Source organism: Dipodomys spectabilis, unplaced genomic scaffold, assembly GCF_019054845.1.
Source record: "Dipodomys spectabilis isolate Male_0828 unplaced genomic scaffold, ASM1905484v1 ptg000094l, whole genome shotgun sequence".
In the NCBI taxonomy this organism is placed as follows: Eukaryota; Metazoa; Chordata; class Mammalia; order Rodentia; family Heteromyidae; genus Dipodomys; species Dipodomys spectabilis.
The window spans coordinates 1,777,424-1,849,512 of NW_024870771.1; the positions used below are offsets into that span (position 1 = coordinate 1,777,424).

The 72,089-nt window shown below is 36.1% G+C and overlaps 1 long non-coding RNA gene across 1 annotated transcript; it reads left to right on the plus strand.

Moving 5' to 3' along the window:
* The first annotated feature begins 22,838 nt into the window (after positions 1-22,838).
* LOC122112473 lies at positions 22,839-45,375 on the plus strand. Its single transcript, XR_006148208.1, has 4 exons — positions 22,839-23,044; positions 40,399-40,403; positions 40,663-40,669; positions 45,366-45,375. It is a non-coding gene; the product is annotated as an uncharacterized LOC122112473 (long non-coding RNA).
* Positions 45,376-72,089: the final 26,714 nt, after the last annotated feature.

The window sequence follows — 72,089 nt, forward strand, 5'->3', positions numbered from 1 at the left end:
CTAAGGTCTGAGCATCTGGGTCTGAAGCCAGAAAGAGCAGGAGTGTCCATGAGATTCTGATCTCCAATAAACTGCCAAACAGCTGGAAGTGGAGCTATGACTCAGGTGGTAGAGCACTAGTCTCAAGCAAAAAAGCTTAGGGTCAGTGTCCAGGCCTTAAATTCAATCCCCAGAACCTGCACATATTTTGTTGTGTTAAAGGTATCACTTCTAATGATTCTTAATAAAAGAAAATATAAAAGAACTTGTCTGTTCATAAAACCTAATGAACCATCTAATATGAAAGTCATAAGACCTGAGGGAAAGCAAATAAAAGTTTTTTTAAATATTCTATATAAAACGAACTTATTTCTGGTCTATGGATTAGTTCCTCCCTCCCCCCCCATCCCCAAACACACACAAATTCGTTATTATTTTGAAATTTTGTTGGCTTCACGTGATGCCACTGGAAGTAGGGAATGCTGGGAGATTAAAATCTCCCAAATAAATCTCCAGAAACGTAGCTTTGCCTTTCTATCAAGTGGAAACACAGAGAGAAGCTGGCATGTGTGAACAATGTGTGACAACCAAACCTCCAGAATGAGAAATAAAATTCTGCGGTTTATCGATGATGCCTTGTAGAGATATATCTTACAATACAAAGTTAAGTTTGAATGGTATTCATGGAGCTTCCTAAGTCTACTGTGATGTGTGACACTGTTAGCTGATAGGTTGATTTGGCTGTGAATACGTTTATTTTCACTGTCTCCCCTGAGTGTTCCTTCAGTCCCATAGACGAGCTGTTAGGTTTCCTATGTTTTGGTCCAGACTGTGATGGAGGAGTAAAGGTAATTTTTCCATGCTTAGTTCATGTGATTCCCTCCCAATCATATTTTGTTTCATTACTTTCTAGTCTTCATCAAATTCTTCAGGCTCAATCATGTCCTTGGCCTCCTGTAAACTTAAATTAATTGGAGTGCTTTACTCTAGTTATCTTTCTTCTTTAATCTAACTTACTAGGACATCAGGATGAAAACCTAGGACAATCAGAAAAAACAAGAGATACTTTTCTTCCCCTGCTAGGGTTAAGAGAGACCTAAAGAAATACAAGGTGTGATTGATGTGACTAAACATGAACCATAGAAATCAATGCGACAGGACACAGGGAGTCATGAACATTTGCCATTAATAGCCATAGTTACCAGCCTGGTTTTACCTCCCACCGTTGAAGGGAGGCTCTGGGTTATCAGCTATTCTTCCCAAGACCTCACCCACCATCTCTGGACAAATATATCAAAGCAAGCCAATGAGCCCCTACACTGGTGAGATTGTTTTTTCTTTTTAATCACACACACTTCACAACCTTGTTCAGATGTTCTGTACAAGATGATTATTTAACTCCAAGCAGGAAAAATGTCAATGGTTAACAAGTTGAGTTATTTCTTATTTTATTTTTTGTCAGTTGTGGGGCTTAAACTCAGGGCCAAAGTGCTGCCTCTAACCATTTTTGTTTGCTTGTTTGTTTTGCCAAGGCCAACAATTTGAGTTGAATGAGTAACTTTTAATAAGAACTTTGGAAAAATCACCATGAGGCCATAGGAACTGGGTGGTAAAACTAGAAAACACACTTGAACCATAGTACCAAGAAATACCATATTCCTGCTATCACTACTGAGCCTGAGATTTTGCAGCTTAGATGCCAATAATAGCATCAGTCACTGCACACTGCTGTGAACAAGGCTGCTGATCTCACAGAGCTGCAGCATCCTCATTGCTCGTTGGTGAAAGACCTCTCCAATACTTTTCTTATACTTCACAGAGCAAAAGGGGCCTAGTCTCAGTTATATCCAGAGCCCAGCTTCAAATAATATGTGGGGGCATTTTGAAGGGTGTGTGCTTCTCTCTGCATCCTACCCCTGTATTTAAATACAGTGGATTCCCAAAACAAAGAAGTTCCATGTGTTAAGCAGGCAAAACTAGCAAAGGTGAAGAGCACACTTATACCTCATATTTGTATACAGTTGGCTTCATTCAGATGTGTTAGATTGTGTGTGCCAACTTGAAGTGAACATTGAGAGCAAAAGGATATTTCTAGCATAAGGAACACTGTGGTTGTTCTTTGCTTAGCCATTACACTGGATATGCTGATTTCAGCACATAGCATTTTTTGATGGTTAGATACCAAATAGAATCCTTGTGCCAGCCCTTCCAGACACAAAGAAAGCCTGAGGGATTTTTTGTTTAGAGCTGAGGACCAAACTCAGGGCTTTGCACTTGCTTAGCAACTGCTCTTCCACTGAGCTAAATCCTTAACCTCAAGGGGTGGGGTGGTGTGTGTGTGTGTGTGTGTGTGTGTGTGTGTGTGTGTGTGTGTGTTAATGGTGATCGAACCCAGAGCTTTGCACCTGCTAGGCAAGAACTTTGCCACTGAGATAATTCCCAGCATATTTTAATATAGTTAGTGATGTAATGTTATTCAATAAGATGGTGCATTGATACATGCCTTACTCTTTTTTTGTCTACCTGAAAAAGTACAAAGATAAAAATACTTTACATTGTATAGTCCTGTTTCCATGGGTTCATAAAAAATAGAAATGAATATGCATGATAGCCAAATGTTAATTTTTTTCTAATGAATTAAGATCTCATTCATCAATAAGGAAATTATTAATACTTTTTTAGTAAATAAAACTGAAAAGCACAAATGCAATGCATTGGAAATGAAAGGTAGCTGGATGATACAAATCATAAGATACCAGTAATAAGAAATACAGAAATTAATATTTTTCTCAAATTTGTCTTTTCCAAACAATAATATAGTAGGTAGCATATACAATACAAAATGTGGTGTTAATCCTGTGGAAAAGGGAACTTCATACATCTTTAGAAAGACATACAGTCAGAAATTTTGAGGCAGATGATAATTTACACCAGGACTTACTGACTGAGCAATAATTCCTCTGATTCCTTTTTGTCCCAAAAGAAGATGCAGCAAAATCTCACTGAAATTTTTAATGGAAAACAATTTACAGTAGATAACACTAAAGTTAAAAAAATCATTCCAGAACTTTACAAATAGGACATAATGAAATATTTCATCAACAGCAGAGTTGAGAATTGTGGTTTGAAGCCACTTTGGGCAGGAAAGTCTGTGAGAATCTTATCTATAATTAACCTCCGAAATATCAGAAGTAGCTCAAGTAGTAGAGCGGCAACCTGGAGTGAAAAGGCCGAGAGATCGCATCCAGGCCTTGAGTTCAAGCCTCAGCACTGGCACTCAGAGAAGAAAAGAGAAAGGAAAAGAAAATGATGTTTAGGAAATGTTCATACTGGCAGGATAAAATGGTGCCATGTAGTCATATAAGACAAACATTTTAACAAATCATACAATTATAGTGGTTTCCTTACATTTTCCTCTCATAGGTAACCATAAGCTATTTGTGCTCCAGTATCCTATTTGCCTTTATTCACTAGTATCTAGAAAATTTTTAACTAATTTGAGCTCACTTTGTTGAAGAATAAAATAAATAGCTGAACAAATAAATATGTATATGTCTTCTTTAGAAAAATTGTTTCCTGAGTATTCTCTGGGTCTGATGCTTTATGCATTTTTATGACATAGAATGTTGCAATAAAAGACAACTAATCAATATTATGCAGAACCTGTGCTCTTAAAAGCCTCTTTGATATTCAGTACTTTGTGTAGTAAAATTTATTTTCATTTCCCCTTTATTTCATTCAGGAGGTATAAAGTTGAATACAATGAGACCCTGATAAGCCACAATTCTGATTGAATTTCTCAAAAAAAACCCTCTGTAATGCAGTATGAAGATCATTTCCTAATTCCTTGAGCTATATAATAAAAGTTATTTTATATAAACACAACTCCCACCACACAATGTGTGTGTGGTGCTGTCAGAGGCTGCCTGTTGTAAACTCCTGATAGAGTCTGACTAGCTCTGAATATTGCCTGTTAAAAATGCCAGAGGATGAGAAAATTGCTAAAGTTGTCACTGAGCATTGATAATCCCAGCTTTTTAGACTTGAGGGAATGTTGAATGGTTCCCACTAGAATTGTATTCGTGTGCTGTACAGTTGTTTTCATCCTCAGATCATGTATATTATAATGGTAGCACCACACTAGGTCAAGTGCAAGAGGAAGCATCTGTCTCCAAGTTCACATAATGACTGTAGGCACATAAAAACATCTGCCTACATCAAGGGATTTTCCTTTAAAAATTAATCTGCTTAGTTATTTAAAAATAACTAAAATATTCTGACCCCATAGGTAACATGGGATATACCTACATATGATATAAATTATTCATGAAATGTTTTATGCATCGGTTGTTCCAAGGCTATTTATAGATGTAAGTAGGGAAATTTCATAGAAAGCAAAATATAAAGTAATGTTCGCATACCTACTCTTTCAATCACAAGTTCCTTAAGTCAGAGTATAGAAGGTGATTCATATTCTAATGTCAACTCAGTTATGAAGTAAATGGAAACTCGGGGAGGAGAGAGACTGAGGACTTTGAGTAAAACTCAGGATTCAGAGACAAAGACATCAGTGTTCAACTATTCGCACTGCCCTAATTAACTAGATGTCCTCAGCTGCATACTCATGCCTACTCCTGTTTATTCATTTTTACATGGCAAAAAAATATTGCCTTTCTTATAGAATCATTGTGAGAATTAAATGAGTTAAAGCACATCTGGAAGTTTATGCCAAATACTAATAATATTTCGGTAGAATTTCAACAATCCAGTGTAATGGTTAATTATATGTGCCAATTTGACTGGGCTAATGAATGCTCAAAGAGCTGGGTAAACATAATTTCTGGGTGAGAGTGTTCTAGAAATAGATTAACATTTGAGTCAGTAGATTGATTAAGGGACCTTGACCTGACTAGCAGACATCATTCAGTACTCACTGAGAGCCAAGACTAGGAAGAAATGAAAAGCTAATTCTTCCTCTCTCCTTGAGGGAAGATCCATCTTTTCCTGCCCTGGGACAAAAGTTTCCTTGTTCTCTTGAAGCTTATACCCTTCTGTCCATCGCTTCCCACTCAGGTTTTTGTCTTTGGAGGAAATCTCTCCATCACTTTCTGAAGATTTCCGATTCCCACATTATCAGAGGAGCCTTTTCTCTTAGCAAATTTCTTTTTACATATACATATATATATATATGTGTACATATGTACAAATATGTGTATATGTATATTTGTGTATATGCACACATATGTGTAGATACATGTATGTATCATGTACATGCATGTATTGTGTATGTGTGTGTTGTGTACATGTATGTATTGTGTACATGTATATGTGTGCATACATATATGTATATATGCATTTATGCATAAATACAAATATATGCATATATATTTGCATCCCATTGGTTCTATTTTGTGGGAAATCCTTGAATAATACATGGTGGAACTCAACTGACTAAGCCAGATTAAAAGCAGTGTGGATTACTAAAGTATGTATTCGATAGAATTTCAGGGAGATATTAGATGCCAAGTTTAAAGTTAAAAGCATTAAAGTTTAAGAATATTAGCATTGTATTTCAAAGTAGGAAACAAATATCTTTTTTTATTGTGAAAGTATGATACAGAGTGGTTACAATTACATGAGCAAGGTAATGAGTACATTTCTTATCAAGCATTGTTGCCTCCTCCTTTGTTTCCCCTTCCCATCCCTTCCCATCTCCCCCTTTCATCCCCCCCACCGCCCCCTGTCCCCCCCTCCCCGTCCCTACCCCCACCCCCCTAGTGCCAAAGTTGTGAAGTTTATTTTTTGACATAGCGTCTTGTACATCTCCTTGTTGCAATGGGTCCACCTGTATCCCTATTTAAACAATTTGTTTTTTCCCTTCACCTCCACAAATTATACCAACATCAAATACAGTGAAAACGGGGTTTATATGGTGGGGGAGGGATATACGAAGCAACAAAGAAATATCTTAATGTAGGTAAAAGAGAAATTCCATACCAGGAGTTTTACTAGGGTCTGGTTCCTTTCTTCTTAAGGGGAATGGTTATAGATCAAATGGAGTTATTCATATGGCCTACTGCTCTGTGGTTTACAGTCATTTGACTGTGCTCCCAGCAATGGCCAGGCCCCAGAGAATAAAGGATAAATAGGACAAGAGATGAGAAAACAAGGTCCTAACTAATGATTAATAAGGAAAGATTAAATTCCTTCCTCATAATATTTACTTATCTGGAGAGTTTTTACTGGGAATTCTAAATATCACTGAAATAAATCTCATGCGTTCTACTGTTTGCTTTCTTAAAAAACGAAAGAGCAATCTTATTTTTGCTAACAAAGAATATTTTAAAATTTTCAGTAATATTCCAAACAGTAAAATATATTTAATTATTTGCTCTCTGTGCATAAATTTCCTAAGTATACCATTTTAAATGGTAGGTATTATATCTGTGAACATTCCATTTTTAATATTTTGTTTCTTCTTTTGTTTTTCTTTATCCAGCTATATTTTTAATGATACCTGGAAAAAAAGGGATGAATTAATGTGCTGACAGATTTATGTTTTCTCTCTGCTAAAAATCTGTGCTTAAAGTTGCTAAAGTCTAAGCTCAGATTTTCTAAAAAGCAACTTTTGTCATTATGTATTAATTGTATCCTGATAATAACTGGGATAGAAAAATGATTTCTTGTACACATTATAGTTAAGTTCTATGGAGTTTGGTGAGAGAAAGGATATAGATAAAAGGTTTTCTCTACTTCAATTTGATCCTTAAGATCATTAAAAGAGAATATAAATATTTCAGGAAAATCCAAATTTAAAACATCTTCAAAATCATGCTTTCCAAATATCATATATCTCTAATATATGAAAAATTCCCAATAGAAATCAACATAGTTTTCATAGCTATACTATTCTCTAGGGCCCAGGCTTGTGAGGCAGAAATGAGTACTGACATACAGATTTGTGACCAGACTAATGTGTAATGATGGTTTTGATATAAAATTAATCTGAGGGAAAACTGCATCTAAATCCCCCTAAGAGACTCAGCTGAAGCCTGTGGATTATTGAAGTTAAGTCCCTGCAGGAAGAGAAAAGAATTTGTTCTGACACACAGAACAATGTAGAAACCTCTTCTTAGGAGTACCTTTTCAGCCCACATGGGCAGAAGTCTTACTTCAAAGAGAAAAAGATCAGATTATTGATTCCCATTTTGCTTCTGATTGGACGAGTCCAGCATTTCTTATGTATTTACATTTCTTATGTAAATACATAAGAAATGCATCTCTGAATAATGTTATGTATGTATTTTGTTCAAGACAAAAATAAAGCTGGGTACAATGACGCAAGTCTGTAACCCTGGGTAATTGGGAGGGAGAGATCCAGGATCAGATTTCAAGTCAGTCCAAGCAAAAACCCTTTCTGAGATTCCATATCAAGAAATGGCTGCCTGTTGTGGCATAGGTCTGTTGTAAAGATGCTGGTCCATGCCTCACAGGGGACACTGTCTCACAGATAACTAATACAGCCTCCCTAGATTTGGCAAAGTGGTCCAAGTGGTGGATTACCTTGTCATGGATATTGAGAGCTACAGTTACAGGTTGGCAAAAGACTGCCAAGGTAGGAAAGTAGGAAAAAAATATTGGTTCTTTGCACACTCATACAAGAGAGACATGATAGAGAACACAGCACCAAGCTTTGGTGCTGCTGGGCCTTCTATGCTCCTGCTGCACCTACGTGCAATTTGGAGAGGATTCTATGGGAGCATGCTTGGGAGGAGACATGTGTGGGGCTAATGGGGTTTTTATTGACTGGCTATCTAACTTTTTCTAGCCCTCTTGATAGGCCATCTCTTTTTCAGCCAGTGTTTTGAATTTCACAGGCATGGGAATGGCAGGGGCACTAGATTTTCATATCTCAATTCATCTGGACAATTTCATGGCCTCGATTGACTTCTTAATTCCACTTGCAGTCTGTGTACTGGAATCACCTATGTTCCGCCTAGATCTTAGTGTTTTTCTGTCTTCTGAGTCTCCTTGCTAGGCCTGCCTAGAAAGTGTGAGAGGCTCTGAGTTCAAACCCCTGGAATACACACGCTATATACATATGATGCATAAACATATGCATCATATGTATATGTGTGTGTACCTATGGGAAGATGTCATGCTACAGAGGATCTTTTCAATACATTCAACCTCTTAGCATCTACTTCAGATGATAATAACAGCTTTAAATAGTAGAAATAAAGCTTGTCTGCCTTTCAACAAATGTATACTGGAATTAAGAAAGCAGATGGGGACACCATGTCACATGTCTTCGTGTATGCATCCTATGTCCTGTCTCCTGGCTCATCTCCAGCTGAACTGGTTTGTTGGTATTGTTTTTGTTCTTTCTTTCCTCTCTGGCCTGTTTCCTAGATGTGTTAAGTATATTTGTGGGCTGCCTGCAGACTGCCAGTGTTCTAATAAAGACTCCAAGATTCGATCTTTAAAAAAACAAACAAAATAAAAACAAAAAAACAAAAAAAAAGAAAACAGAGGAGTCTAGGTGCAACAACTCATACCTAAAATCTGTCTATTTGCAGGTACATTTAGGAGGATCATAATATGAGGCTAAATCTGGCCAGAAAGTTAGCAAAGACCTTCATCTAAAAATTTAGCTGACTATAGTGATGCATTCTTATAATTACAGTTTTACAGTAGGTGAGGTTGGAGAATCACAGTCAGCAAAATAGGAATCATAATTACCCATTTATCAATTAGGTAAGCATGCTTGAGAAATACTGAAGTTTTAAGTTTTGCCTACATCATCAAATAATTCAGATACAAGCAATGCTGGCTGTGTTCTCTGTCTTTCCCTAAGGCTGGCCTAAAGCAAGGCTCATTCCAGTTCCCACTGAAAGATCCACAGCCCTGAACATAGGAGCTGCTTAAATTTTCTTAAAGGTAGAAGTCATAAGAGAGGACCAACATACTGACAGCCTATAAATTCTATATTCATTCCATTTATCATTTACACCAATATCCTTGTTAACAAATTGTTATACTTCCTTTTGCTCCAAGCTTTGGGAATAATGTTGCCCCCAAGCTGTCCCTATGAGCTGCAGAATTTCCATGTGGTCCTACTCTGTCTTTCTCTGAGATTTAAGATAATGCTTTACGAACTCTATCTATTGTTGCATTTCTATGAAAATGTATGTAAGACAATTCAAATGTGTAGGCAAGGCATTTCTATCAGAGTTTTAAGTAATTGGCGGTAATAAGCAGTGACTACAGACAATTTTGAAAAAAATCATTGAATAAGGAAAATTACTCATGAAATAACCAAAATTTTAAAAAATAGAGTCTATCAATTGTTAAACTCTGTATAAGCTAAGAGATTGAAGAATTATTTCTGTTTTATTATTAGTAATTTTGTTTATTGAGTCAATGTTTCCTGTGTGTGTTTTGCATAGGGAGCAATTCCTGTCAGTCCATACTTATGTATTGGAAATATCTCACGATATTGGGGTGTTGCATATAAATAAGGACACCAACTTCAAAGGAACTAGGCAAAGCTGGATTTTACTTCTGCAGAAATGTACTGACAGGATCCTAAATCACCCACAACCAGGATACCCAGCCAACCAGCAACTTCTTCAAGCAACCACTTTGCCAGGAAAGATTCTAACTCCTACACACACACACACACACACACACACACACACACACACACACACACATACACACACACACACACACACACACACACACACGCTCAGACATACACACACAAAGCTATCAGTGCTTGAATTTGTCAAATAATAATTCAAATCACTACCAGTAGTTTAGGATAGAACAATATACCCTGCAAATTCTGGTTGGCTAAGAAAAGATCTATTTTCTTCAGGGAAGAAAATGAAGACATTTGCTTCTTGATGAAATAGAGGCATGGCCTAAAGGATTTTGTTATGTACCTTTCTATCATCTACCTTCTTAAAAGTAACTGTGTCTGAAATTTTGAAGAGTTCAAAGCACTCTTTCTATTCAACAAATAGGGAATGTCAGAATTTTCTCCTATTAGAGTTGTCTCAGAAAATATTTATTACATAGAAAAGTATTAGAGAAGCCTTGACACCTGCCATTTGAAATTTGACATAAAATAATATTTGTCTTCATCACGAGGGGCTTGATTGATATTAACATGATACATTAACCAAAGCCAATCATTTACAAATGTTGCATTGAACACTAAATACGTACAATATGCCACATAGCAAAATGGTTAACAGACATCATAACTTGTCCCCTAATAATACTAAAATACCATAAGGATCTGCAATGACCTTGTTTTTTTATGAACAACAGTGTTTTGGAAACATAGCTGCACTTGTTTGGTTTTACGCATTACCTACTCTTGCTTTTGAGTCACAGCAGCAAAGTCAAATTCATTGTGACACAGACCATATGCTCAGGATCTAAAAATATTGTCTGGCCTTTCATAGACAGTATTGCTGACCTCTGGAGTCAAATCCCCCATGGTATGTGTGTGCTTTTTTAGAATATATTTTGGAGGTAGAGCAAAAACAACTCCATGAAAAAAAATGAATAAGGCAGAAAAAGAAACACAAACCAAGAGTGGTTCAGATTACTTTATCTACATCTGATTAGAAGGAAATATGTTACTTTCCCTTACCAAGGCAGGGAAATTATGGAGAACATGGACGATTTTTGTGGGAAAGAGGATGATAGAAATGAAGAGTTGCATTTTACATTGGGACCATCATTTCAAATATGATTCCATTACTGGGCCTCTGAAGTTCCCTTCTTTGTTTTTACCTTTGATGTCTCTTTAGTGTATGTAGCTGGTACCACATTCCCATGTGCAGGACCTGGTGCAAAACGCCCCATTCCAAAAAGGTGTTTCGAGAGTTTGGAACTCACCTTCACAATACAAACCCTGGGATGGCAGGCAACTCTCCTAACTTCATTAGTCTCCATTATATCAGCTATAAAATGTGAAATAATGGTAATATCTGACTATTTTGTTCCATCAAAGTGAGATTAAAGGAAACATTTAAGTATTAAATTAATGACAAGGAACAGTGACCACTAAAAATTGGCATTAATTGCTAATTATTTTATCGGTAAAACTTTACAATGAGGAGCAGAAATACTAAAGACTGGATTAATTTTAGGTGTCCTGGCCTGGCATAAAGTGCGGAGCAATTCCTGAGATGTTGACGTTACGATTTGGATATGAAATGCTTCGCTAGAAGGCTCTGTCCTCAATGTAATGTTGAGAAGTGGCACTCTGGAAATAACTGTATCCCTAGAGGTTTGACCTAATCAATTAATCCACTGATAGATTCGTAATTAGATTATAGGAAGGGGATGAAACCAAAGGAAGGTAGCACTTATCAGAAGGAAGTGGGCTGCAAAGAGCATGCCTTTGTGCAGCCATTTCTTCTCTGTTTATCTGCTCTCTGGCTTCTACAGCTAAGTTGTTTGTTCTGCTGTCTAGTCCTGCTGCCATAATGTTCAGCCTTACCATTAGTCAATAGTAATATAATAAGTCATTGACTTCTAGTCATGCACTAAATCTCTAAAATCATGAACCAAAATAAATCTTTTCTTCCTCAGGTGGCTTTGTCATAGTGGCAAAAAGCTGACTGATATATCTGATAAGATCAGGAAGCTGCTACTTGTAAGGGTGATTACTGGTGAAATTAGCTATGAACCTTGTGAGGTTCTGCTAATTAAAACAAATGAAATTTTGGCTTCTAGTTTTTTAATTATTATTTTTTACTGTGAGTATAAAGGTAATGTAAGAAGGGTTAGAGTTACATAAGCTAGGCAATGAGTACATTTCTTTTAGGACAATGTCACCCCTTCCCTTGCTCTAAACTAAATTCTTGCATTTATTTTGAAATTCTTAGTCATTATTTGGAAATTAATTTAATAGATGCTGTTTGATTTCTTTCTGCTAAGAAATCTCCTGGGATCCATTGCTAAACATTTTCCCACCAACCAGAGAAGTAATCTCAACTAGATCTTTATGGTAATCCTTTCCTTGTTTTTCTTCCTGGTTTCACATATAAATCTTGAAAACTGAAGAGATAGCTTCTTTTTGTTTTCTGAGCTATAGAAATGGAATTATGTCATATTTATTTATTTTAAAAAATCTTGTTCTGTTTTTGAAATTGACCCATTCTGTATAATTCTTGTCCTTCAAGGGTCCCATATAAAGTCCAGCCACATATTTCTATATGCTAAAGAAAGACATAGGAAAAGACAGAGAAAAGAGATGCATTTCAAGACAGCCATAGGAATACACCCTTCAGTACATCTTCAGCCAACTTCAAGTGTACACATATTGTTCTTGGGTTAAATTGAGAAAACATAGTTCAGAATAAAGGACACGTATACAAATGGGGAAGGAAAAGACTGGGAGTTCAGTTTACAATTCACAGGCTTAGTGAAAGAGTATTTATTTTGCTTCTTACAATTCTATCAGTTGATCAAAATCAATATAATATTCATAATATGTGTATGTCAGACTTTATTTTTCTACATTAATAAAATTTTATTTTTCCTGATATTTGTGGTCATTATAAATAGTGTGTTCATACATAATTTCCCATATCTCTATGTGATACATCCACTTCATGGCATAGTCATTCCCAGAAATAGAGTTACATTGTCATGGGCCCTGGTATTTTTAATACATTAGATAAAGCTAAGGTATTTTGGAAAGTAAACATAGCACCAGATATTTGAAACATTCTTTTATTTTCCTCTCAAATTAATCAATACTTCATACTGTTTTTATCTTTGCAATTTGATTGTCATTTAAGTAATATTTACTCATGGTGTATCTTGAATTACCCTGTCCTTTCAAGGAGTGATATGTAGAAAGTGAAGGAGACAGATTTTTGGGAGAGTTGAAAACATGACACCATGCCAACAACAAAAAGTTAATGGACTAAATAAAGCTGATTCTGGAAGAGAAAAAGTATATACATGGTAGAACAAAAGCTTGAGGACTTGTGAAGACAAGTCTCTGGATAAGAAAGATTAGCCTAAAGCAAGAACACAGTTCCCACAAAAGTAGGAATGAAGAATAGATGGTGACCATGATATCCTGAAATTCTCTAATTTGATTTCCTTCCTTATCTTTAGGAGGAAGTAAATTATTTTCTCAGTATGGAGGTATGTTGTAAATCATGTGAAATAAGCTACTGTTCAAATGGGAATAAAAGCTCACTGCTTTTTTATATTCAGCACATAATATAGCAATACATAATTTTAATACATTTAGAACAAATTAGAACCTAAATACCTATGTCTATATGTGTTACCCATTATACTGTAAATTTCTATGAAGTGAAGATTTATGGTTATTTGTATGTTTGGGGTCCATTATAACTTCTACTATCTACTTGGTGTTGTCTAAAACATTTTTGTCAAAGGAATTAAATACTTAAAATAAGAATTTCTATATCAAACCTATGATTGGAACTATTTTAATGGTTACATAGTCATACTTGTATAATCTAAATGTTCTTATACATTCTAAAAGCTTGTAGTAGACAAAGAAAAATATACCTAGCCATTTCTCAAGAAAGAAGAGGAAAGTGCAACTGTACAAATACTTGTTTGAGAGATTTAAGATCATTGGTGATTGGGGCTGAACTGAGAAATTAATTACAAAGTAAGAGATTATTTCTGATTAAATGAGAAGATATGAACTGCAAATGAGAGGATTAGTTTATCTTTTCTGTAAACTTATCAAAAATATCCAATCTCCAATTCTACCTCAAGGATGGTACCCAAATGTTAATAATTCTCTTGTCTTATCTGTGTATTACATATCAGCTTATGAATAACAGTGAGCAAATCTCAGTGGAAAATACAGAAATGTCAATGAACTAATTTTCTGTCAAAAGTCCTAGTAAGAATTGGGTGCCAGTGGCTTAGGTCTATAATCCTAGCTACTCAGGAGGATAAGATCTGAGGATAATGGTTCAAAACTAGCTCAGGCAAAAAGTCCTTGAATTTTATTCATTCCAAATTAACCTGAGCAAAAAGCCAGAAATAGAACTGTGGCTCCACTTCTGATAGAGTAATACAGCATCAGCCTAGGGTAGAAAAGTAAGAGAAGTAGTCTTGAGGTTAACCCACAGTACAGTCACAAAAAAAATCCTAATAAGAAAGCTTAAGCAGATGTATAACCATTTGTCACACAAGCTGGAATATATGTAGCATTTTAGTTCTCTTGTTTAGGAGCCGTTATCTACCATTTTTTGGTTACTTCATATATATCTCATTCATTAAAATATGCTAGAAGCAAGTGTATTTTCTTCATTTAAAATAGGAACTTGTGCCATGAGCTATAAACAGACACATTTTGAAAAGCATATTTTCTTAATTAAACTATATACATTCTCATTTGTTTTCTCATTCCCCAATTCAAGACTCTATACCATTAACTTAAGATTTTTAAGGATTTGTTCAAAATACTTTATATGAAATTATTAACAACAACATTAAATTCCTAGTTGTATCTTCCACATATCTGTGAAAATATTATAAAGGGTATCTTGCAAAAAAAGATTTTTAGGAGTTTAATTTTTTAAGTTATATGAATTGACAACACATTCTAAAGATTAAGGAACACTTTTATGCCTGACTACAAAATATTGGAATATAGTCAACTTGTTTCAGCAAACATGAACAATGTCCAATACGTACAAGCAATTCCAGGGTAATTGCTGTGTTTTTCTGTCCATAAATGTCATTAAAGATTTGAGTAATAAGTGTTCAAATAGCATTAGCATAATTCCTCTTTTACACAATGATCTTCTAAATTTAGAAATAGTTAGAAAAAGTTAGAAAATGTGTATCTATACCATAGAGATGGTTCACAGTAAATCCTGTTGAGAAAATCAATAAAAAAAAAAAGTTTAAAATGTAAAGGCTTATTTTAAAGCAAGAGTTGGTTAGATTTTAGGTCCATAATTCCTATACCCCATATATTTCTTCAAAGAGACATGAGAGTAGAGCAGCAGCAGGCATCAGAGGATTTAGCAGTAAGCATTAAATGTGAATTCCATCTAATAGCTTAGAAAGTCTAACAGCTTGCAAGCATCACAGTGAAAAGACTGGCTAGAGTCAGGAGATAAAAGATGCTTTAATTAACATCATTGAATCCTACCTGTTCGCATTCAAAATCAGGAGCATCTAGTGAGCGAGATATCATTGGTATGGACTTCATCCATCTAGCACCATTCCATGATACTATAAGTAATATAAGATATAATATATAATTATTATATTATACTATGTATATATTATATATTATATTATATACATTATATTACATATTATATTATATATTACAAATAATATATTATATAATAATGTACAATATAGCATATATAATGTATAATATGTTATATTATAATATGACATATTATAATATTATATAATATGTAAAAATATATAATATTACATAGAATTATATATTATATTTAATAACATATGATATAATATACTATGTGTAATATATAATAACATATATACATTATATATCTTATCTATAAAATGTAATATATTATATAATATAATTTTATTATGCATTATGCATCATGCATTTACATAATTATTATATAAGTTTATATTATATAACACTTATATATTATAAAATAATTATAAAATATATAATAATGTAATATTATATATAATATTATATGTTAGTTACAATAACACAATATAATTATTGTACAATAATTGTATTTATCATATATAATATTATATAATTATCTTATATAATATGATTATTGTATTATATATTAATTATTACCAAACAATATATAGACTTATTATATTATTATATAATTATATTATTGTATTATTCTATAATTATATTATATTATAAAATAATTTAGTAATATTTTAATAAAGTAAACTAGAGATATACTGTGTCTTGTCTACCAGTATATTCCTGAGATGATTATATGGGTAAATATTAAACAGTATTTGCTAAGAAGTAATCATGGTCAAGAAATTGATCTGAATACAACACAGAAGTGTGTATATGCCAACATGGAATGGCAGAAAGAAATTTACCTAGACATGCTCAAAAGTGACTATAAATCAGACATTTTCACTTATCCCTTAGTCTCTGCCTCAGAAACCATGATGATTAGTAAACAAGATTATATATAAGCATATATATTTTTTATATGGATAAGATTCCTCCTCGCTCTGGTTAGAATGACCATTATTAAGAAAACACTCCCCCATGGTATAACCCCTGTTTTCCCTGTATTTGATGTTGGTTTAATTTGGGGAGGGGAAGGGAAAAAACAAATTGTTTAATAGGGATACAGGTGGACCCATTGCAACAATGAGATATACAAGACGTTATGTCAAAAAATGAACTTTACAACTTTGGTGGGGAGGGAAGCAGGGGGAGATGGGAAGGCATGGGAAGGGGAAACAGAAGAGGCAACATTGCTTGATAAGAAATGTACTCATTATCTTGCCCATGTAATTGTAACCCCTTTGTATGGTATTTTCACAATAAAAAAACTTATTAATAATAAAAAAGAAATTGAAAAGAAAAAAAGAAAACAAATCATAACAAATGCTGATGAGAATGTGGCCAAAAGTGGACTCTAATACACTGTTAGTGGGAGTGTAAGCTTGTTCAACCACTCTGGAAAGCAGTGTGGAGATTCCTCAAAAAAAAAAAAAAATCTAAACTATGACCCAGCAATTCAAATATTAGGCATTTATCCAATAGAACACACACAAAGTTACAGTAAATCCATCAGCACAACCATGTTCATTGCAGCACTATTCACTGTAGCCATAAAGAACCAGCCCAGATGTTCCACAATGGATGAATAGACTAAGAAAATATGGTATATACTCACAATAGCATTTTCCTTGTTCATTGGAAATAAGGATATTGTACTATTCATAAAGAAATGGAAAGACTTGGAGAAAAATTTATTAAGTGAAGTAAGTCACACCCAGAGAAACAAAGATTGCATGGTTTCTGTCATTTGTGGTAAATAGAATGCACCAATAAATCTATACATAAACATATATTGAGTGGTATATAAATAGTTACAAATGAATTAATGGAAACATAGTAACTTCCATGCAGAATTCAAATAGTACAATTTTTTAGAAAGATTGGGCTAAAGCCCAACCAAATAAGTACTAGGAAATGTGTACTTGAAGGGAGAGGGGCAAAGGAAGTGGGTAGACAAATGGATGGGGAAAGGGAGAATTCACAAAATTAAGAAAAGTAAGAGAAGGAAGGGGTGAGAATGTTGAAGGGATGACACTGATCAAAATACATTGTGTGCATAAACTGTTTTGTTAGATGGCATCTCCTATTACAACTACTTAAAAATAATTTAAAAAATTAAAAAGATAATCCACATGAATAAAGGCACAGGTTTTGTGAAATAAAAGTCAATACTTATTGAATGTTTACAATCTATGTATAAGTGTATATTGACTATTTTGTAACAAAAGATATTAATTTCACTTTTAATATGAAAAAAACAGGCTTGGAGAAATTGAATCATTTAAAAGTTCAGTACAGTAGAGCCAGGATTAAGGTTTACCTATAAAGGAGCCACAGCTCTTGATCACCATGGTTAGATGCCTAGTGGGAACTAAAAGTTCTCTGTATTTTTAATTTTCTTTTTCCTATACCAGGGCCAGAATCTGGGGCTTCACTTTCCCTAAGCTTGCTTGCTTCAGCTGATGTTGTACCATTTGTGTCATGTCTCCAGACATGTATTTTGCTAGTTAATTGGAGACAAAAATTTCTTGGTTTCTGCCTGGACTGCATTTTGACTGTGACTTTCTGATTTTAGCTTCCAGAGCAGGTAGGATTACAGATGTGAAGCACCAGAAACTAGCTGCATTTCTAAAGTACTTATACTTATTTTTCCTTTCAGAATTTACTATCTAATGAAAACAGTACAGTAAGATGGAAGCTAGGCAAGCATCTGAATGGAAAGAATATTTTAAAGAGACTCGTTTGAGTATAAATTCATTCTTTCAGTCCAAAATATACATTAAGTTTATACTATGTACTAAATAATATATAATACCCCATATGAAATAAATATGGTCCTACCCTTATCATGTCCTTGGGAAAGTCGCTTAAGCATTTCTTCAGGTATAAATTTATGTTAACAAATAACTGCAAAACAATTAGGTTAATCCAGTATCACAAGGTATCTGGGAGCTCTTTTATAAACACAACTGATAAGGTGATATTATTCTGACACTACTATAACCACCAGACCCTTCCCAGTTGCAAAGCACTGAGCTCTGAACAGTGGGGACATTAAAATCATACCTTTTATCAGATCATGACTGAATTAGATTCAGCACTATTATATACCATTAAGTCAGAAAATCTCTGCTTACTGAATTATGTCACAATGATAGAACACTATTAGTGATTTCATAAATGTTATAATAAACAGAATTAATAAAGCTTTGATCCAGAAGATATTCAGCTGAATCCTGAGGATTCATGATCTCAGGAAGTAGAATTAATGATTAATGACAAATTAGTTAATTTAATTCTTAATATCATAGAAAATGAAAGTGTTTAAGAAAGAAGTAATGGATATTATATGTGGTCTGTCATAAAGTATCAGTCGATATCAAAATATATTTTGGTACTAAGCTATGGAGCGTGTCCAAGACATACTAAAATGATTTTTTTTATTGTGAAAATACCATACAGAGGGGTTACAATTGCATGGGCAAGGCAATGAATACATTTCTTATCAAGCATTGCTGCCTCCTCCTTTGTTTCCCCTTCCCATCCCTTCCCACTTCCCCTCCCCTCATCCTCACACATCCCCCCCCCCCCCCCCCCCCCCCCCCCCCCCCCCGCACCCGCCAAAGTTGTAAAGTTCGTTTTTAGACATAACGTCTTATACAACTCATTGTTGCAATGGGTCCTCCTATATCCCTATTTGTTGGGTGACTGACGTTCTCTTACAAGGGCATCCATTGAAATGGTGTTAGAGACAAGACCTCTGCATGAATTTATGGTATAAAATGTTGTAATGTTCCAGGTTCACAGCATTTAGACTGATTAGTCAATGGGTTTCTTGATGAAACTTTGTTTTCCTGGTACCAGAGCTTGGTGTCAGGGCCTGATCTCTATTCTTAGCGGTTTCAGTCAAGGCTAATGATCTTCCAGCTGGCCAACAGCTCCATTTCTGTTCTTTGGTACTTAGCTAGAGATAAGAATCTCATGGTCTTTCGAGCCTGTGCTAGCTTTGAATTGGTATCCTCCCATTCTCAGCTGCCTGAGATTGTATTTGTGAGACAACTGAGCCTGGCTTGATAAAACTCTTTAGAACATTACAGGCAGTGGGAAGAATCTAGGATCTAGATTGTTCTCAGAATATATTAATGTCACAGAGGAAGGGTGCTTTCATTAAATTGCAGATGATGATAATTTGAAAAAAAGTAACTATGTGGGAAAAGCAATCCAATGCAAAGTGGACTTGATAGGGCAATTATCTATTCAAACACATTTAAGTCAACAGCCTATATTATTATGCAGTCTGGAAATTAAAAAGTCATCTAAATATAGTACTGGAAACAATATGCCAAGTAACCTAGATGGGCCTAGATGTTGGGAAAAGAGAAAACATGTGCTTTGCATTTCAACTCCTGTTGTAAAATATTTGAAGAAATCATGGGATAAAAAAAGATGCTAAAGGTAAAACTTTAAAATGTCAAATGGATTATGTATGAGCTACATTCTACAGACAGTCTAACAGAAAACTAACTTCTGCCTTTACTTAAACAATGGGTATTAACAAAGATGCATTGCATTTATAAATTGGCATGCTGAATTTAAACCCTTTGTACAACTACTTAAAGATAACATAAATTAAAATAAGTAGATTGTATATTAGTTGGGCATCAGTGGCTCATGACTGTAATCCTAGCTACTCAGGAAGCTGAGATCTGCGGATCATGATTCAAAGACAGTCTGGACAAGAAAGCCCATGAGATTCTTACCGGCAATTAATCACCAAAAAAAAGCCAGAAGTGAATGTGTGATTCAGGTGGTAGTGGTAGAACACTAGTCTTGAGCAAAAGAGTTCAGGGATAGCACTGAGTGTAAGTCCCAGGATCAGGGAAAACAAACAAACCCACTTATTACAGAGACATAGTACCATGCTTCTGTTCTTACCATAAGGAAATACAGTGCACTTCACAGTTAGAAGAACTTATAATGATGTAGAATACAGATTTAACAGTGTCATCAATTTAGGATGTCACACCAATAAATCTGGTAAAAGTAAACTATAAAAACTCTCACACCTCTATATGTGTTTCTCATTGATGGTAGATCCATGTGTCCCAAAGTACACTCCATAAAATGTTGGGTATTCAGTGATGATATTTTGCAGCTGAGAACAAGTATACTGTAGAGGTATATTTGACAATGGTAAGTAGTTTATCATGAAGCTGTTCTGCACTTAATGTGATTACATGGGATCCTCTAACTCACTCTCCAACTTAATGTTAATGATCGATAGTATTTTTCTCAAAGGACATATAAGAGAGTCACTAGGTTTCCATAAATTTAGGTTCACATGAGTTCCTGTCCTAGAAAATGGCTTCAAATATATTCCTAATACATTCTAATAAATGTTCTCTATTTAAAAATATGATGAAGTGACACTGTGGCTCAAACTGGTAGAGTGCTAACCTTGAACACAGAGGCTCGGGGACAGTGCCCAGGCCCTGAGTTCAAGCCCCAGGACTGACCAAAAAATATAATAAAATCAAAAAATGAAAATACGATGAAATCACCATTTTGCAAACCATGAACATAGGACAAAAGAACTCTCTTAAGGAGTCAGAGTTAAGGAAACAACCTTAAATCGCTCTAAATTAGTAAGAATGATTAATAAGAATGACTGATGTAGTCAAAAGTATTTATTACTTGAGGTAGAGATGAATATTTTCTAAAAGCCCTGTAGAATTTAAGTGCAATTTTAATCTCCTAGAAATCCCATGACTTATTTTTTATAGATAAAATCCTGTTTATTTCTTCTTTTCTTTTAAGGGGCAACTTTGTGGACTTCATATGAATCCTAAGGGTCAGAAACTTTTAGATCAACTTCCATTTGGTTTTCTCAATTAGTCACAAACTTTATGTATCAGTGTATCAGGTACCACTAATCTGGAGCAAAGGGTGGCAAACATTTGAAGCCCATTTTCAGAGAATTAGAGGCAAAAAATTATGCATTAATTCACATTTTACTAAGCCATCATTTAGGTTCTTGTACAGATTTAAAACTACATCTGATGAGATGCCATGATGCATAAATAAGTGTCTCTGCCAAGGCCAGAAAATTAATTATTAGAGTCTAATAAATAATTTTTGCTCATTTCTCATCTTAAATCACATCTCCTTAATAGATTCTAGATAAAGCTACAGGCACCCACAGCTCATACCTGTAATCCTATCACTCAGGAGGCTGAGACCTGAGAATCAGGGTTCAAAGCCAGCCTTGGTAGGAAAGTCCATGATACTCATCTCCAATTAACCAGCAGAACACCGTAAGTGGCTCTGTGGCTCAAATGGTAGGGCACTTGCCTTGAGCTAAAGAGTTCAGGGACAGCACCAGGCCCAGAGTTCAAACCCCATGACCAACAACAACAACAATAACAAAAAGCTACAGAAAGCAGACGTGCTCATTGTAAAAACCCTTCATATATTGAAGAGAAAGGTGAATTCGGACCTTTAGGCTATCAATAGAATATAGCTGTAGGTGTCTAGAAATCAAGTTCTTCAGACATCTCTAATGTTTGCTTATTAAGCCTGAGATAATTAACCTATAAAAAAATAGCTATTCAAAGGGTAAAATTCTCTGTTTGTTTAACTATGCTTTTTGGTTATTCATGGGCATGAACTCTGTTCCTGAGCACTGTCCCTGAGCTCTTTGCTCAAAGCTACTGCTCTACCCCTTTAAGCCATAGCACCACTTCCTGTTTATTGGTAGGTAATTGGAGATAAGAGTCTCATGGACTTTCCTATCCAAATTGTTTTGAGCCATAAACCTTGAGCTCAGCCTCCTGAGTAGCTAGGATTACAGGCATGAGCCACCAGTGTCCAGCTGTTCAACTTTTTAATTAGAACTTAGTTTATGCAAGATATTTCACATATTTGTTTAATCAAAATGCTAACATTGTGAGTTATTTACATTTACATGTTGAGTAAAACTGAGTGCTCAAAGTCACAAACAATAAAGGATAAAGCAAGACATCGAATTCATTTCTTTCTGACCTTTAAAATCCATATTGGTCAGAACTGAGCAATAGACCTGCAGCAGAGCAACACCTTGTGGCGTTATTTTCTAGCTAAGGGTTGGTTTTTCACTGACACATGCTGTAATGTTTTCAGCTACCAGACTGCCAAGATTGACAGTGGCTTCATAGCAGGGGCTCAGCCAAGGGCTCCTGTGACTAGAGGATAACGGCTGTAGAAAGCTTCCTGCTCATCACTGCAAATGTTTTTAGGAATCTCAGTGATTTATACATGATAACTTTCAACTGTAACCTGTAGTCCAATGATCTACTGTAAACATTCAAAGCAATGTACATAGGCGACCTCTTATCGTATATCACCTACATTAGATAACCTTCTTCATCTTCATATTTGTTGTTTCTTCTCAAAGAGCTCATCCTGCTCAATACCAAGGCATTTCCAGCATCCCTTCTTAATGTTTCTTATACTGCTTACACATATGCCATCATTTAAAATTGATCATGAATTAAAGACCTCAATATCAGACCCAAAACTCTGAAACTACTGCAAGAGAAAGTAGGAGAGACATTAGAACTTACAGGTACAGGCAGGAACTTCCTGAATAGAGTCCCAGGGCACAACAGATAGGAGAGAGACTAGACAAATGGAACTACATTAAGGTAAAAAGTGTCTGCACAGCTAAGGAAATAGCTACTAAACTAGAAAGACAACCAACTAAATGGGAAAAGATCTTTACCAGCAGTACATCAACAATGACCTACTATCCAATTTATATAAGGAGCTCAAGAAACTAACTCCTCCCAAATCTCACAAACCAATCATTAAATGGGCAAAGGAGCTAAGGAAAAACTTCTCAGACGAAGGTAAGACTGGCAAAGAAACACATGAGAAAATGTTCATCATCCTAGGCAATAAAGAAATGCAAATCAAAACAACTCTGAGATACCATCTTACCTAAGTTAGACTGGCCAATATATTGAACTCTGACATCAACAAATGCTGGCAGGGATGCAGAGAAAAAGGAACCACATTGCACCCCTGGTGGGAATGTAAACTAATACAACCACGCTGGAAAACAGATCTCCCTTTTGACCCAGCCATACCACTCCTAGACATCTATCCTGAGCATCATGAACCAGGATATGACAAGGACACCTGAACACCCATGTTCATTGCTGCACTATTCACAATAGCCAAGATACAGAAACAACCAGATGTCCCACAATAGATGAGTGGATCCAAAACTGTGGTACCTACATACAGTGGAATTTTACACATCCATTAGAAATAATGTTATTTGCAGGAAAATGGATAGAACTTGAACAAATCATGTTGAGTGCTATAAGCTAAGATCAGAGAGATGCATGTTCTCCCTCATCCATGGAAATTAGATTTTAATCACAACAGGACATGACAAATTACACAGAATTCTAGACACTCACATACAGTGAGACCAAAGATAGTCTTAGGAGAAAATCACAAAATTGTAATACCCAAGCACCTCTTCATATGTATATAAATAATATGCATACTGAAACAAACTCCAAAGATATGAAAACAAAGAAACTTTTCTTAATTTGTCTTTCCTCTGTATTCTTTACCTCATATACAGTGGATACATGTGCACATCTGAGGGAAAGTGGGGAGAGAGCACAAAATCAATGGAAAACAGGTGAAAAATTAAGCAGTACCAGAGCTCACTGGCTACACTGGACATGAAAGTGAACCACGCAACTTGTGGGTGGAGATGACAGGGAGAAAATAGGCAAGAATGAAGGAACAAGTGATACTATGCAAAAGCAAGGAAATGTACTTATTACCTGGCACATGTAAAGGTAACCCCACTGTAGAGCACCTCTAAAACAACCATAAAGTAATAAAAAATTATACCTCATAACTGATATAATAAATACAGCACAGCTTATTTGTGTATCTTCATTCTCATTTGTGATTCATGATCTTGCCATTCTCCTCTATATGGCAATTCAACCTCATGTTGCTACAATCCTCACCCATGTGTGTGATTTCTTTTCATTAGCTTCTACTATTCCAACAGTCCTTGCAGACATGACTCAAACAGTAGATTGCCCACCTACCAAACATATCAAGCATGAGATTTGAGTTCAAATCTCAGTACCATTAATAAAAAGGCACATAAAATATTTTCTGTTCTACAGTGTTTACTTCCCCCTACTACTACTGTTTCTCTATATACTATACCTAATAGATTCTAAGATAGCTACTTCATTAAAAAAATATTTATTCTCAGCCAGGTGCCAGTGACTTATGCCTGTAAACCTAGCTACTCAGGAGGTTGAGATCTGAGAATCACAGTTCAAAGCCAGCCCTGGCAGGAAAGTTGGTGAGACTCTTTTCTCCAATTAACCACCAGAAAACCAGAAGTGGCACTGTGTCTCAAGTGGTAGAATGCTAGCCTTAAGCGAAGAGCTCATGCAGCGTCTAGGCCCAGAGTTAAAGCCCCACAGCCCATAAAAAATATCTAAATCTTCTTTGTAATGATGTCCATGAAAGTAAAAAATCAACTAAAATGACATGTTGAGTCACAATTCTCTAATTAAGAAAAGATTTTTAGCCAAGCTCTGCTGGCTCACGTTAAAATCCTAGCTACTCAGAAGGCTGAGATCTGAGGATCATGGTTCAAAGTCAGCCCGGGCAGGAAAGTCTATAAGACTCATACCTCCAACTAACCATCAGAAAACCAGATGTAGTGCTGTGGCTCACTTTGTAGAATGCTATCTTTGAGCTGAAGAGCTGAGGGACAGAGCCCAAGCCCAGAGTTCAAGCCCCATATCCAACAAACAAACAAAAAGACAAGAAAAGAGTTTTCAAATTCAAGAAAACTGTACCTAGGAGCCAGGTAATACCAATTTCAACAATAAGAATATCATAGATTCTCAGCTAGAATGTTTACTATAGCCTACTTTTCATGAAAGCATCACCTTGCAAAATGAAAACTCTTTCCCAAGTATTTCCATTAAGCAAAAGTCACTGTGTGTGTTTTCAGATTATCGCATAATTACCTCTGAATATTTAGCATTCATTATCATGGGGAGATGAGTGTGCAATCAGCATTTGTTTAGACACCTTGTTTTGACAGTACTTGGTGGCAAATGTCACTAAGCTAAATAAAAGCATCTCATATATGCTTGTGCAACAAGAAAAACACTTGATAAATGAATTCTGTCTTGTTGCTGATTTGGAATGTCAGCTCTGACATCCACAATCATAGTTGATTCTGGTAGTGTTGACAGCAGCTGAGGACAAGCATTGTGGATTCAGATTCTCACTAGTGTGGTCTTTGAATCAGAAAGTTCAATACCTGTCATGTAATTCAGCAAATGCTAAGATGAGCCTATGACTCACTTTAGTAAAATTGATTCAGATTTTTGCATGACACCAAACACCAGAGGATTATCCTCACGTGTCATATAGACACTTAAGAGAAGAATATTATCACAAGACATAGCTTAAGAGCAGAATAACACACAAATGTGCAGTAGTTGTCATCCCAGACCATTGCCATGGAAATTGGCACTATATTACACTTTCTGCTAAACTGAAATTCATAAAACTTTTTCTACAGAAGACAAGAAAGTCAACATGAAGGGCCACTGTCTCTTTCACAAATATGCGACTTCACCTTGAGGCATAAAAACTTCCCTTTTTCACAAGTAAGTAAACGTGGCTGAGTTCCAATAAACTTTTATGTACCCAAACAAATACCAGCACAAATATGCTTGGCAAATCTAGACAGTTAAATTCTATGTTAGATCATGGCTTCTCAGAAGGCTGCTGATTTGGGTAGTATTTCCCCAGCACAGGTATGTGTCTTACCAAACTTATCATTTTTCAAAGACTTGGATTCTGAGTCTATCTAGGTTTAGACTACAGACAAATAAGCTTGGAATGTACCTTAATGAGAATTGGAAAGTTGAGCAGAGACCACACTTTGTAAGAGGTGCTTTTGCTAGACTGTGTGAATTAACTAAAAGTCTCCCAAATCTGTCTCTCTGCTCTTGGATCTAATCTGCTCTCTGCTGTAGTCAACTTTACAATAACCTTGGGTTCCAAGAAAGACAAGATTCAGTGATAAATATCTTGCAAGAAGGACAATCTGTCCATCACAGAAGCAATGACTTCTTATAATCTTAAAGTGATCAGCTAAAAACTCAGGAGACCCTCTCATTCCTATTATGTTCCAGAATAGGGTAATAACTTCTCTGGAAATCCTCCAAGGACAAAGACTGAGATAATAGTCAATCAGGCCATACCTGAGATTTGAGACTCTTTTAACTATGCATAACCTTTCTTACCTCTGCCTCCAATTCTTTACATTTAATGTGAAGCCAAATGTCTGTAGCTCAGAAGATGGCTGAAGATGAACTAACAGGCTGTCTTCCCACAATTGCTAGGTAATAAACATTCTTTGTCTGTATTTCACATGTGGGAGTGAGTGAATAAAACTAACAAGACTCCTGGACTCTGGGCTTAGGGTACAAAAACCCAGTTTCAACATCACATGGGTGATTGTTCATGTAGGTCTATCATAGACTATCCATGCAATTAAAGGGAGGGTAATTTTTTGACTAATTATTTGACCCAAATATTCTGTCTATAAAAATAACTTCTTTAAAGGCATATTTCTGAGAAATGAGAAACTATTGAAGAGGAAATGAACATTCCCAGTTCTGATCCACTCTCAGTAATATGTTTGCAACTTTGGGTGCTTCATATAATTGGACCTAAGTTCTTTCTCCACAATAATAGCACCAAATTTGATTATTTCCAGTGCAGTTCCAGGTCTAATATTCTACCACATGCATTGCTGATTTTCTATATGCTCAGTAGTTATTTTTCAATGAAGTTGTCATAAAAACTGAATTAGTGAGTAGCAAACCATTGCTCCCAGAAGAGAACCAGCAGGTTCAGATTTCTGGGATTTCTGGATACACATTTGTCATCCTATTAATATATGTCTTATCTTATTTGTATTTAAAAACAGTCTAATTGGAAATGGTGCTGTGACTCAAGTGGTAGAGTGCTAGCCTTGAGCTGAAGAGCTGAGGGACAGTGCCCAGGCTCAAAGTTTAACCCCACAACTGACAGAGAGAGAGAGGGTCAATTAACAGAAGGACTTCATTAATATTGAATCCTGTTGATATCATCAATATTAATACTCACACCTGTTGTATTCTATCTGTGAAAAAGTACAGTCCTCTTATATAAAAGAAACACACTTTCGGCACTGTTTTTGTTACTACTTTACACAGTGAAATTGCCAAGAAAACAAAAAAAGTTGTGAGAAATGTGGCAGTAATAGCATTTAAGCGGGATAGAGGCTGGCAGCTTCAACTATGCTAAAAGGGGTGAAAAAAATCTATCTCTGCAGGAAACTCATATTTGAGTCAGTACTGTTGGAGTTTCTGAATGACTTCATGGTGTGTTGATATTGAGGTTACAAGAAATTTAGTGAAGAGGTGAATTTTCCACTAAAGAATCCATAAACCATGAGTATGGACTACATATAGCCTATCATAAAAAATTTACTACAAATTTCTATATCCTGATAACCCTGCATTCTTTCCTTAACTCTTGATAAAATGTTATAAACTATCCATCCTCATTGCTCATCCATCTCATCTCCATGGGTCCTAACCCACATACTCCTAGCCGAGACAACTACAGTCATATTCTGGCACTTTGCTATTTATTGTTTATCTTGTGTCTGATGAATCTAGTCCTTTTCCCACACCAATTCTGAGACAAGGCAAAGAAATAAATAAATCTGAGTATGTCACATCATTGCTCAGCTATATCTATTAGTTTCTCATTGATCAGAGATAAAAATTCTAAAATCCAAACTTCTCAGCTTGCTGCATAACACCCCCTCACATGTTGCTAATTCTACATTACTGGCTTATTAAGCTTCAAATCTAACATGTAAGAGATAGGAAACTAGAGAGCATATCATTGTATTGTTGTTAACAACATGATTGTCTTCTTGCATTTGATTTACATTATATATTGCATTGCACTTATAGCTAGCAGTAACTATAGTATGAAAACACTCTATCTTTCTAGAAGCTAAAGTGTCCCCTATATTGAATTTTTAAAAAGTCATACCTGTCACCTGTAAGGGAAAAAGTAACAGATGTGGAACTTCTATGTCCATTCAGGATTCATTCAGTCCGAGTTTCTGTGCTTTATTAAAGCACTTGTATCTCAAAGGGTTAAAAATTAAAATTATGAAGTACTTTTCCTGAACAGATATCAAGGAAAGTATATACAAAATACATCAATGTCTTAATTTAAACTAATTAATTCTTTATGGAAAACTAAATGTTTATCCATATAGGCTTATTGGTGATAGGAAGAACAAATTTTCCATGAATTTTTATAAGAATTTAATGAACAAACAATACATAAAATCCTGCAGGTTCCTTTTCTGATAGATATTTAAGCTCCAAATTTTTCTGAATTTTTCTATCTGAAAGAGAAAGGTACCAATAATTTCAGCATTCATCACTACCACCAAATGATGTCATGATGTGGTGATCTTGCTTCACAAAACATGCTTGAGGCTCCATGCCTTAAAAAGATAATATAACTGGGCACCAGTGGCTTATGCCTATAATCCTAGCTACTCAGGAGGCTGAGGTCTGAGAATCATGGTTCAAAGCCAGCCTGGGCAGGAAAGTCGATGAGACTCTTAACTCCAATAAACCACCAGAAAACCGGAAGTGGCCCTGTGGCTCAAGTGGTAAAGCATTCGCCTTGAGCTGAAGAGCTGAAGGACAGCACCCAGGCCCAGAGTTCAAGCCCCACAACTGACACAAAAAAAAAAGATAATACAGTTTAAAATACTAAAATACTAATGAGAAATTGTACAAGTTGGTAAAAATTTGGATTATAGCACAATAGACTATACATACTAGTAATAAATTCATGTAAAAGCAATAAATAGGTTAAAGAAGCAGTAGTGTGTTCAGGAACTTTCACTGTTTCTTCCGTACTATGCTTTGAAAATATCAAACACAAGGTTACAATGACAGTTGTCAGCTAAGAGGAATTACAGACCTGCAAAATCACTTACTCAATTCTAGTGATTTAGTCCTCTTTCCTCAGGGAAAAGTCTAAGTAAACAACACACAGATAAGGTTTGCTTGACATTTTCTCTTTCATCACCTTGAGTGGTAATTCTGCAGTAATTCATGTTCCCTTGGACACACCTCTTGGGAGTTAACATAATTCTCAGAAGTTTTCAGAGAAAGAGGCAAAGAATGGACCAATCCCTTGTGCCTCCAGCCTTTGCTAGGATTCTACTCACTAAATGACTTCTTTCTTACCCTGGAATAAAAAGTCCAAACATATCAGGAAAATATAATCAACTACTCTCAGACCAGTGGGACCTCAGAATTCACAAGGCCAGCTGACAAATGAGTACAATTACCTTCTCTTGCTGTGGTCAGTCTTGCCTGATGGGAGCAGGTGGTCTGTGTCTTATATGGACAGGAAATCATGTGGGAATCCCTCAGCACACATCTGAATTATTCCTGTCAGTACAGGGAGTGGTTATTGAACACGATGGATTGAGGAAGCTCTGACAGACAATAGAACTCTAGATAGCATTATAGTTGAAAAGGTTTTATTTGCCTGAGATCCTCCTGCACACGTCCCAGTGCAGTTGAATTCGCTCAGGAAGAGTCAAGCAAATCCACATCTCTTTGACTATAGCTCTGATCCTGAACCCTGTTACATGTGACCCAGCTTCAAAGTTGGTGTGTCTCTCATTTCTCACACATAACTCTTCACAGATTAAGACCTGATCCTAACTTCCTTTGACCCTATGTCTTTCTAATAACTTGGAACCTTGCTTCTTCCTTGCTCTTTTGTTAAAGATTGATATTGTAAAGGTGTTGTAGAGAGGGCTACAGTTACATGTAATGAGTCATGGAATGAGTACATTTCATTTTGAACAGTATCACTACTTCCCTTGAACTCTCCCAGTTCCTCCCCTATCTCCTCCCACAAGTTATATAGTTACAGCTTGCATCTTTGAACTAAAACTGCAGCTCAAACTATATAACTAACAACTGCAAGTAATCCAGACTCTCTGGGATGAGTCAAAAATATTCAGTGAGGATAATTACCTAAAATATATCTCCTGCAGCTCTGTGCCTAATGTCTGTGATCCTAAATTATTAGAATGCAGACATAACTAGGATCATGATTCAATGCCAACTTTGACAAAAAGTTTTTGAAACCCACATCTCAACCAAATATAAAATAAGTTGGACATGTAGTGTGAGCCTGTTATTCTAAATATCAGGAAGCATAAGTAGGATTGCAGTTCAAGCTTTGCTATGTACAAATAGCAGAAACATTAGACATTACCCCCAAACTAACTAAGGCACAAAGGGATAGGAACATGGCTCCAGTAGTAGAGAGCCAACTCAGAGTCATGAGTCTCTGAGTTCAAATCCCCCATAAAAAGTATCTGAAGCTTATTCTTAAAGAAAATGTATAAGTTAAGGAAAAAGAAGCAGGAATAAATTACTTGGGTGAGGTCCTGGCTCAAGTGCTTGAGTACTTGCCTAGCAGGTATGAAGCCATGAGTTCAAACCCCAGTACCATTATAACAAAGTTAAAATGTAGACTTTTTCTTAATTTTTTTCTTTCAACTTCAAATGTAGGAAAAGGTGCCAATGTCTACCTGTTGGGTAGAAGGAGGTGGAGAGACTTATAGTTTCAGGCCATCCTGGGCAAGCAGTTAAGAAGTACTCACCTCAACCAATAGTTAGTGTCACATACCTATTGTCTCAAGAAAGGTAATTAGGAATATTATGATTCAGACCAATCTAAGCAAGAAGCAAAACTCTATCTCAAAAATAACTAGAGAAAACAAAATAGTAGGAATGACTTTTAGCAAACTACCAAGCATAATGCCCTGAGTTCAAAACCTCAGTACTACCCCTAAAAGAGGGAAAATTTCATGTAACTCTATTTCCTCACTCATTTCCATTCTACTTCCTTCCCACTGAAGGTCACTATTTTCTTTATCTTGTTGTATATTCTTCTACATTTTTACATTCATAAATACCAAGTAACATTGTCTTGTGTGTTTATAACCAAGTAGTCTCATTCTGCATATCTTATTCTAATTTTTAATTCTTATTCTATTTTTCATTCAATAGTAAATATTCAACCTATTTCCATTAATCTACTCATCTATGTATTATATAGTCATATATTTACTATTCATTCATTCTTTTTAAGTCAATGAATATAGTTATAATATTCTGTCATGTCTATCATTATTTTGTCACTCCATTATTGAGGGACATTTAGGACATTTTCTAAATTAGTTCATTCAAATCTTCAAAGATCTGTAGCTCTACTTCTTTACCTATGGACCATATATTGTGATTTATTTCAGAGCCGTGTTTATCAAATTATATGCCAAAATGTTGGGGTACTATCAAGTCAGTTTCATTTGTCAAGACCAAGACCATATTTTTAAGATTATACAACAGAGTAAAAATGAATAGAATAAAAAATAAGATAGGATAAGACAGGACTGGAAAGGCAAGGTTATTTTAGGGTTCATAACACAAATGTTGTAGCTGGTCTCCATTTTATGATTTCTTCTATCCTGATTTGTTTCTCTTCCACACCCATTAAGAGATATAATCTATTGCCCCTTCCTTTGGATATGGCTAAGCATTGTGACTTGCTTAAACCAAAAATTTGGGATGAGAATAAAAATATTATAATACTTAATATTGCAAACTCAAACATTCCATAATCCTAGTGGTTTCTAAAAGCAAAAACTTACTGATCAGCCAGTCTGATTGTCCACTTTGGGTTGACTTGGAGCTCTGTTTTATACCTTCTTATGCCAAGATGTAGATGGAAAATACAAGCATCAATTCAAAGGTCTGTAGTTTACATGGCAGAGAGGTGAAAAATGTGCAAGTGATATATCTCACTTATGTTCAAACTCCTTGCACAAAAAGTAAAACATAATACCCGATACCCCAAAAGTAAACAGAATGAAGAAATAAAATTCTATTCAACAAGAAAGCAAGAGGCTAAAGTATATCTCATATTGTTTTGTGAATTTCAACTTCAATATACCATATAGTTTTTACTAGATTCAGTTTTTTTCAAATATGAAAGACAACTGCTTGCATTAGAAAGAATGACACCACCTCCTATCTAAGGAAATGGAAAGACTTAGAAAAAATCGTGTTAAGTGAAGTAAGCCAGACCCAAAGAAACATAGGCCCCATGGTTTCCCTTATTTGCAATAATTAGGATATGTCTAGGATAATCTTAGCTGATGAGTAGAATAGCTCAATAAGTATGAACATATGACCATATAGGATAATGCTAAGTGAAATGAACTCCAAGATATGGACACAGAATTTCTCTTTATTGTTGTTTTTAACGTACTCTGTGATGTCTTGTTTCTTTTGTATGTTCTGTCCCCTATGGTATATACCCTGTATTTGCTTTTGGTATTCTAGTATTGAATATATGTTTATCTGAATTAGGGAAGGGAGGGGAAAAACAGAATGGTGAGACAAAAGACAAGGGAGAAACTAATGCAACAGTGGTATTCCCAAAACAATATTGGAAATGATCCATACACCTTGGAAGGAGATAAGAAGGAGAGAAGGTAGGAGAAAAATAAGGGAAGGGGTAACAAGTTTGACAAGAAATGTACTTATTACCTTACTTATGTAACTGTAACCCCTCTATACATCACTTTGACAATTAAGAAAAGAAAGACAACTGCTCTTTCTCAGAGTAAGATTACTAGTCGATAAAGCAAGTAGATTTTTCAACTCTCCAAGTTTTTGTTAAAATGCTTTCCAAAATTGTTACATTAATACTTGAGAGTTTTACAATATACCCATTCCCATCCATCATTTCTGACAATTTTTCTCTGAAAATTTTTATTCCTTTATATTAAACTAAAACTGAACATTATTATTTTTTTCTTTTTGGTAACAGTCCTAGGGCTTGAACTCAGGGCCTGGGCACTGTCTATGAGCTTTTAAATTCAAGGCTAGTACTCTACCACTTGAGCCACAGTGATACTTCTGGCTTTTTGGAGGTTAATTGGAGATAAGAGTCTCATAGACTTTCCTGCCTAGGCAAGCTTCAAAGTTTGGGCCTTATGTTTCAGACACTTGAGTAGCTAGAATTATAGGTGTGAGTGACTGAAGCTAGTCAAATTATTAAATTTTAAATTCAGATACTTGGGTAGTTTATTTTAAATCTTGTTTTTCTTTTTTATTTATGTGCCAGAAATTAATGCACTTTATGTTTATTGGCCATTAATTTTCTGTAGTTTGTTTGTTCATACATTCTACTTATTTTATTCTGGATGGTTTGTTATTTTCTCATTGGAATTTTTATGTATTCTAGATAATTATCTGTGTCTTCTCTATCTTTTTTGTGTTGCTAGGGTTTAAATTCAGAATTTTAAGCTTTCTTACCAAGCTGGCACTCCATGATTTGAGCCATGCTGCCAGCCCAATTTTTTGCTAATTATTTAGGAGATGGAATCTCAGGTACTTTCTACTGAGCTGATTTCAAACTGAGATCCTTTGGATCTCAGGCTCTCAAATAGTTCACACACATGAGCCACTAACACTCCACTCTATCATTTCATTTTGATACACAATTTTTCTTTATTAGTTAAGTTAAAGTATCTATCTTGTCTTGCATGAATTGAGATTTTTTTTGCCTTATTGAGAAAATAAAATCCAGGCATCCCTGTATTTAAAAAGCTAATTTTAAAAGATATATAGAACCTAATTTTATTTTCCCATATGTAAATATCACCCTTCACTATATACAAAGGAATCACATTTTTTAATCACTCTTTTCTTTGTTTTTAACCAAACATTGATTCATATATGTGCTATGCTTTGGACATACCAAGAGAGGGAAGACAGGTCCAACCTTCCCCAAGAGGAAGAAAACCTTTAAATAATTGGAAAAGTATTGAAAACTTCTTCTGCTTTTATAATTGTTATGTACTGTTCATTCTAAGCTGTATAACAAACTCAGATCACAGTCAGTGTGGAAAGCTCCATGAGTCCCTTCCCCTGTGTTTCTGTAGTCTGTCCTACTGATTAACTCATAATAATGGATGCTGATAAGAAGTGTTTCTTCCTTTTGGTTTTCCTGTGTAAGTCTTAATCTTGACCTTTTGCTCATCTGTACTGATATTGAATAGATTTGCCTAAGTCTACAAACACAAAATCTGTTAGAGTTTTGATTACATTGCATTGAACTAGATAACTATAATCTTCTGATATATTGAGTAGTCCTGTTCTTGAGCACTATTTAACTTATATTTTTTCAATTGTTTAATACCTAACTGCTATTTCCTAACTATGTCTGATATAAGTACAAGTGCTTGAGCTATATGAATTACTTAAAAATTATTTAATATCATTGCTTTTTATTTAATATCAAACTCTATTTTAAAGTATACATGGAAATTACTTTGTCTTTCCTTCAAACTTGCATTTTAACAATTTTATCTAACTGAAATGTTTATCTTTATCACTAATAATGTAACATGTTATGTCTGATTTTACTGAGAATGGTTGTGTTTTGTCATTGGATGTAATAAAAATCCGTGTGGATTTTTTATATTCCACTTACATGGCTAAGGATTTTTTTAATTTAATTTTATTGTCAAAGTGACATACAGAGGGGCTACAGTAATGAATATATTTCTTGTTGAACATTGTTACCCCTTCCCTCATTTTTCTCCCTCCCAACCCCTCTCCCCGCCCCTGTTGTTAAAGTTCATTTCTAACATATTGTCTTGTGAGTATCACTGTTGTAGCTAGGGATGCTTTTCCTTTGAATTTAATTTGTTACGGGTTTTTCATCATTAATAGATGTTGAATTGACGGGTTTGGAGTTTTTGTAAGCTGTGGGGATTGAACTCAGGACCTTGGCACTGTCCCTGAGCTCTTTTGTTCAAGACTAGTACCCTACCACTTTGAGCCACAGTGCTATTTCTGGTTTTCTGGTGATTAATTGGAGATAAGAGTCTCATACACTTTCTTGGCTTTGAATTGCAGCTCTCAGATCTCAACCTCCTGAGTAGCTTGGATTACAGGTATGAGCCACCAGTGCCCAGCTTGAATCAATTGTTTTATTTTATATATGTATTGAAAGGATAAGATGAAATCAAAGCATAAAGTTGAAATTTGTAAATATTCTTTCCCCAGTCTGAATCAATGTAGGATACTATACAAAGTGCCATAGAAAGGGTGGGTTACACACAATAGAAAGTTATTCCTCCTACTTGTTCAGGCGGGAAATCTTTGTTCAAATGCCTTGATTCCAACAAGGACACCTTTGTAGATGGCAAACTCCCCACTTCTGCTATTACATAGAAGAAGCTAGGTGAAGAGCTCTCTCCAGTTCCTTTTATAAGGGCTGCAATCCCATTCCCAAATATACCACTTCCTAACATCATCATATTTCAATATATAAATTTGGGAGATACAGAAATATTCACTACAAAACACATTTCTGTATATAAATTCAACCTTACAATGATTTATTTCAGTATCTATTTTCTGATGTTGATTTATCTTTCTCCTAAGATTTCATATGTATATTTTATAAGTGAGATTGCATAGTCCTTTGTCTTAGCACACTCTACTTGTTCAGTTATACTCTGAAATTTTTATAATAATTTTTATAACATGCTTCTGCTTTTATCTATTTTCTGGTAGAATTGATATTCATTATTCCTTAAAATTTAGGAGAGCAGTTTGACATCCATGTTTAATTTTGAAATATATTTTTCCATATCTAAATTTATAGTTTTATAATTATTTTTTATTATTGACATAATTTACTTGGTGTCAAAAGACCTAAATGTTAAATCAATAGTTGGCAAGCTTAATTTTTCATTCTAGTTGAGAAAAATCTGAAATATTTGTGGATGAAATGTGCTCTGTGTGCCCTTTAAAGTTATTTTCTGTGTGAATTTTCCTTGTTCTTATTAAATTGTTGTTGTTGTTGTTGATTGGCTATGGGGCTTGAATTCTCGGCCTGGGAGCTATACCTCAGCTCTTCAGCTCAAGGCTAGTGCTCTACCACTTGAACCACAGCACCACTTCCAGTTTTCTGGTGGTTAATTGGAGTTTCACAGACATTCCTGCCTAGGCTAACTTTGAAACGTGATTCTCAGATCTCAGCCTCTTGAGTAGCTAGGATTACAGACATGAGTGACAAGCACACAGCTTATTAATATTTTTATTGATAATTTTACTTAGCCTTTCGAGGAGGTATATTGAAATATAGCCTCATTGTTTAAGATTTCCTACATTCTCTGGATCAAGTTTTCTTTTGTAACAAGAGAGAAACAAATTTAATTTTTAAATTTTTAACCCAAAAAGTGATTATCACATGAGATACTCCAATGACATATAACTCAAAACAATGTCTTGAAACTTGGGGTTATACAGAATCTTCAAAGAATAATACATTTTAGCCATGTGCCTGTAGCTCAGACCTGTAAATCTAGCTACTCAGCTAACTGAGGTCTGAAAAAAAAATCAAGATTCTGTGAGACTTATCCCCAATTAATCAGCTAAAAACTGGAAGGTATGGCTCATGAGGCAAAGCACCAGCCTTGAGTGCAAAAGCCAAGCAAGAGTGTGAGGCCCTTATTTCAAACCCCAGTCCTGGTGCAGCATGTACAGGTATGTACACACACATACATACATACATACATACATACACATACACACACACACACACACACACACACACACAAGAATAATATATTTTAGAAAAGTGACAAGATAGAAAAGTTTAGTTAGAGAGAATCAAGAACTCAACTGTGAGAAGAAAAATATACAAGGAAGCTAAAAGTAAATAGACATGTTTAGTAAAGTTTATTGTGGAGAGTCTTCTGTTGCCATATTGTAGTGTACATCTTTAACATTCAAGGTTTGGCCAAAACACAACAATGTCCAAAGGTGGTGACCTTTAGAATGTGACTGAATCATGAGAACAGGACTTTGTGGGTTAGTTTGTGGATTTGTATCTTAATGAGCTTGTGGAAATTGATTTAGTATAACAAGGAACTTTCTCTTACTCCTGGCCACCGTGAGTTGAGGAGCTTTCTTCTATCACATACTTCCCTCTATAACGACCCAGAAACAAATGAAACAAGTAGGCACAATGCATGAATCTATGAATCAAAATCAACTGTTCCTCCCTATAAGATATCTCAACTATTTTGTCACAGTGGCAGAAAGTTGACAAATTATTATATTTTTGTCCATTTTTGCTTTATATAATGTGAAAATACATTACTTAATGTCTACTCTTCAAGATGCTAGAGCTTAATGGCAATACAACGTTTAGGCATTAAATTGTTTTAAGATGATATTGTTCTTTTATTGATTACAGCTACACCATCTGTCTTTGGGTTAGTACAATTTGAAACATTATAGGTATGACTCATTTCTAGGCTCACAAGTAAGATAACTTTAAGCTAGTAAAACCTGTAATCAGAGCTATAGAAAAACAATCAGTCTTTATGAACCTTTTTGAGATTTGGCTATGATAATCTTGAATATCCTTGCCAATCTTTATATTCCCCATTTTAAAATCTTTTCTATTTAGATTAATACTATTTGAGAGGTCTTCATTTATCCAAATTTGCATTTGGCTAGTCCATGATGTAATTCTATATCCCAAACAAAAGAGGACATCCTAAACCCATCCTATTATAAACAGCACACAAAACCAAACCTGGGTTTCATTGTAGTTATACAAACAAACTATTCAGATTACTTTTTTCTTAAATTTTTATTCTTTTGTAAAATCTTTGTGTCATGTAATGGGTAAATGGAAACAGAGTTGAAAGTGTGGTGTGAGGGAAAAGGAGTTTATCTCAGCAGAAGGCAATTTAAAATAGTGCCTGTCCTATATTCTGTTTTCTCACCAAGTGAATTTCATTTGAAGGCTGTGGGCCAGGAGGCTAATTAGAAAGTATGACAGAATATAATAATTAAATACTCATGTTCACATATCTTTCTACATGGTGCAGTAGAAATTTAAAACTAGAAAGAAGTCTTCAGGACCTATAATTTTACAAATAGAAAATTTAACTTCAATTTACCTGATTATCAATATCAATTTTATGTGAAATATTCTTATATATAGCTATTTATTTCTAAGTTCTTTTATCTAGAGCATACCAAGGAAATCCTACACCCTGTTTATTATTTTAGGCAAATTATGTATTTTTTAATCTAAGTATTTATTTTGTTTACATCTCAAATTTTTATTAGTGTATCAAATTTATTTGATGCATTAAGTATCTTTTCAAAGATACTTTCCATTATAACCATAGAAACTTTCTTCTTATTATTTTTTATTAATTTTTATTTTGGGTGTTAGTACAGGAGTGTGATTCCAGGACTTTCTTGGCTTAGCTTGTTCAGTTAACACTTACCATTTACGACATACCTCAGCCCTGATTTTATTTTTTCATAGGTTTTGTAAATGTCTTTGAACCACTATCCTCCTGATATCAGCCTCATGAGTGGCTAAATTTACTGGCCTGAATTCTATCCTTCTGAATTTTATCATTTTCCTCTCCCTGGGCTTGACACATGTTGAGCTTTTGATAAGTTTGAGTTTCACATTGAACACAATGATTACAAATTAAGAATATTTATATTATAAATTTATATTTATTCTACTCCAGCTGGATTCCCTTCAAACACTTCTCTAATCCATGTGGCTTTAAGAATTTAAGGGACATATATTAATTTCTGTGTTTTGATGGTAATATTCTTACTAGTTTTAAATATACTTGAAATTATATGATAATCAGAATAAAAGAACTCAGAGTAAGACACTCCATAGAAGAAAAGTTACCAAAATATGGAAGTCAATACATCCTGTAGATATCCCAGTATCTTGTAGCACATAGTACATAAGTTTAAAAAAATCTTCATAATCATCTAAACTAGAAGTTGACAAAATATGGTCTCCTATCTAATTAGCTTTAACAAAGGAAGGTCTCAGAAATAGTAAGAACTCTGTTCAGAAGTGAAGGTAATGCATCATCTTCTGTTGACTGTCTTCTAAGTAACAATAATGAACAATCATACTTGGGATCCATTCATCTAGTCGATCCTTCACACTTTTTTTTTTTTTTTTTTTTGTCGGTCGTGGGGCTTGAATTCTGGGCCTGGACACTGTCCCTCGGTTCTTTAGCTCAAGGCTAGCACTCTACCATTTGAGCCATAGCACCACTTCCAGTTTTCTGCTGGTTAATTGGAGATAAGAGTCTCCTGGACTTTCTTTCCCAGGCTGGCTTTGAACCTTGATCCTCAGATCTCAGCCTCCTGAGTAGCTAGGATTACAGGCATGAGCTACCAGAACCCGGTTTCCTTCACTCTCTTTTTGAAATACAGAGCAATATTGTAACTCCTTATTTCCTGATTATTTTGAACCTATGGCTTTCCTTAGGTTACACAGATGCTCAGTAAGAGATCCAGGACAAGAATTAACAAGCAGGGGAGACCGGAGGAAGATGATGAGGGAGAAGCTGTAGGCTAAACAAGCTCTCCCATAGAAAACAGTTTTAGTATGCTTGGTAAGAAATGTACGCATTATCCTGCCCATGTAATTGTAACCCCTCTGTACAGTATGTTCACAAATAAAATTAAATTAAATTTAAAAAAAAAACCCAGAAGTGGACCTGGGGCTCAAAAAAAAAAAAAAAAAAAACAGTTTTAGTGTTCTAGTGAACAGTCCTAGGCAAGATTATCACACCACTTTTGCCATCTTACCACAGAGATTTTGGCCAGAGAGGGAAAATCCAGACAGCTTTGTCAAAGAGACAGATCTGAGTACTTGCCTGTAGCCTCAGCTGCAGCAGCTGTGGCAGCTGCAATACCAGCAGAGGAAGTCCCGGACAAGGCACCAGACACAGCATGTCCATGAACCAAGACTCTGGTGTGAGTAGAACCCTGACATCCTCACTCCTTCTCACAGAGCAGCAGTGGGAAGGCAGCTCCTTCCTCACCACCAAAGAAGATCTCCATCTCTGATTCTGACAAAGGCAGGGCTGAGCAGCTAGCTCCAACCCAGGCCTTGGAAAAAAAACAATTGGAGCCATTAGCAGGTCATGTGAACCTGACCTGACCTGCCAGGCTCAGCTCCACCCAGAGGAAAGTCACCCTGCCCAGGCAGAGGTAACTCCGCCCTCCCCTTAGAATGACTTTTTCACTGGGTAGATAGAGCCAGCAGGCTGCAGCTAGACAAACAGTTGAAACTTAGTAAACATAAACTCTGAGAATGGCTCCAGGCTGGGCTGTCTGAGTGTTTTAGTAGCTAGCCTCTTAGGGAAAAGCTACTAATTACTGATAGGCCTCAACCCTACCCAGAACCTAGCCTCAACACAGCAACTCCAAGCTAGAGGAAACAGCCATCTCCCCTCTTTTGTGATACTCAAAGCAGATCTCCCTCAAACTGAACTAGCCTGGGAGGAGGATCACAAAGTCCTAGGTAAGGCAGAGCTGTCTGCCTGCTCAAACAAACCAACTTAAGAATCATTTGGTTTGGTGTATTTTGATTTCACTTATAATTTTTAAGTGAATGTCAATCTATTTTACTGAATTTTTAAATTTATGAATCAGTGAAGCACAATATTTTGGTCATTAGTTTCCTTACCACAATTTTAACATAGTAGATGCTTAGCAACTATCTATTGTACTGATAAGTGTATTGAGGGTCATTCACATCCTCTGTCAAATCTGGTGGACTATTAATAAACCATTGTTAATGTTAATTCTTCCAATTATATATGTTGACAGGTCATCAAAAGTCATAGGAAGGTAGAAAGAGATGATTTCTTTATCTTCAAGGTTTACTGAAATGTTTCAATTTGAAAATGTATCTATGACATACATTGCATCTGACTCTGATGTACTAGGTTTCTGGGAAATATTGTGTTTTTATTAAAAAATAATTATTAAGAAAGAGTCCTGTATTTCAATTTCTAGTATAGATTGGCATTATTGAAACTATGGCCTTTACAAAAGTATGTATTGTCTTTAAGAAATTAATCAAGTATAATATATCTTGATATATAAAATAATTTCATATACACATAAATCCATCTCATGTCAGCTTTTCCTCTGGGATAATTGAAAGCTGAATTCTAAAAGAACATGTGAAATGTCAGCAGAGTGCCAAAAATACTCCTTTGCTTTGAAGACAATATAAAGGTAGGATATATGGAAAAAAATCAAAGCATCAAAGTATAGACAGAATAAAAAGCAATATGGGGTCTCTATAGTCAGACATCTGTGCTCAAATTCCATTTCTGGTATATACTGGTTATATAACACTGTGCATGTGGCTTCTTTTTCAGTTCAGCAAGATGTTGGAAATAACAGTATATTCTGAGTAAGAATAAGAGTATTCAGTACACATACATGTATTATGTTTGTGTGTGTGTGTGTGAGTGAGAGAAAGAGGGAGGGAGGGTGAAAAAGAAAGAGAGAGAGAGTATTTAAATATAATGTAGCTGCTGGTTTGGGCTTATGCCTGAAATACTAGCAACATAGTAGGATGAGATTGGGAGGATAATCAATTTGAGGCCAGCTTGGGCTGAAATATTTTCTAGATTCATTAAGCACAGAGCACTGCAGTATGGGCCTGTTTTCGGCATGCACACTGACATGGCGGTGTGGGCCTGTTTTCAGCACAGAGTACTGACATGGCAGTGTGTGCCTCTTTTCAGCATGAGCACTGACAGGGTGGGTGTGTCTGTTTTCAGCATAAGCACTGACATGGGAGTATGTAACTGTTTTCCACATGGGTACTGACATGCCTGTGTGGGCCTGTTTTCATGACTGCAACAGGAAGTCTAGCATAGATGGATCACACTTTAGTGCAGCCTAGGCATAAAGAAAAACCCTCTTTCAAACCAAGTGCCTGTGGTTCACCTGTAATTCTCATTAATCAAGAGACCAAAATCTGAGGATGTTGTTGGAAAGCCAGCCCAGGCAGAAAAGCCCCCGTGAGACTCTTATCTCCAATTAACCATTCAAAAACGGAAAGTGGAACTGTATCTCAAGTGGTAGAACGCTAGCCTTGAACACAAAGAGGCTCAGGGACAGCACCCAGGCCCTGAGTAAAAGCCCACAGTGGACAAAAAAATCCTGAATCAAAATTAACCCCCAATAAATATACAATAGCACTGGAGCTTTGGCTTCATGCTGAGTGCCTGCTTAGCAAATGTGGCATGCTCCATTCAATCCCCTGTACCATCAAAGAAATGCATTTAGACACAGATTATACCTGTTATCAGAGAGAATAAAGTAGTAAATTTGGTTCTAAGACAAATTCCATATACTTCCCTAAAAATATGCTCTCTAAATATATATATTTATATATTATATACTATTATATTCATGTATGTTTTATATTTATTATTTATATATTATATTTTTATATATTTATATATACTTATATATTTTATATGTTTGTTACACATTAAAGCTAAAAAATGGTGACAGAATGGGTGGATGACTTGTACATTCAATCAGGTAATCCCAACATTAAAGAGAGAAGGCAGATTTCCCTTATTTCTCATGATAGACTTTTTTTTAATGAACCTAAAAAGAAAAAAAAGCGGGGGGAGACAGTGAATTCTATGGGAAATGAAAATGTTTTTTGAAGATAATCCACACTATAAACAGTGAAGACATACTAGATTTTTCCATAAACACACTGGAAAATTAAGTTGCTTCTGTATACATATTTCTGACTCTGTATAAATACATTATGCAGAAGTGGCTTCCTTTCCACGATTCTAGATATTTTTTAAAAGAAAAAAATAATTACTTGATTACTAAATTAATTTTAGACTAAAAATAACCCACTGGTCACCATTTTTCTCCAAACATTGCTGGAAGTCTCTGCAACTCTGCCGGCCCCACCACCTTTACCAGAACAGCAAACAACACAGCCAAGACCAGGAAGAGTCTCTCAGTGTCTTTGTAGTTTAACAACAAGTTTTTCCATTTAGATTTCATCCAAATTCAAAAGAAAAAGTAAGACTGTTTATTTGAATACTATCTCAGGTCCGAATAATCTTGCAAGAGAAGTAAGGTCAATTACTTATAAAAGAAGAGAACCTACTTTTCATCCCCTATAAACCTTCCAATGAACCTGGGGAAACATAAGCGTTGATAAACCTGGCAGGAAGTAATGTAAAACGGAGCCAATTTCTGTAAAGAATGTGAGACTAGAATCTGAGAATAAAACTTGGGGTTAGTAATGGGGAACAAATTGTTAGGGGATAGCAAACACACAGTAAATGTGTCAGGAAAGGCTGCAGGAAAATGAGGGAGCCCCACAGCTGGCTCCCCAGATACTCTTTTATTCAAAGCAGCCCTGGATCAAACTACTCCTCCCTATCCTCCTTTCCTGGTGTCTCCCCTTCCTAGCGTCTCATGTCTCCTTGGTGTTTACGCCTTGGAAACTACAGCTGCAGAAGAGGAAGGTAGAGAAAGATGAAGAAAATATAGGTAAATGTTGAAAATAATTGTCACTAGAATGACTACAAAGTTGTAGCCCAGGGTCAATCAAAATTAAATCTACTAACCTCTTTATACCTATATAATATTTTAAGCATTTTTTTAAAGTTTTTCACATCTCCTCTATGTCCCTCCCTTTCTCTCAACATATTCACATTCCTCTCTAAATAGATGGTCTTTTAATGTCTATAATAACATTAATTTTTACGTTTCTATTTTTCTTCTGGTCTCTTTTCATTCCCCTTTCCCTTTCTTCTTTTTCTCTCTCTCTCTACTTGCATCCTACCCAACCTATTTCCTGCATTGTGATTAGGACATAGTTAACTCTCCGTGTGCCTCCCCACACCAATCTATTCCTATTTTTTACCCACATCTCTCCCTAACCCTAATAATTTCTGGTTTTCCAAATTCTTCTCTGGGGTTCGAAGTCCTTTAACATATAGTTGTTTGATGTCGAATAGATGTATCTGTTGAACTAGATTGTATCTGTAGACTATTGACTGTACAAATGCAAACTTTGGGTGATGGTTGCCTTAAGATTGTGTTCTAGCACAAAACTGGTGCTATCTTCATCTCAAATGGGCAGAGTAAGCCGGAAAAACACAAGAAAAATGGCAAATTCGGGTATCTCAATTCCCAATCTTGATAATCAGGGGTTAGAACAGATAATGAATAATCCAGAGGAGAGTTCCCAAATAGTTCTACAAACACTGCTGGCAACCATGATAAATGAGAAGTTTGACAACTTACAAAGGACTCTGTATGAGCGTGATAGGGAGAGAGAGGAGGCATCCCAGAAGTTTATACAGGAATATCATAAGCGTGAGGAAGCTACTCAAAAACTGATACAGGATTTGCGTGAACAACTTGAGAATACTCAAAGAGAAAGGGAGGAATGGCGTGAGCAGGCTGAGAACACTCAAAGAGAACTGCAGGAATCCCACGAACGGAAGGAAGCTAATCAAAGAGTAATACAGGAATTGAGAGACCAGGTAGAGAACACACAAAGATCACTAAAGGCATTCATGGAATCCATTAACAAAGAGCTGAAGGAAGTCAGGGAGACAACAAAGGGAATGCTGAATGGAACCCAACAGAAGGAATGGGAGCCCAAAGAAACCATAACCAATCAATTAAGTGATTTGAGGACAAACACTGAACACCAAATTAAGGAAGTAAAGAAATTCATACAAGACCTAAAACAGAGCTTCAACAAAGAACTTGAAGCTATCAAAGCTGACCAATTAGAAGGAAAAGAGATAAAAAACAAAGTAGAGAGTCTTGACAGCAGGTTAGACCATGCAGAAGATCGAATCTCAGGGATTGAAGACAGCCTAGATATTATAGAGAAAGAACATCCAAGACAAGTCCAAGAAATATGATAGATCTATCCAACACCTGGAAGACACCATCAGAAGGCCTAATCTAAGGATAATGGGTGTAGAGGAGCACCTAGAAACAGAAGTTAATGGTCTAGGAAATTTGTTTAACAGGATCCTAGCAAAGAACTTCCCAAACATGCAAAAAGATAGGCCTGTCCAGATACAAGAAGCCTTTAGAACCCCAAATAGACCAGACCAGAATAGGACATCCCACTGTCACATTATAATCCACATAGGATCAACTCAGAACAAGGAAAAGATCCTTAAAGCTGTCAAGAAGAAAAGGGTAATCACCTATAAAGGGAAAACAATTAGAATCACCTCAGATTTCTCAGCAGAGACAATCAAAGCAAGAAGATGTATGGAATGATGTATGCCATGCCCTAAAAACAAACAACTATCAACCAAGAATACTGTACCCAGCTAAACTCTCCTTCATAACTGAAGGCCAAATAAAAACCTTCCATAGCAAAGAAAAATTGAAACAATACATCTCCACCAAACCAGCCCTACAAAAGATTCTTAAAGATGTCCTACACATAGAAAACCAACAAGACCGCAAAAAAGGCCAAGAAACTGCACCCAAACTGAGAATCCAAGAACCATAGGAAGAATCCAGTTTTCGCAGCCCCAAGAAGGTACATAACATGGCAGGAACTCCCAAATACCTCTCAGTCCTATCTCTTAATGTTAACGGACTGAACTCTCCAATTAAGCGACATAGACTGTCTAGTTGGATTAAAAAACAAGACCCTTCTATCTGCTGCCTGCAAGAGTCACATCTTGCCCGTAAAAACAAACACATTTTCAATGTTAAAGGCTGGAACAAAATCTACCAAGCAAACGGACCCCTTAAACAGGCGGGAGTTGCAATCCTAATATCAGATAAAATAGACTTCAAATTAAAATTCGTGAGAAGAGATAAAGAAGGTCGCTACATACTAATTAAAGGATCTCTCCTTCAGGAGGATATTACAATTCTAAATATCTATTCGCCAAACAATGGAGCACCCAAATTTATCAAAGAAACACTACTTTCCCTCAAATCCCATATAGATCCAAAGACATTAATTGTTGGGGATTTTAACACACCACTCTCCCCACTAGATAGATCAACTCGGCAAAAACTCAACAGAGAAACCGCAGATCTAAACAGCTGCATAGATCAACTAGACTTAACAGACATCTACCGAACATTTCACACAGCAGCATCAGAATACACGTTTTTCTCAGCAGCACATGGAACGTTTTCTAAAATAGACCACATTTTAGGCCACAAAGCAAACTTGTCTAAATTCAGAAACATTGAAGTTATACCTTGCATTCTCTCTGACCACAAGGGAATAAAATTAGAACTCAACACCAAAAGCCACCAAAGAAAGTCCGGTATCACATGGAGGCTGAACAACACACTGCTGAATCATGAGTGGGTCATGGAAGAGATTAGAAAGGAAATTCAAATGTTCATGCTATTCAACAAAAATGAACACACAAATTACCAGCTCCTTTGGGACACAGCAAAGGCAGTACTCAGAGGCAAGTTTATAGCTCTGAGTTCCTACATCAACAAATTGGAGAGATCTGAAACTAACAATTTAATGACACATCTAAACCTCCTTGAAAAAGAGCAGCAAGATAAACCCCAATCCAGTAGACGGAAAGAAATAATCAAAATTAAATCAGAATTAAATGAATTAGAATCCAAAAAAACTATAGAAAGAATCACCAAAACAAAGAGTTGGTTCTTCGAAAAACTTAACAAAATTGACAGACCCTTAGCAAATCTTATCAGAAAAAGAAGAGAACACACCCAAATTGATAAACTCAGAGATGAGAATGGAAACATCACCACGGAAACAACCAAGATTCAGAACATTATAAGGGAATACTTCTCAAAACTTTATGCTAATAAGTTTGAGAACTTGACAGAAATGGACCTCTTCCTCGCAAATATTGACATGCCAAAACTAAACCAAGATGAGTTAAACTATCTGAACAGGCCCATATCAAGCATTGAAATAGAAACAGCAATAAGAGACCTCCCAGCTAAGAAAAGTCCAGGACCAGATGGTTTTACAGCGGTATTCAACAAGGCCTTCAAAGCAGAGCTCACACCAATACTCCTCCAACTCTTCAATGAAATTGAAAGAGAAAGCTCACTACCGAACACATTCTATGAAGCCATCATAACCCTCATCCCAAAACCAGGCAGGGACTCATCAAAGAAAGAGAACTATAGACCCATTTCTTTGATGAACATTGATGCAAAACTTCTCAACAAAATTTTGGCCAACCGACTTCAACAATTCATCCAAAAAAATCATACATCACCATCAACCAGGATTCATTTCAGGGATGCAAAGCTGGTTCAATATACGCAAATCAATTAATATTATTCATCACATCAACAGGAGCAAGAACAAGAACTACATGGTTATCTCAATAGACGCAGAAAAAGCATTCAACGAGATCCAACACCCCTTTATGATGAAGGTTTTGGAAAAATTAGGAATCCATGGAACATTCCTCAATACAATAAAGGCTGTATATGACAAACCTACAGCCAGCATTATACTCAATGGTGAAAAACTAAAGCCATTTCCTCTTAACTCAGGAACAAGACAAGGATGCCCAATCTCTCCACTTCTCTTCAGTCTAGGATTAGAATGCCTAGCTACAGCAATAAGACAAGATGCAGACATAAAGGGGATCCAAATAGGGAAAGAAGAAATCAAACTCTCCCTCTTTGCAGATGACATGATCTTGTATTTAAAGAATCCCATAGACTCCACTCCCAAATTACTCAAGCTGATTCAAAACTTTGGCAAAGTAGCAGGTTATAAAATTAACCCCCAAATATCAATGGCTTTTCTGTATGCCAACAATGAGAAAAGTGTGGCTGAAATTAGGAAAGCAACCCCATTTGTAATAGCCCCACAAAAAATAAAATACCTAGGAATTAACTTAACTAAAGAAGTGAAGGACCTCTAGGATGAAAACTTTAAAATCTTGAAAAAGGAAATCAACACAGAACTTAAAAAATGGCAAAACCTCCCATGCTCCTGGATTGGAAAGATTAACATCATGAAAATGGCAATACTTCCCAAGGCTATCTACAAATTCAACGCAATACCTATCAAAATTCCACCCTCATTCTTCAAGGAAATTGAAGAGGCAATCCAAAAATTCATATGGAACAATAAAAGACCCCGAAGAGCAAAAACGCTCCTCAGCGGAAAGAACACTGCTGGAGGAATATCAATACCAAATTTCAAACTCTACTATAAAGCCATAGTAATCAAAACAGCTTGGTATTGGCATAAGAACAGACCTCAGGACCAATGGAATAGAATTGAAAACCCAGAAATGAACCTACAGACCTATAGCCATCTAATCTTCGATAAGGGAGCTAAAACAATAGAATGGAAGACAGACAGCCTCTTCAGTAAATGGTGCTGGCAAAACTGGTTAACTACATGTAGAAAACTAAAGCTAGATCCTTATATATCACCCTGCACCAGAATCAACTCCAAATGGATCAAAGACCTTGAACTCAAAGCAGACACTCTGAAAACATTACAGGATGGAATAGGAGAAACCCTGTGTCTCCTTGGCTCAGGCCGAAATTTTCTGAATAGAGACCCAGAAACACAACAAATCAAAGAAAGGTTGGACAAATGGGATTGCATAAGGTTGCAGAGCTTCTGCAGGGCAAATGACATAGCTAGCAAGATCAATAGAAAGCCCACGGATTGGGAGAAGATCTTTACTAGCCATACAAGGGACAAGGGTCTCATATCTAAAATATACTTGGAACTCAAAAAATTAAACCCCCCAACAACAAATCCTCAAAGAAACAACTGCCCAATAAGTAAGTGGGCGAAAGACTTAAAGAGAAGCTTCTCTGAAGAAGAAAGAAGGATGGGCAATAGACACATGAAGAAATGTTCAACATCCCTAGCCATAAAAGAAATGCAAATCAAAACAACATTGAGATATCACCTCACTCCAGTTAGAATGGCAAAAATCAAGAACTCTAACAACAACAGATGCTGGAGGGGATGTGGACAGAAAGGAACCTTACTTCATTGTTGGTGGGAATGTAAACTTGTTCAACCACTTTGGAAAGCAGTATGGAGGTTCCTCAAAAGACTTCACATAGAACTCCCCTATGACCCAGCAATCCCACTTTTGGGCATTTACCCTAATGTTTACAAAAAAGACCACACTAAAGCTACCAGCACAACTATGTTTATTGCAGCATTATTTACCATAGCTAAGATATGGAACCAACCCAGATGCCCCTCAGTAATTGAATGGATCAAGAAAATGTGGTATATATACACAATGGAATTCTATGCCTCCATCAGAAAGAATGACATTTCCCCATTTGTTAGGAAATGGAAAGGCTTGGAAAAAATTATATTAAGTGAAGTAAGCCAGGCCCAAAGAAACATAGGTCCATGGTTTCCCTTATTTGCACTATCTAGTATAGGTATGAGTCAAGCGGAAAAAGTCAGATAATGTGATGTTAGGAAAACGAACCCTCAAATATGTATTTTAATTTTGTTTCTTTCATGCATGTGTTTCTAACGCATTTATAAGATTATTTCTTTGTTGCTTTGTATGTCCCTCCCCCACAGCGTAACCCTCGCTTTCACTATATTTGATGTCAGTATAACATGTGGAGGAGACGGGGACAAACAAGTCGTTTAAGGATTCAGGTGGACCTGTTGCAACAATGAGAAGTACAAAATGTCATGTCAAAACCAGCTTTACAATGTCGGTGTGGGGGGGAGAGGGGGGTATGATTGGGTGGGGGGAAGGGGGGAGGCTGGGAAGGGAGGTGAAGGGTAAACAAAGGAGGAGGCTGCAATGCTTGGTAAGAAATGTATGCATTATCCTGCCCATGTAATTGTAACCCCTCTGTACAGTATGTTCTCAAATAAAATAAAATAAAATTAAAAAAAAATTTAAATCTACTAGACGGCTCTTTTCTAAGTTTGGGGTAGGGAAAAAAAGAAAATATAGATAAGCACAAACTCGTTGATCTTCTAAATACTGTTTTGTTCTCAGTAGTGTATGTGATGCTTTCTGCAGATTATCAGGTCAATATACAATGAAGTTAAATCACTGGCCCAGGATCACTCAGTAGCTAAGACCTCAGCACCATGATTTCAGTCCCAAGTCCACAAACATTTCACTGTCTCCTCCAGCCTCCTGTTAGCATGCAATTGTACCTAGGAGAGACTCCAATGCTGCTCAGTATTCAGACTTGATGAAGTCCACATCCTTGGTTTTCCCAATCTTACTTCTCCAGCCACTACTTCTCATAATTTGTGCCTCTAGGAAATTTCCAGAATCATGCTATTTTGGCACATCTCCATATTTCCAGACATACTGTTATGGAGTATCATTACAGGACACTCGTTTGCTTAATGAAGCCGCTGACATCTCCTGTCAGGCACTGACACTAATTCACAACACTTTTTGGCTGTGAATCTATTTGTATCTCATTGTACCTCAAAGTAAAGGACTGAAACCTTTACTTTAGCTTAGTTCTGGAGTTTGTGTTACTAAAGGTAGCAACTGACAGAATGTAAAGGAATGATGCTACCATGACCCCATTGATTCGTGGGACTGGACACCAGCAATCAGAATATGCTGACATGCCCTCCCCAAATTCAGCCATTGTACACATATTCAAATCACAGAGAAATGAGTTTGAATGCATTCAAATATGTGGCCCACATGACCTTAACAATTAAGATTCAGATTCTAATATCTAATGGTAAGTCACCCAGTGATCTGTTGAATCACAAATCATATCATGTGTCTACAATGGTTTCTCGTTCTTAAAATATCCAAAAAATAGTCCATATGATGGTGTCCCTCATGCTTATTCTATCCTTCTTTTTTATGAGAAGAAAAAAATCATTTATTACTCTGAGACTACCTTGCTTTACCTATTTTTCTTCTTTTTTTCTTTATTTTATTGTTAAGATGTTGTACAGAGGGGCTATAGTTACATGAGTAAAGCAATGAGTACATTACTTGTCAATCATTGTACCCCTTCCTTCCTTCCTTGTTGTTGTCCCTTATCTCTTTCCTCCCCCACTTCCCATATCCCCCCCTCCAATATACTGTCCTCTGTGTATCTTTGTTGCAATGGGTCATCCTGTGTCCTTGTTTCAGCATTTTGTTATTCCCCTTCCCTTCTCCAGATTAGACATATGTATATACAAGACGCAGTGACAACAGTGCAGTGACAACAGGGAATATGCCATAGGGAAAAGAACCTTACAAGGAAAAAAGCAACAACAAATAAAATCACATGGTACATTTAAAACAATAACAATAAAGACAGACTTCTTTTGTCCATACCTTGGGGTTCATTTCACTTAGCATCATGTACATGGTTTTTGAGCTTTTCAGCTCATCTGATAAGATTATCCTTTATGTATACTAATTATTGTAAATAAGGGAAACCATAGGACCTAAATTTCCTTGGGACTGGATAACTTCACTTAATATGTTTTTTTCCAAATCTTTCCATTTCCTAATAAATGGGATGGTAGTATTCTTTCTGATGGAAGCATAGAATTCTATTATATTATATGCATCACCCACATTTTTTTGATTCACTCATCTACTGAGGGGCATTTGGGTTGGTTCTATATCTTAGGTATGGTGAAAAATACTGGAATAAACATCCTTCTAACTTTTTTATTTCTTCTTTTTTAAACTGCATTATTCATTAAAAAAAACTGAAGCTACTTCAACTACAGAACATGATGTGTTTGGAGATAAGTACATAGCCATGGGACTGTCATTACAATCATTTCCACAAACATCAGTTGTCTACAAGCTTTCTTCTTGCCTTTTTCCTCCTGTTTGGATAAGAACACTTAATACAAGGTATATCCATTAAGTAAAAAATTTAACACACCATATGGTATTATCAGAAAACTCATGCTAAAATATAGAATTCTAGAACACATCCATCATATATAGCTAAAGTTTTGAGGCTCAATCCACCTTCTTGTCTTAGCCTGATGTATATCCTCAGTTTACCTGCTTCTCTGAATTTGATTCTGTTTAGATTCCACATAAAGGTAAGACCATGAAGTATGTGTACTTTGGGACTGGCTCATTTAATTCAATGATGTAGCACAAGGCCCTTTGCTAAATATGTCCAGTATCAACTACATTCCTAGGCTGAGAACCATGCTCTGAGATGACCTGGATTAAAATCACTATCAACAAGGAACAAAAATTCAGGTATGAGAGCATAAATGGGAGATTTTTCTCACTGCATCTAATAGGCTCAAAATCCTGAAATGAGAACTAGACCCTGGGAGAGAGGCAGGGATTGTTACAGGAAGAGATGCAAGTACAGAAAAAAGTCCACAATATCTAAAATGAATGACTATGAAACCATGTGAAATAGGCTATTTTAGTGTAATAAGATCTGTGTAATAAGAATCTGTGTAATAAGATCTTGTGCATTTTCACATGTGGGACATATGGAAGTCAAATGAATAAGAAACTTTCAAAAAAATCCAAGACCTGGGTGCCAGTGGCTCATGCCAGTGATCCTAGCTACTCAGGAGACTGAGAACTGAAGATCCAGAAAAGTCCATGAGACTCTTATCTCCAGTTGATCACAGAAAAAACTGAAAGCAGTGGAGTTGTAAGAGTGCTAGCCTTGAGCAAAAGGAGCCCATGGAGAGAGCACAGGCCCAGAATTCAAGCGCCAGGACCAGCAAAAATTAAATAAATAAAAACCCAAGAGCATTTTACAGGCAAATAAATTGCAATATTAGATTGTAAAATTATGTGAGTTGCATAAGATTTACCGTTATGGAAAAATACCTAACTAGCCTCTATGAGGGATTTTTGTTTTAATTTTTTTTTTTTGTCGGTCATGAGGCTTGAACTCTGGGCCTGGGCACTGTCCCTCAGCTCTTCAGCTCAAGGCGAGCACTCTACCACTTGAGCCACAGCACCACTTCCGGTTTTCTGGTGGTTTATTGGGAGATAAAGAGTTTCACGGACTTTCCTGCCCGGGTTAGTTTTGAACCGCAATCTTCAGATCTCACCCTCCTGAGTAGTTAGCATTACAGGCATGAGCCACCAGCAAGTGACCAGGGAAACATTTTTTTTTTTATTGTGAAAATACCATACAGAGGGGTTGCAATGACATGGGCAAGATAGTGAGTACATTTCTTATCAAGCATTGTTGCCTCCTCCTTTGTTTCCCCTTCCCATCCCTTCCCATCTCCCACCACTCCCCCCCACCCCCGCCTCCCACCCCTGGCCAAAGTTGTTAAGTTCGTTTTTCGACATAACGTCTTGTACATCTCATTATTTTTATGCTTACCCTAAATAATGAAGACTAAAGGTCGAGACACCAAGATAACATTGAAATAATAGGTAGTCGCCCTAAATCTCACCAACTGAAAAAGGGGGAGAATCCCAACACACAAAACCCCCAAGAAACCAACAACAACGAAAAACTGAACGAGAGAAAACTACAGGAACTGAAGGAGAAAGAAGAAAAAATCGCTCATACACTGCATGCACAAAGAGGGATACTCGTGAAGACCCCTCCACCTCTCCCTCCTCCAGAGTGTGGGCTGCTCCGCACCAGCCAAGGCAGTCCCCACCCCTGCCCCAGGCTGCTGCTGAGGATTTCAGGACCAGCGGGGACTTCAGAACCCAGACACAGAAAACACCTACGGAGCAGAACCTGGGCAGCACCAATAGGCTGAGACCAGACGCGGGTCACCAGATCTGGAGAACTCCAACAGCAAGGTCTGACAGCCCACAATGAGCCCTGGGATTAGTGGTTATGCCGCAGGGGACTTCCCCCACCAGACACCAATGCTGGCGGTGAGCCACAGGGCTTGAACAGATCCGTCACTCCCCTACCTAAGAATGAACACCACACTTTAAGGGGACAAAGAGGGCAGAACCATCCCCCACCCCCACCCCCACCCTACCTACGAACCTGCAGTGGGAGGCCACAGGAACCCATAGCTAGAACTCAGTCCTGCCTACAGTTCTGACTACTACAGGACTGGGCACACAGGCAGCAGCCAGCAGAGAGCTCTCTTGCAGGGCAATTGAGATATGCAGGTCTGGCTAGCAGCCAGAGGATGCCCACTCACACCCCACCCCCACCTCCAGAACTTGCCAAGCCTGGGAACAGAGACTGAGCCAAATTCCTTTCAGCCAGGTTAGGGCTATAATCACAGGAACCAACCCAGAACCAAGCAAAGGCAGCCACCTATTGACCAAAAATAATCAGAACTCAGGATTTGACTGATAATCCCTGAATCCTCATACGAAAATCACAAGGAAAAATTACAGGATTCATCAGCAGCCAAGACAGCAAACCATCTGCAAAGGCCAGCATCCACCCAGTGAACTCCAGTGAAAGCAAAGAAGAGATAGAGTACTAACAATATATCCAAGATCTGATGAAGGAAATGACCAAAGAAATAAGATGAGAAAAACAGCAATTCAAAGACACAGAAAAGAAACATTAAAAGAATTTCAAGACCTAAAAAAAGAGATGCAGTCAAGAATAGACACGGTAGATACTTCTTTAAAGATGAAATTAACACTTTGAGAACCAATATAGAAATCTTAAGTGGTTCAATTTCCACCATACAAACCACATGGAATCCATAGTTAACAGGATGAATGAGATGGAAAATAGAATATCAGGGATCAAAGACAAAACACAACAGCTGGAGAAAAAAGTCACAGATTTGGGGAAAAAAAGAAAAACAGAATTTACCAAAGGTAAGCACAAGAACATGCGGACAATGCCAAGTAACTTCATATAATTGGGATCAAAGAAGGAGAGGAATACCAGAATACAGGGATGAAACACTTCAACAAGATTATCACTGAAAAGTTCCCCAATCTTAAAAAAAAATCTCACCTACATATTAGAAGCATACAGAACACCTACCAAACAGAATCCCAGAAGGAACGCTTCTGGATACATCATAGTAAAAACACTAGACTTGAGTAACAAAGATATGAATTTACATGCAGCAAGATCAAAGAAGGAACTATATACTACAATGGAAAGAAAATAAAACTTCCACACATACCCTGAATGCAAGAAGAGCCTGGAAAAATACATTTCAAGCCCTGAGAAACAACAACTGCCAACCCAGACTAGTGTATCCAGAAATGTTATCATTCACATTCGACAAACTAATTTTTTTGGTCGGTTGTAGGGCTTGAACTCTTGGCCTGAGAGCTGTCCCTCAGCTCTTCAGCTCAAGGTTAGCACTCTTCCACTTGAACCATAGCACCACTTCTGGCTTTTTCTGCTTATGTGGTGCTGACGAGTTGAATCCAGAGCCTCATGCATGCAAGGCAAGCACTCTACCACTGAGCCACCTTCACAACCCCTAAAAATTTTAATAGTAAAGAAAAACTAAATGAATTTATAAACAATAAGCAAGAACTACAAAAGATATTAAGAGTGGGAACACAGTGCAAAGAAAACAATCAAGATCAGGGAACCACATGAGACAGATATCACTAGGAGATCAATGTAGTAAGCACAAGAGGAAAGGAAAGAAAAGCTGAAAGCAAGAAAATGACAGGAAACACAATGCACCTCTCTATAATAACCATAAACATTAAAAGACTCAAATTAGGGCTGGGAAGGTGACTCAGTGGTAGAGCGCTTGCCTTGCATGCTTGAGGCTCTGGATTCAATTCCTCAGCACCACATAAGCAAAAAGAAAAAATCCGGAAGTGGTGCTATGGCTCAAGTGGTAGAGCGCTAGCCTTGAGCTGAAGAGCTGAGGGTCAGCGCCCAGGCCCAGAGTTCAGGCCCTACAACCGGACCGAAAAAAATAAAAAGCTACAAATAAAATTAATAAAACAAAAAGCTGGGTTTTAAAAAAAAATAGTAAAAGTGATAGATCTGTTGCAAGATGTAAAAAAAGAAGAGAGACCCAAATCAATATGATCACGGATTCCCCAGGGAAAATTACAACAAATATCCTAGACATCCAAATATTCATAAAAAACTATTTCCAAAATCTATACTCACTAAAAAAGGAAAACCTAACAGAAATGGATGAATTTTTAGAGAAATACAAGTTGCCCAAACTGAACCAAGAAGACATAAATCAAAAATAAGCCAGTAACATACAATGAGATAGAGGAAGCAATTAGAAGTCTTCAAATAAGGAAGATCCCAGGCCCAGATGGATTGAATTTTATAAGACTTTTTTGTACGTTTTTAATTGTAAAAATACTGTACAGAGGGGTTACAGTTACATGAGCAAGGTAATGAGTACATGTCCTATTGAGCATAGTTTCCTCCTCCTTTAAAGAGGAACTAATACTCATACTTCTCAGTCTCTTTCATGAAATAGAAGCAGAAGGAGAAACCCCAAACTCATTCTATGAAGCCACTATCACACTCATCCCCAAACTAGGCAAAGCTCCAACAACAAAAAAAAAAGAGAACTACATACCAATCTCTTTGATAATCACAGATGCAAAGCTCCTCAATAAAATTTTAGCCAACAGAATCCAGAAAAATAAAATAAACCATAATTATGATCAAGTAGGCTTCATCCTAGAGATGCAAGGATAGTCTAACATACATAAATCAATTAATGTAATCCATCACATCAACAGATCCAAGTTTAAGAACCACATGGCTATCTCTATTAATACAGAAAAGGCTTTTGACAAAATACAACCCCTATTCATGTTAACAGCTCTGGAGAAAGTAGGAATAGATGGAACATTCTTTAAAAATAAAAGCCATATACGATAGACTAACAGCCAATATCATACTAAATGGGGAAAACTACAACCACTTCCCCTAAAATCAGGAATAAATCAAGGATGCTAACTTTCTCCATTCTTCTTCAATATATTTCTGGAATCTTTAGCCGGAGCAATAAGGCAGGAAAAGGACATTGAAAGGATCCACAAAGGGAAGGAAGAAATTAAATTATCCCTATTTGCAGATTATATGATCTTATATCTAAACAACCCCAAAAACTCCACTCCCAAACTGCTAGAACTTATAAATCACTTTGACAAAGTAGTAGGATACAAAATTAACCCACAAAAATCAGTTGCCTTTCTCTATATCAACAATGTACATAAGCAGAAAGGGAAATCGAAAAAACAACCCCATTCGCACTAACCTAAAAAAAAATAAAATTAAATTAAACAAGATACCTAAGAATTAACCTAACCAAAGACATAAAGGACTTCTTTTGTGAAAATTACAAAAGTCTAAGGATAGAAGTCAAAGAGGATACCAGGAAATGGAATAACCTTCCATGTTCATGGATAACTAAAATCAATATCATGAAAATGGCCATACTAGGCTGAGAAGGTGGCCCAGTGGTAGAGTGTTTGCCTCGCATGCATAAGGCCCTGGGTTAGATTCCTCAAGACCACATAAACAGAAAAAAAGGTGGAAGTTGCACTGTGGCTCAATTGGTAAAGCACTAGCCTTGAGCTGAAGATCTTAGGGACAGTGTCCAGCCCAGAGTTCAAGGCCCACAACAAACAAAAAAAAAAGAGAAGAAAAGAAAAGAAAAGAAAATGGCCATACTGCCAAAAATGATATACAAATCCAATGCAATTCACAACAAAATCCCAATGATGTTCTTTACTGAAATAGAGAAAATAGTCCAAAACTTCATATGGAGCAACAAAAGCTCTAGAACAACAAAAATAATTCTAGGCAAAAGAAACACAGGAGGATAACGAAAGTAGACTTCAAGCTCTACTATAGAGACATAAGAACAATAACAGGTTTGTATTGGCACAAAAATAGACCCAAAGATCATTGGAATAGATTAGAAGATCCAGAAATAAAATCACATACTTACAATCAGCTGATATTTGACAAAGGAGCCAAAGACATACGGTGGAAGAAGCATAGCCCCTTCAACTATTGGTGCTGGGAAAACTGGGTGGCTACATGAAGAAAACTAAAGATGAACCTCAGCCTGTCACTATGCACTAATATCAACTCAAAATGGATTAAAGACCTCAACACCAAACATGAAACTCTGAAATTACTGCATGACAGAGTAGGAGAGACATTAGAACTTATAGGCACAGGCAGGAACTTCCTGAACAGAGTCCCAGGGTCACAACAAATTGGAGACTAGACAAATGGAATTACCTTAAAATAAAAGGTTTCTGCACAGTTAAGACATAGCTACCAAACTAGAAAGACAGCCAACTAATTGGGAAAATATATTTACTAGCAATATATCAGACAAAGGCCTAATATCCATTATGTACAAGGAGCGCAAGAAACTAACCCCTCCCAAATCTAACAAACCAATCACTAAATGGCCAAAAGAGCTAAAAAGAAACTTCATAGAAGAAGAGTTAAAAATGACAAAGAAACACATGAGGAAATTTTCATCATCCCTGGACATAAAGGAAATGCCAATAAAAACAACCTTGAGATATACTACCTTACCCCAATCAGAATGTTCTGTACCCTAAATTTAGAGAATGACAAATGCTGATGGGGATGCAGAGAAAAAGGAACCCTACTGCACTGCCATTGTGGAAAGCAGTCTGCGGATTCCTCAAAAAACTAAACATAGACATGTGCTGTGACCCAGCCATACCACGCCTAGGCATCTACCCCCAAGCAACAGGAACCAAGATATGACAAGGATACATGCAGCTCTATGTTCATTTCTCTACTGTTCACAATACCCAAGATATAGAAACAACCAAGATCCAGATGCCCCTCCAGAGATGAATGGATCCAAAATTTATGCTTCCTATATACAGTGGGAACTATGGTTAGAATTCAGAGTTCAGAAGTAACCTGCAAGATCCTATCAAGGTTTGGATGGGATTGACACCTGAGGGACGGTTGTATCAGATCACTGCTAACACTAACTGGGAAATGAAAAGTAATAGAAGTAATAGAAGTGATTGCCACATTTCTTAGAACTATCATTGATGGCAACTACAATCTCCATTTAAAGAAATGCTTGCCTTTATTTTGCTCAACATTTTTAAAGAAGGATATTTTTGAAAAATGTCACCTTAAATCATTGAAATCTGAGATTTGCAACAAGACGTCTAAGGACGTCTAAATACTCACATTTTTCCTCCAAGATGCAAGTAAATTCTAAATGGATGTTTCTTGAATGATGAAATTTGGATGTTAAAGCAGAAAATGCTTCTCTTTCCTATTCTGTGTTTTTTTCTGTAAAAGTAAGGTAGCTCTTTTGCCTTTAAATATTTTTACTATCTTTAAGTAGTTGTACCAATGAGTTGCCATTCAACAAGGTAGTTTATGAACATAATGTGTCTTGGTCAATGTCACCCATTTCAACATTCTTACCCATCCCTGTCTATTTTTGTTTTAGTGAACATTATCTTTTAAACCTGGAAAGATATTAATTTATGAAGTACCTTATTGTATGTGTTCTGGAGATGTCTTGTGATTTCTGAGCTTCTAATGTTTATTAGATGAAATCTGTAGCAAATTCAATGCTATTAAATTATTGTATAAGATAAATAGGACTTGAGTATGCCTATGAACTTCATAGGCTTTTTGTTTGGCTCTTGTGTAAAGCTAGATAATATATACATAAAAAATAGATTATAGGTCTGGTGACATTGGCTCTCACCTATAATCCTAGCTACTCAGGAGGCTGAGATCTGAGGATCACAGTTCAAAGCCAACAAAGGCAGGAAAGTTTATGAGATGCTTATCTCCAATTAACTACCAGAAAACCTGAGATGAACAACTCAGGGACAGTACCCAGGCCCAGATTTCAAGCCCCAAGACTAAACAACAACAACAAAAAAGATAATGGTTAGATAGGTGATAGATAAATAAAAATCTGTAGGTTATGGTTAGAATTCTAAAATTTACACTCAGCAAAATTTAGAAAAAAATTTTCCATAAGTTTAGAGTATGGTATACTGTGGCATAGTGACTTTCAGGATTAAAACAATATAGACCAGATGTTGGTGACTCACACCTATAATCCTTGCTTCTCAGGAGGCTGAGATCTGAGGACCAAAGTTCAAAGCCAGCCTGGGCAGGAAATTCTGTAAGATTCTTATCTCAGATTAACCACCAAAAAGATGGAAAGTGAAACTGTAGCTCCAGTGATAGTGTTAACCTTAAGCACAAAATAATAATCATAATTATAATATATAAAATTAATTTGAAAAGACTCTCAATTCCTGAGTTCAAGTCCCAAGATTAGAAAAAAGATCATAATTTCATTGTCTTCCAAAGAGTATCTTCAAGCCCCTTCAATAAAATATTTTATTGCCCAACACATGAAATATTAAAATCTCTCCTGTAAATTCCACTGGACATAAGCTTTTTGTTTGTTTTCTTGTTTGTCAGTCGTGGGGCTTGAATTCTGGGCCTAGGAGTTGTCCCTGAGCCCTTCAGCTCACAGCCAGGGCTCTACGACTGGAGCCACAGCTCCAATTCCGGTTTTCTAGTTGTTAATTGGATATAAAAGTGTCAAGGGCTTTCCTGCCCAGGCAGGTTTGAACTGTGATACTCAGATCTCAGCCTCCTGAGTAGCTAGGATTACAGGCTTGAGCCATCGGCGCCCAGCTTCCACTAGACGTGTTTTAGGTCGAAAAACAAACTTTATAATATAGGCAGGGGTGGGGAAGGAGAGGAGGGTAGTTGTGGAGGTGGGAGGGAAGGGATGGTAGGGGAAAAACAAAGGAGGAGACCACAATGCTTGATAAGAAATGTACTCATTTGAAAAACCAGAAATGAACCTACAGTCCTATAGCCATCTAAACTTCGATATGGGAACTAAAAAATAGAATGGAAGAAAGACAGCCTCTTCAGTAAATGGTGCTGGAAAAATTGGTTAATAACTTGTAGAAAACTAAAGCTAGATACTTATATATCACCCTGCACCAGAATCAACTCCAAATGGATCAAAGACCTCGAAGTCAAAGCAGACACCCTGAAAACATTACAGGATGGAATAGGAGAAATCCTAGGTCTTGTTGGCACAGCTGAAATTTTCTTAATAGAGATCCAGAAACACAACAAATCAAAGAAAGGTGGGACAAATGGGATTGCATGAAATTGCAGAACTTCTGCATGGCAAAAGACATAGCTAGCAAGATCAATAGAAACCCCACGGATTGGGAGAAGGTCTTCACTAGCCATACAACCACAAAGGTCTCATATCTAAAATATACCTGGAACTCAAAAAATTAAATCCCCCAACAACAAATCTTCAAAGAAACAACTGCCCAATAAATAAGTGGGGTAAAGACTTAAAGAGAAACTTCTCTGAAGAGGAAAGAAGGATGGCCAATAGACACATGAAGAAATGCTCAACCTCCCTAGCCATAAAAGAAATCCAAATCTAAACAACATTGAGATACCACCTCACTCCAGTTAGAATGGCTGAAATCAAGAACTCTAACAACAACAGATGCTGGAGGGGATGTGGACAGAAGGGAACATTACTGCATTGGTGGGAAGTGCAAACTTGTTCAACCACTTTGGAAAGTAGTATGGAGGTTCCTCAAAAGACTACACATAGAGCTCCCCTATGACCCAGTAATTCCACTTTTGGGCATTTACCCAAATGTGCACAAACAAAAACACACTAAAGCTACCAGCATGTCGATGTTTATTGAAGCATTATTTACTATAGCTAAGATATGGAACCAACCCAGATGCCCCTCAAATGAATAGATCAAGAAAATGTGGTATATATACACAATGGAATTCTATGCCTCCACCAGAAAGAATGACATTGCCCAGTTGTTAGGAAATGGAAAGGCTTAGAAAAAATTATATTAAGTGTAGTAAGCCAAGCCCAAAGAAACATAGGTCCCATGGTTTCCCTTATTTGCAATATCTAGTATATGTCTGAGTCAAGCAGAAAAGGTCAGATAAGGTGATGTTAGGGAAATGAATTCTAAGATATGTATTCAAATTTTTTTTCTTTCATGAGATTGTTTCTAACACATTTATAAGATTATTTCTTTGTATGTCCCTCCTCCACAGTATAATTCCTGCTTTCACTGTATTTGATGTTGGTATAATTTGTGGAGGGGAAAGGGAAAACCAAATCGTTTAAATAGGGATACAGGTGGACCCATCCCAACAATGAGATGTACAAGTCATTAGGTCGAAAACGAACTTTACAACTTTGGGTGGGGGGGCCGGGGAAGATTGGTTGGGGGGCCGGGGGGAGGATGGGAAGGGATGGGAAGGGGAAACAAAGGAGGAGGCTAAAATGCTTGGTAAGAAATGTACTCATTATCTTGCCCATGTAATTGTAACCCCTCTGTCAGTATTTTCACAACAAAAAAAAAAGACCTCATTACCTTGTTCATGTGATTGTAACCCCTCTGTACACTATTTTCACAATAAAAAACTTATTAAAAAAAGAATGTGTTTGATATGGCTCTGGTTTAATAAAGAGAAAAGAATTTTCTCTACACATTTCAGGGATAAATTGATTTAAACGTTGTTGAAAATTCTGCGAAAGCAAAGCAAAAGCCATCATCAGAGTTTAGGAAATTAGAGCATTTGAGCAATCAGAAGTTCCATTGTGATTTCATCCTCCAAGGATGCCCAAAAGACGATGCAGGACTATACACCAAACTTTCCACTGCTGGTAAAGCAGGGTCTGTTTCCAATCTCAGGCATCTGTGTCTTCTCAGAGGTAAAAACCTCTTATCCGCAGTGGCATCTGTCCTTCTGCTTGCAAGGGGTTTGAAATCTAGGCTTTTATATTCAAACCTTGTCCGCGTGAGTGTTCCAGAGAGGCCCCTCTGGGATGGTAGTTTGCGATAACCACATTCCCAAAAGGCTGATGTATCCATCAGAATGGCAGACTCTTAAATTTCAACGAAAGTTAACTGCTTAAGGGAATAGATAATAGCACTAGTCGAGATTCACCTTCATTCTCCATGGGCAAACAACTCGGGGAGCCAAATTATCAGAAGGTTCCTGGTTGTGCTTGAAATCAACAAGAGGAGTTATAATTATGGGATCTGAATGTTTAATGGCAGGAGGCTGTAATAACTTGATATCTCCATTATAAAGTAAGGACGCAGATACATGTTTTCAGAAAGAGCTAATAATGAACTCAGCTTTTAACGTTCTGTGAACATAAGATCTCTCAGAGGACATAAGAGTATGATCACACCTCTTTTGGACTGATACATTCATTTTTGTTTTTGTTAATCCCTTCAGTAAGAATAGCAAGAAGTTTCTCGGGCCCTAAAACGTTTATTTGAGAAGGTCTTTCAGGCATTTATGACAAGTCTTATTCTCTTCCTTTTTAATTAAAAGCAGTAATCATTGCTATCACCCAATCCATAATAGATGAGTGCCTTATATAATATAATAGAGTGGTGCCTTATATCTTGTAACCATACAAAATTTATCATGGATTTTCCTGCACATTTGTACATGTAATTATTTTATAGGTTTCTCTTTATTTACTAGAGTACTTGAAAAGGGGATCCATGTATTAGCCGTTTTCATTAGTAAGCATTTGGTGGACAAAAGAACATCTCAATGAATTAGTTGTTCCTTGCAGGTTTGTGGCACATTAGCATTCCTTGGCATGCATGTATGTGTATTTGTGTACTCCATTTTTGATGCAATTTTAGTTCATTTTCTTTTGCTTACGTTTGATTTATTTTTAAACAGTTCATTACATTGTCTTCAAAATCTTGAAGGAACATTATTTTAGCCCTCTAAATTCTCTACCTAAACTATAAATCAAAGAACAGATTAAAATTGTCAATTAAGAATAGTTTTAAAAAATATCTTATATGGTTTTTGCAATGGTGGCATAAAAGGATACATTTTATTAAAATAGTGTAACAAATGAGAGGAAAGGATAAAGGAAGAGAAGGGGAAAGAGGAAGAGGAGAAAGAAAAGCAAGAAGAGGAAGAGATGGAGGAAGAGGAAAAGGAAAAGGAAAGAAATTAACCATCCAAAGTAGAAAATAAATACTGAATCTGATCATTTAGAGAGAAGTTTCATGTATGCAAGATATTCAGGGAAATAAATTTATGAAGAGTTAGAAAACAAATGTATGGATCAACTAAATTATAGCACCTACATAGTTAAATAAACATTTTTAGCTATGTTAAATAGAAAGCTGAGCATTTGAAGGTTATGATATAAATATATTTTAGGTTTGTGAAAGGAAAAATGTTTGTGATAGTTTGAAAAATTAAAATTGAATTCTACTGTGATATTGACATCTTATTTATAATAAGTCAATCTTCAACCCTAAAAAAGGTCAGAGATAGTTAACTAAAGTACAAAAAATAACCATGATGAAAAATTGCCAAATAATTTGAACAGTGCTGGGTTATTATTCTCTCTTGTCCCCACTATTCATTCCCTCCCTCTGGTCCCTTCCTGTACTCTTTTTACTTTTGTTAAAATTAAGTCTTACAGAAAGCAACAATATTTTCTTTTTGAATCAGGTATTTTGTACATTACATGATGAATTCTAGTTTCACCAATTTTCCTGCAATTAAAATCATTTTATTCTTTTTTATTGATAAACAATACTCCATTGTATGTACATATCACATTTTAAAGTCAATTTCTCCATCAATGGGCACCTAGACTAATTCCATAACTTAGTTATTGTAAGTACTGCTGATATAAAGTTAGAAAAGATAAAAACAATTACAATATTTCATTGGTTTGAAACCCCTTGGGCAAATTTGTACTATGTATAGAAATGTGGAAATATGTGTTTTGATAAAGTGATAATAGTATGATTTTTAAAAGTAGAGGCTGTAGCTAGGTGTGGTGACTCTTGCTACTCAGGAGGCAGATAATATAGTGATAACAATTAAAGCCCATGCTAGGCAAAAATACCTCATTTCAAACAATAAACTGGATGTGATAGTGTAGATTTGTCATTCAAACTGTGCAGGGAGCATAAACAGAAGAATCATGGTCCTACTTGACCCAGCACAAAAATATGATTTAATCCACAAAATAATAAAAGCAAAAATAGCTGAGGGATGAGTCAAGTGGAAGAGAACCTGTCAAGCAAGTATGAGGCCTTGAGTTCAGTTCTCAGTACCATGTTCTATATCATATATCTATCTTCTGTAGTTGTAGTAACCCCATATTATTCCATTATAGAAATACATCATGGCTCTTCCAATTATATTCTCTTTTTGGAAATTTGTGTATATTCTAATTGCTAGTCATAAGCAACATAAATATAAATATTCTGTAGCATAAATGTGCAAATAATATTTCAGATAGTATATTTAAAATTCTATTTTTGCAAAATTTACTAAACTTCAGGATTTCATTCTAAGGTTATAAATCAGTGTTTCTCTGGAATTTTCTGCTAATCTTCTCTTAAGAAGATACTTGACTACTTCATTTCCTCCTGATGTAATAATGGAAACAGTCTTTCTCTATATATGTATAAATCTCTATTTCTATCTATCTATTTATCTATCTATCTGTCTACTATCTATCTATCTATCTATCTATCTATCTATCTATCTATCTATCTATCTATCTATCTATCTATCTATCTCTGTGCTTTGTAAGTTAAAATAACAATTCTCTTTCTCTGTCCTAGACAACCAATCTGTCACTCCATTGGAGTAATATCTCCCCTTGGGAATATGTGTTCAACTCGGGTTCTGTTGCTTCCTTTGCCAAATTCTCCCAATGAAATATTCTTCCACACTCAATTTCTTCCATCATTTATACTGCTTGAAAATGGTCCATTAATGAGCATGGAAATGTCTTGAGACAAAAAATAAAATTGCAATTGTTTGCAAATGTCCCTAAATGCCAAAACTAGTATTAAAAATACTTACTTATTTCAGACTTTGTCCCACTCTTTCAATACAATAACTCATTGCAAACTTGTAAGCCACTTCATTCTGAAAGTGTGCACCTAAGTATCACCAGGGTTCTCCCTATAATTTATACTGTTTTTAAGTCAATTTGCAATTGACTCAAGCAGAATGGTCAATTATATCCTGCGGAAGTCCTTTAGTTCTCAAATTATTGACCTGGTCAAGTCAATTTGTAATTAGACAACTTTTTAAAGTACTTTCTCTCCATAACTGCTTTGTAAGTTGCATTACAAGTTGCTTTCAGACTATTATGAGTTCTCTCAAACCTGATGATGTTCTGAGTGTGCTACTGCTTTTATCCACATATTAAGATGCATCTTTTGCTTTAAAGAGAGATTCAAATAATTTCTCATAATACTCCAAACTTAGCCTGAGTTTGTTAGATCAACACTAGATCAGAGTAATAAATAGTTCTGAAATCTAAATGATTAAACATTTTCATTTTTTATGTAATTCAGTCTAATAACTACCTTTGATATAATCTGCAACAAAAATAAATGTGTATAAAATGCTAGGACTGCTTAGACTATGGCACACAATTTTAATTATTTTAAATATGTATATGTTTATGTGTTATATATGTTTATATGCTTTATAGGTGTGTTTATATAATATATAAGTTTATATGATACATAAGTTTATATTTATATATATGTATATATATATATATACATATATATATATATGTATATGTATATAAACTTAAACCACACCTCTACTTCTGGGGTTGTTTTTCAGTTAATTAGAAATAAGTGTCTGCTAGATTTTACTGACTGACACAGTTGACTTTGAACCACAATCCTCATGTCTCAGATTTCTTAGTAACTAGTATTACAAGCATGAGCCACCAGCATCAGCTTAATTTATAGACACACACACATTTTTTAAAGATAGTATCTAGAAAATAAGCCTACTTTTAGAGAACTCAATATACTATTTTCAGAGGTACAAATACTGAAGAAAGTAATTTGACTCTGCCTCAGCTTTGCAGGTAAAAAGAACCCTGGAGTCAGCATTGCTGTAGTTGAGTTGTATTCTGGATTGTCCATCATGACTACATAGGGTAATTCCAGGCCCTGCTGCTCATTTACTCTTCTGGTCTTAATAACAAGTTAGTCATCAGTTGCCTTGGACATCAACTCTGGTGGCTGAGCTCTCCATAACAACTGTTTGCTCTTCCTTTTTTAAAACCACTTATGATACTTAACTAGTATGTTTAATGTCTGTGATTTTTGCCCAAATAAGATACATGGGACAGGGACTGTCTTTCTTATTTAGATATATGTGTGTGTGTGTGTGTGTGTGTGTGTGTGTGTGTGTGTGTGTGTGTTGCCAATACTGAGGCTTGAGCCTGGACTTTATCATTTAATATTTTTGTTTAAGGCTGGTGCTCTACCACTTGAGCCACAGTTCCACTTTCAGCCTTTGGATGGTTAATTAGAGATAAATGTATTATACACTTTCTGGCCCAGGCTTGTTTTGAACTGTAATCTTCAGATCTCATTCTCCTGAGTCACTTGTATTACAGGCATGAGCACTGGCTCATGGGTATTTTTGATTTTTATCTCCATGTAATACAATGCCTATCACATACTAAATAACCAATGTGTTTTTGTTAGAAAGTAAATAAACATACCAAATTGTTTAAAACTTCAAGGTCATCAACTGTAAAGGTTTATGGCTTTATGTCACCAACAGGGTACTGTGGTGCTGAACTGATAGGGTTGAGTGGACTGGAATAATGCAGGATACATATAAAAAGTCTGGATTTACTGTGCCTTCATTTATATTTTTTAGCATTATGATGGAATGAAAGTGATGCACATTTGACAGAACCTGTATTAAATGTTGATCATTTCCTGGGCTGGGCTATGCAGTGTGATATTGTCTTATGATCCCAGACACTAGCAGGAAACTGCAGCTCCCAATCAGCCTCAAAACGAAAATAGAAAGCAGCTGTCAAATGACACCTCATGAAGCACTGTGTTGCTAAGATATGATGGTCAATAGGTTAAGTGCATTGAATACACTTTGTATTATCATATTTCCATTTATAATAGATTTATTGAAATGCAATTCCACTATAGGTAGAGCATCACTTGCATTTCACCACTCCACAAAATCTAAGTGTGCTAGTATGCATGAAACTTTGGTGTAGAATGAAAAGTTATTTAAAAACAAGATTTAATACTATCTCTTTATTAGTAGTAAAGACTTTGTAGCAATGATTTAAGATTTTAAAGTCTTTAATACAGTAGACTAGGTTTCTTGCTATGACCTTTCTATGTATAACTTTCCCCAAGTTTTTAAATGTACTGTTGAAGTTCTCTAATTTCTACTGCACTGCTTTTGGTAATATTTCTTCCACTTCCCAAGAACACATCTAAAATTTAAAAACCTTATATAAAGTTCAGGCAGAAAAATAGAAGTCACTGTAGGTATTGTGAAGAGGAAAGATTTAATATGAGAAATTAGAGATGTATATAACCATTAAAAGGTCTGGAAATAATTATGTTAAATTAAATAAGTTAGGTTCAGAAGGACAAGAATCTTATGTTTTCTGATATGTGGATGTTAGACCTAAAAGATAAACATATATGCAAATGTACATAGAAACACAAACAAATACAAACCAATTATAAACATGTCATATATAAAATATATTTTATATAGAACCTGTTTGTAAGATATAAACATGTTTGTGATCAATGCTATATATATTTATTTATCATGTGGTAAGTATGTTTCATATATATTAATTGCATATTTCTGATTGAAGGGGTATTTTGAGGATAGGTGAGGGCAGAGAAAGATACAGGGTGACAATACTGAAACACATTGCATCTATGAATAAAGATGTCAGAATGTAACTAACAAAAAAGCTATTGAATAACAGGAGGTAGTGGGAAAAGCAAAGGAGAGGAGGGTGGATATAATTACAGCACTATAGGCATGTGTAAAGCACCAGCAAGGTGATACCACTTTGAACAATAGGCATGCACTAATAATAGATTGAAGGCAGAAACACAAAACAGGTCCTGCACAGGTTAGGGCAGCTTTGGGAAAGTCAAGACAAAAAGAGAGTGTACAGGAGGGTGAATCTGGTCAATATACTTTGTGTAAATGTGCAACAGGGAAAATTAAAGCTTGATGAGATTGGTTTTGGAAGGGAACAAGGGGGAGAAAGGAGGATGATAAAGGGGATGAGTCTGATGAAGATACCATGTATGCAAAGATGGACATGTCAAAATAAAACTCCCTTGTACAACTAATAGAAAACAACGCTAATGGGCTGGGAAGGTGGCTCAGTGGTAGAGTGCTTGCCTTGCATGCATGAGGCCCTGGGTTCGATCCTCAGCACCACATAAGCAAAAAGAAAAAAAAATCCGGAAGTGGTGCTGTGGCTGAAGTGGTAGAGCACTAGCCTTGAGCTGAAGAGTTGAGGGACAGCGCCCAGGCCCAGAGTTCAGGACCCACGACCGGACCCAAAAAAAAAGAAAACAACGCTAATAAGAAATATGAAAAAAGCTTCAGAGCAAAGGTCAGGAGAAGCATCTACCCAAGGCTTTAGCTGCCTGTCACACCAAACCAAAGTGGTTGGTTCCCAAAAGAGAGTCTAGAAGACAATGAAAATGTCAAAATCTCTGGAAGCAAGCACCAATGATGCAATGGTGTGCAATTTGGCAAAGGAAATCCTTGACTTCTGAGGAACTGAAGCAGCGATTCTCAAATTTTCAGCTCTAGGGAATGGTAGCTTTCCCTTGCTATATACATTCACACACCATAAAGACAAAAACAAACAAACAAACTTTTTCAGGTGAATCAGTGAACATGAAGTTAAATTACAGCCATTCCCACTTTCGTATATTATTTCCTAGATCCTTATTTTTCAGATATGAGAAAAATGGCACCTTGTGACAACACACACAATGCCCTTGCAAAAAAAACAGAGCTGTAACTACATTTTATAAAGGTTGTTTTGCATAGTCTTGTGAATCCTGTAAAAATGATTCTAATATATTTCTGTATTTGCTATATCAGTTTTAGTTAAAATTCTATATTTTAGTTTAAAATAATATGTTAGTTCATATTGAATATTTTGTATTAAAAGACTATTTTATGGATGACAACATTGAGAACATGTGCAAGGGATATATTTTAGAATGGTTACCTATCATGAAGAGGATAGGTTGATGCTCTTCTACAATGGAAGATACCTGTGTCATCAGCCATTTCTTATGCAAAAACTTCTCCTTACCACTCTCCAAAAGATGGAAAACTTCTGTCTCAGTGTTGTACTCACTTATGCCAACAGGCAGGTGGCCTGCACTGTGTACCAGCTAATAATAACTCTGCTGCCATCATAATATAGCCTACAGCTAAGTCTCCCTGCCCATGCTTCTCACCAAGAATCCTCTCTTCTCATAACTCAAATGAGAAAAAATTGTGTGGAGAAGGACACAAAGGAGACCACCTGATCCCCATCGTCATTGAGAGCATCCAATGTTGCTCTTCTGTGTATGTTTCTATTTAGACAAACATAATCTAGTTTCTGCTAATTTTTCCACATCTACTTAGGAAACTTTAATCATATTCCTTCTGTCCAACAGCCTTACTCAGCTCTCATGAATGCATGCATGTCTTTACCTCTGGTCTCCTCTCTTCCTGTAAAACAGTATGCTCTATTTGATGTTTCTCCTATTATATGCAGAACTATCCTTGATGCAGCTATGTGGCAGGAAATCCATGTTTTGTGATGTTCCTAGAAATACCAGCCTATCTGATGGAATATTCTCTTCCTCTATATGCTATGTAGAGTGAATTCCAGATGAAGCCAAAGTTTATGCAAAAGAGAGGTGGCCATGTGGCCATGTGACTCAACTGCATGAGCCACCCTCTGTTGAATTACCTCAAGGAGATAACCTTGCTTTCTATCAACTTGACTTTTGTTTAGAAGTAGCCATCCTACCTTCTCCAGATCATTGCTTTCCTAGAAAATTCACTAAATATTTACAAGTTAAAGTATTGCATATTGCTCTCATGTTGCAATCTCTTATGCAGAACAGCTCAGTGACTTCCCTGAGACTTCTATAACAATGACCACAAACTATGTGGCCTGGTGAGCTAGAACTCTGTTACCTCTGAGTCATGGAGTCTGTGTGCATGAAAGAGCAAGTCATGTTGTACTTAGCTTTTCACTGTCTCAGTGACATCATCTTAAATATTAGATCTATGATTTTTCAATTTATAATTTGGTCTTTTATAGTTCATATATTTTCAATCTCATCTTTGGAAGTTTGGGCTAAATGAAAGTTAGAATTATTTTCTTTCATATTATCTTGTACAAGTTATAGGGACTTGTTTTATTCATGGGTCTGTAATCCATATTAATTTCATTTTTGTATCCAACTTAATCTTCAGTTCAAATTTTTGCAGGTAAGAGTTGAATTGCTATTAAATGATTTTTAATAAATACTCTCTTTTTTGTTGAAAGTAAATTGAAAGTCACTATATGCCTATTTCATTACTTTCAATTTTATTATTTTGACCTACATGTAAATGTTTTTATTTGTGTTGTTGTTGTTATAATATCAACTGTATTTGCTACCATGATTTTATAGTAAGTTTCTAAATCAAGTAGCATGAGTACTTCTAAGTGCTTATTTTCAAATTCATTTTGAATATTTAATATCCTTTGATTGCCATAAAACATAAAAATCAACTTGTCAACCATCACTAAAATGTGCTAGAATTTTGATTGTTTTCATATGGAAGCTACATGTGAATTGGAGGAAAAGTGACACATATATTAATATTTCCATTCCAAA